Source organism: Onychomys torridus, chromosome 11 (assembly GCF_903995425.1).
Source record: "Onychomys torridus chromosome 11, mOncTor1.1, whole genome shotgun sequence".
Taxonomy (NCBI): domain Eukaryota; kingdom Metazoa; phylum Chordata; class Mammalia; order Rodentia; family Cricetidae; genus Onychomys; species Onychomys torridus.
In genome coordinates, this window is record NC_050453.1 from 45,449,157 (window position 1) to 45,521,245 (window position 72,089).

A 72,089-nucleotide genomic window follows, 5' to 3' on the forward strand; every position below is an offset into this window, starting at 1 on the left:
ATGGAATAGGAATCCTTTCATGAGAATATTTTTTAAAATATTTATGGCCAAATAGTATTGGCCCTTACTAATGTATACTTCTATTGATATTACTAAATATTGTAGAAGGTAAATGGTTGTGGGATATTTGCACACTGTGTGAAGATGTATTGCTATGATTATTGTAATCAAAAGCTGACTGTTCAATGCCTGACAGGAGAGACAGGGGCAAATTCCAGTCACAGCGAGAATGTGGGGAAAAGAGGGCAGAAATGCAAGCCAGGTTCAGAGGAAGCGATGGGCACTACGGAGATGCCAAGGAGATACTGAAGAGGTCAGACAGGTAACCGGGCCATGCGGCAGAATGTAGATTAATAGAGACAGATTAATTTAAATTATAAGAGCTGGTTGAAAAAAGCCTAAGGTAAGGCCAAGCTTTCATAATTAATAGTAAGTCTCCATGTCATTATTTGCAGGTTGGTGGTCCTGATGAAAACGTATGGCCACAGCAAATATTATAATAATATGCCAAAATAGTATGTATGAAAAAAGAGGATTGTGTATAAGGTCATTGTTCAGATAATTGTCTTTTAGCAACATTAATTCTAGGCTTAAAGATGAACCTACACTGTAGTGTATTTCAATGGAGTAGAAAAAAATTTTTATATAAAGTTGCAGACTATAGCATAATAATAGGATGGCAGAGATTTTTAAGATGATTTGGACATACATTTTGATTCACAGATTACAATTACCCTCTTAAAACATTATAATGATAATGTGGCATGACACTATATATATTCTATACTAGTAAAATAAATTGCATCATCCTTTCATTAAAAACAATTATGTTATGCTAGAGCATATCTTAGCAGTTAGCCAAATAAAAAGAATACATTTTCCATTTTAAATGTATCATAAATTAAATTCATATGTGTAATTTTAGGTTTAATAAGATGTGGAAAATATCTTTATGTACTAGTATTTATGTAATAGTTAAGCTGTTTTGCTCAGGAAAATTATTTTCCTCTAATAAAGGATTTGAATACTCTTATTCTATAATTTTCTACATTACTTCAGAAAAACAATAGCTTATTTGGCAAATGATTTTATATCTTCACTTTTAGAAATTCAAGTGCAAAGGCAAAATACCATAGAGCTTGTTGATAAACACACTTGCTGAAATATTTGGTTAGAGTGTATTGCACTGATTCTGACATGATCCAATGCAGAGTATGTATAAACTCAAATGTGCTTCAGGGAATGAAGTCCCATTAATCTTTGTGTATCATACTCACAGATTTAAGAATGAGCCAGTCACACAAAGCTTAAGATGAAACTTCCTTATGCTATTGAGAAACTAGAGATAGCTTGATTATCTTTGGTGATAAATAAAGTTCTGAGATAAGAAATCTTCATGTATCATATTCACAGATTTAAGAAAGAGCCAGTCACACAAAGCTCAAGATGAAACTTCCTTATACTATTGAGAAACTAGAGATTGCTTGATTATCTTTGGTGATAAATAAGTTCTGAGATAAGAAATGCAATACTGACTACCTGAGAAAGGGACTAAAAACAAACTCCAGTGGATTCATAAATAATTAAAGTAGGACTTTAAAATCTAAAGATATAAATACATGATCAAATATAGAGATATAAGAAAAATGATAAAATATTTTGACTAGGTATTGGAGTTGTGGCTTCGCTGGTAAAATGTATTTTTGTGTAAGTATGAGGAACTACATTTGGGTTGACAGCACCCAAATTACACCCTGGGCACAATGCCATTCATCTTTAATCCCGGAGCTGGGGAGGAAAGTGGAAACAAAAGGATCCCTGGGCCCAGACAGCTAAATAGTTTTGGCCGGTCAGTGAGCCTCTGTTTTAAGGCTCAGTGACTGAACAAAACTATTTAGCCAACAGAATATTTTAAGTCTTGTATTTCAAGACAAGTCTCGAAAAATGAGGTGGAGAGTGATTCAGAAGAGCACTGAACTCTGGCCTTCACATATATGTACACACCTGTGCATGTGCATCAATACACCATGAATACGTACGTACAAGTATGAGTACACAAGTAGGATAGTCTTATGTTGGCAATAATTCATTTTTTTGTGAATAGAAAAAAATGACATAATATAATAAGGAGCATTAAAAAATGTCTGACTGGCATGAATACATTTTTTATGAAAGACACAAAGCCAATGTGAACAAGTGATTGTTGAATAGGTGATTTAAATGTGAAAAAGACAGTGTGTTCATTGGATTTCTATTTATGTGACAGAATACCATGACCAAAAGTAGCAGGAATGAAAGGATCTCTTTCAGGTTACAGTTTCACATCCAGGTACATTATCAAAGGAAGTTAGGGCAGGAATTGAAGAAAAAGAAGGGGGGAAGTGCTACTTACTGACTTGCTTTCCATGACAATTAACCTGCTTTCATATATTATGTAAGACACCTGCCTACAGCTGGCAAAACCACACAGGGGGCTGGATCCTTCCATGTAATCACTGATTAAGACAATGCGCGACAGATTTGTCCTCAGTTAAATCTGGTGGAGACATTTTTCTCAGTTGAGAGTCCCTCTTCCTAAAGGACTTAGTTTATGTCAAATTTATATAAAAGTAGCCATCACAGAAAGTAGAACAAGAAACAATAGAGAGAGATAGTGTATCCATACACATGTAATCAAATAACTCACAAAATAACAAAGATAATTTATTGGAGAAGAGTCTCTTCAACAAATAGTTTCAGCACAAATGCAAGTGTAAAAACTTGAATTTACATGTACTCTTTACACATTTTACAAATTTACTCAGGAAGTGTAATAGATTAGAACTCTTCAACAGAAAACACCAGAAGATCTAGAAGATAACAAAAGAGGTAAACGAGGTGACCTAGGGCTTGCTGCTGACTTAGAAATATTATGGAAATCATAGTCAATATAAGACTAAAGACCTTATAAGCTTAACTTGACAATTCAAAACTACTGGTATATGGAAGCCATTACAATAGAATAAAAATAAATTTAGAGACTGGATAAATGTTTGCAAATTGCATGTCTTGCAAAAAGTAGGTTGGTAAAATATAAAACACATGAACTCCTATAAAACACAACATAAAGCGGGGCATTGGTGGTTCATGCATTTAATCCCAGCACTCGGGAGGCAGAGGCAGGTGGATCTTTGTGAGTGGGAGGCCAGCCTGGTCTACAGAGCGAGATCCAGGAAAGGGGCAAAGGTGCACAGAGAAACCCTGTCTCGAAAAACAAACAAACAAACAAAAAACTCAACTTAAAAAAACGATTAATACAATAAAATGTAATGAAAGTCTAAATAGACACCTCCTGAAAGAACACAAAACACAAAATTCTGTGAAAAAAATGCTTACATCCTTGGGGATTTATAAATCACAATAAAATGGTCCACCACCATAAACCTACTACAGCTATAGTGATCCCAAGTGCTGACAACATCAAATACATAGAACTTTGAACACAGAAACTGTCCTTCAATGCTCATAAGAAAATTGAAAAATGGCATCTTATACAACTAAGCATTGCAATGTAGTAATTGTGATCCTACCCATTTACTGCAAGAAGATTAAATCTCATTTCTTACAAAAGTCTACAACAAGCCTGGAATAGTGGCCTATACCCATAATTCCAGCACTGAGGTTTAAGCAAGAGAAATGAGAATTTAAAGGTGACTCCCAGGCAAAACTTGGATTCAGAGTGAGAGTCTGCTGAAAAACAACCAAAGCTAAAACAAAACAAAAAATATTTAAAACAGTGTATCAATAATTACTAGAAGTTAGAATCAACTCAAACATCCTTGAATATGCCAAATGATAAATGACCTACATCCAGAACACTTTTTAATATTTCCACCAATAAAAAATGAAGTAGTCATAGTGTGTGTGTGTGTGTGTGTGTGTGTGTGTGTGAAAGTGTAAAATCTTATCTGAAGGGTTTTGGTACCATATGTCTTGGTTAATTCTTTAACACAAGCTAGACTTATGCCCCCATTGGATTCACTTGTGGGCATTGCTTGATTCATTTTGACACGGGAGGGCCCAGCTCACTTTGTGTCATGCCCACCCTGTATAGGTCTCCCGGGTATATGAGAAAGCAAGACATGCATGCCAATAGGAGTAACCTAATTAGCAGCACTATTTCATGGCATCTTTGGGACTCCTGCCTCCAGGTTCCTGACTTAAGTTCAAACCTTGACATCACTGAGGGTTGGACTATTACCTAGAAATGTAAGAGGAAGTACAATCTTTCTTTACCCAGTTGATTTTAGTCATGCTGTCTTATAACAGTAACAGAAAACAAATTTAAGATGCAGTATTATTACACTTCCATAGCATTCTAGAATGTGCAAACAGTGCTACTAGTAAAGCTTTGGTTAGAGTTTTCCAAGGATTAGTTGGTTAGCAAGACTAACTCTGTGGTGCTCAGAGGGCCAGACGCATTATTCTATATAATGATGTACCAGTGGCTCTTTGATACAGTCTCACAAGCCATAGACTTCCAAAATAGGGGTAAATGTAATATAAACATTTATTTAATATTTCAAAAGTTAGTGTTCAACTACTTTAACAATATGTCATTTCAGAGTAAGGTGCAAAAAAGTTTAACTCCCTGAAGAAAGGAGAAATAGAGGAATTACGATTCTTGCTCAGTTTTTCTGTAAATCTAAGAGTTTGCCTTTGGAAGGCAAACAACATAAAAAAGACTCACAAATATTCCCAAAGAAGCAATGAAAATTTCAACATTTTTGAAAACTATTCTATAGAAATTATAGTTTAATATATCAGAGTGATTTCTGAGCAAACATGAGAAAAGATACAGTCTAGGAAATTTAGTGTGTCAGTGAGCTATTATATCAATGACTAAAATAACCTGACAGAAATAGCTTAAGTGAGGAGGCGATTACTTTGACTCGCTGCTGTTCTGACTAATTTAGTCAGTCAAGGTCTTACATATAAACAGCAGAAACTACATTTAAAATAAAGTTAGTGATAAGAACAGAACAATCACAAAGCTCTTGCCACTTTATATCATGGATAAGAGGTTGGAAAAATGAGCTCAGAGATGGATAGGTTTAAGAGTTATCTGGGCAGAATACAGCTCCCTTTAATATATATATATATGATAGATAGATAGATAGATAGATAGATAGATAGATAGATAGATGATAGATGGATGGATGGATGGATGGATGGATGGATGGATGGATGGATAGACATATATCTAGATGCTAGATACATAGCCATTTAAAGCTTTTGTGTTAAGGGTTAAGTATGAAAACCTCAACTCATGTAAGTCTACCTCTAGGAGGGACACAGGAAGGAAGTGTTACATGTATGTTGTCCTCTGTAAAGTTGGGATAATCGTATTCAGGGTGACATGACAACTGTACAAAGGTAGCTGAAGGCTGGAGGGACAAACAAGGCAAGTAGCTGTTGTATGAGGGTAGTACAGACGAAACTCAAATACAAGACTTGTGGATTCTCCTGTTTAAAATATTTCTGTTCTCTCTTGGAAAATTCTACTTGGTCTCTCAAGACATTTGAGATATTCCAGAATCACAAACTTGACCATAATTAGAGCTTTCATGTGTAGAGAGGTAATATTCTAAATTCAAGCCTATCCCAAGAGGTCCTGCCCCTTCATGATCTAGTGAGTGAAGCAATCCCTGGTAAGTCTTCTTCTGCAATAAAAGTCTCCAAACTCCATAGCCACAGTTGTCCTGCATGACAACAATTTATTTTATATTGGAGATCATTTTACTCTTTGACCAGAAATTCAAGATCCCTTGCCTTGTCTGTGTTAAATGTGACTACATTGGTATGTTTTTAAATACCTTTTAAGATAGTTTTTCCTCTCTTAGCCTGTAGTTCCTGAGTCCCCATGACTGGTGTCTCAGTAGGAATGGGGGACTGTCCTTACACCAACTACTGTACAAGAGAAGCTGCCAACCCCTTGAATCATTTGATGGAATTCACCTAATCTCTATTTCCAACAATTTCAAAAAATTCCTTATGTTTTCTATTTCAGCTTTGCCTTTTTATCCATTTGCCTCAGTTCCTTACAAATGTAGTGGAGTACATGTTCACCTATAATAAACTATTTCATTTTATTTAATTTAAATTTGGGAGATGTGTTGAGCTACTAGAATGGAATATCTTCTTAATATGGTCATTTAATTTGTATGAAAACTCAGAATATTTATAGATCTATTATAGCATAAGCTTATTTTGAATTATCCAACACTCCTTTTTGATATGCAAACTACCATGCAAAAGATTGGGTTTCCTGTATCCTTCCAATTTGTGGGTCCTTTGAGTGGTATAGACCAATATTATCTACTGGTTCTTTGGTATCTTATCAAAAACAGCAGAAGGAGGGAGTTTATTATGTAGGATATTTTCATAGGTAAAGTTTCTCAGTAGAGACACTCCATCCTGTTCATTCTGCCAGATACAACCCAAGCTACATTGCCACACCTACCTGAAAGAGAGTATGGGAATATAGTCCGGCTATATAATTCCATTTCCAGGAAGAGAAAAAGAAAGTGACTTTGATAAATAAGGAGCCAGTTTATGCTTCAAGTCATCTTAGACAGACAAGCACTTTGGAGGATTCCGGTTACTGCTCCTGTAAAGTTTAATCAAAACCTATTATACTATCTCAACAACAAGGGCCTCCAGATAATTAATTTTTAAAACTATCCTTTTAAACACTGCTGTGAATTATCAAGTGATCTGTTTCCAAGCAGATAAAGTGCCTAATGATAAATATATACTGTCTTTTCTCTGACCCTTTAGCCATGGGGGTCTTAAAATACCAAGTCCTCAGATGAAAAGCTGCAAGTCTTGGCTCTCCTGACAACAATTCAAAATGACATGAATGAGCACCATTTTAATGCATTTCCCCAAAATGTGATGGTTCATCTATGTGTAACTAGGATTTGATTTATTTTACTCTATCACTGTAGAGAAAGAATTTACTAAATGGCCACAAAGCTATTTGTACTAATCATTAATTATTTGGTAAGTGTCACGTGTTATTTCTTTAAGACACTGAACATTCCAGGACTGTCCCTAAGTAATCTGGATATTTTATGTGGTTTTCAATATAAAACAATTTTACGTTCGGAAGGAAGGAGTCTCAGAGCCCAGAGGCAAATCATACTTTTCAGCAAGGAAAGATAACCCCAATAAATATGCTGTGATTTAAATTGATAATATTTATTGAGAATTATTGAAGAGTGTGTGTGTGAGAGAGAGAGAGAGACAGAGACAGAGAGAGAGACAGAGAGAGAGAGAGATCTGAATATGTTGTTGTATGTGTTAATACAACATCTCTCCAGGTTTTCTTCAAGTGGTACTAAACCTTTAGTCTCTCTTCTTACCTTGTTTTATGTATTTTCCAATTTTCTCTAAATAGACAGGTACTGAAGAGAGGTATATGTTACATCTATTGGATTTTTTATTCTTTTCATTGGGTTTTTGTGTTTAGAAGAATTGTCTCTGGCGTCTATAATCTTGAAGTTTTGCTACCTTAGTTGCTCATTATTTCTCATTATTTACCTTTTGTTATTTTCCTTGGACAAGCTTATGTTCTTTGCCTTTATATGTGCCAGTTTTTACGGCTGGATGGTATCAGACAACAGCCCCTGCTACTGTTTTCCACAGGACTGCTAAATCAGTCTTGCAAGGCTGAATCCAATATTTTTACATCTGTTCTCCTTTGCTTATTTCCCGGATGTCTCTTTAAAGTCAGTAGCTTTCATTTTAAAAGGAGAAAATCTTCTATAATTCATGTCTATAACCTGATAGGTTCAATTTTTCTTACAATAATAACTATGTAGATGAAAGAACAGTAAACAATATAGCTAGCAAAACAGCATTGTCAAATTTGGTGAATATTTATTGATCTTCAATTCTGAAATACCTATCTCTCAGTGTCATAATATTAAGGTATGGAGGGCATAAAACTCCTTATTTTACACAGCTTTTATTCTGAGGCAAGAGGAACGGTGAAGATAATTAATAGGACATGTCATTGCATGTGAACTAAAGAAACTACATGTCACTTCTTCAGACTCTTTGCTTGACATTTTCCCCACATAAAGCACTTTCATTTGTAAATATCTTGCTGCCAGAGAACAGTGATTTACTTACCCAAGGATTTCTGTCAGTTTAAAGGGACGCCTGTCTCACATGAGAACCTCTTTGCCTACTGTTCCTAGCTTCTGTCACAATTTAAAATTTTTCAAAAAATTTATACCAACTAGTTATTTTTGGTAATTCATAGCAATTATTTACTTTTCTGTAGCTGTGATAAATCATCATGACCAAGCACATTTAAGGTCGGAAAGAATTTATCTTGGCTTGTGGTTCCAGGGAGGTAAGAGTCCATTATGGAACAGAAACATGGCATCAAGTAGGTAGCATGGTGACCAGAAACAGAAAGATGAGAGCTTACATCCTTAGCTGAAAGCATAGAGCAGACAGAGGAAACTGGAACTATGTGAGTAGTTAATCTCCAAATCTGCCACCTAGACCTTCCCAAACAGGATCAGCATCTGAGAAATCAGGTGTACTAATGTTAGATTCTGTGGAGGACATTTCTAAATCAAACCACTGCACAGAGGTAAACAATATGGAGTTAGACACACTTTATTCATTTATTTATTGAACAAATGTGTTCTGATCATTTAATTTTGTTCAGACACTTCAGTTGCTGTAAGCACCACCACAGTGGTATGTTCTCTGTATTCATGGCTGTACAGAATCAATAACAAGTACTTAAAAAGGAATAACACTGGGAATACACAAGATAATGAGAAGTATTATCACTTTTAAGTATAGACTTGACTGGATTAGGGATATTTAAGACAGTTTGGTAAAACATTACAGTAACTAAACCTGTGGATATCTTTCCAGGGAAGACTGGTATGTAAGTCAATGCAATGAGATGGGGGAATACATCTATCTTCATTAACGGCAGCCACAATGTAAAAGGCTTGGTTTTAGGTTGTTTCAGGTAAAACAATTAAAGAAAGGGAAGGATTGCCATCCCACCTTGATCTAAGACCAACGACTCTTTCTAGATTGGATGTTAGAACTCCATGGTCTGCCTTTTCCTGGATAGGATGTTAGAACTTTAAGGTCCAGTCTTACATGTACAGATGGTATACCAATGGTCCTAGACCCTTAGACTTTCAGTCTCAGATGAAGAACAGTGGCAATGTTTCCTCAGCCTCCTACTTCTCAGGCTTATGAAGAGTATTGGCTGACTCCCTTACCAGACTGTGTTGACCTTCTCATCTTCTACAGCTTCTGAAGCTGAGACTCTGAAGAAACTTCTTTCCATATTTCTCTTTATTCATCCCGTTAGTTCTGTTTTACTAGAGAAAACTAACTAGTATAGAAAGAACTCTTAAGTGATCTGGGAGTTTCTAAGAAACATTGCAGAACTGATTTAATTGAAATGTCATTTAATACTGATATGGATGGAGGGGTTGGGCAGAATAAGTGTGGGATGAGCAGTACACAGTGAAGTAAAAGAGATAATTAATACAAATTTATTAGGGTATTTTAAGAATCTTAGCTTTTATTCAAGGTGAAATGGAAAGCTATTATGAGATTTAAGCAAAGGAATGTCAGTATAAACAGACAAAATTAGCATAAGATGAAGCTAGATAAGTGATGTATATTCTAAAGTAGGACCTCAACTCTACTCTTATGGGTTGTTTATTTTAGATTCCAAGACTGTTGAAAAGTATGGTGGGATTGATAAGTTCAATTTTCTTTCCTGGTCTGACCACTATCCTGTGGGTCTTCTTGTTTTATATCAACTGCTTGTGGTCCTACATTAATGATATTTGGATTTGATAACTGGATTAGACACTCCCCTTATAAGTCACCCATCATAAGCAAGAGTAAATCTCAATGTCTGACATTGTTGACACATTATGCTGTGCAATCCTGATATATTAATTTGAAGCAAACAAGAAACAGTATAGCATATTTTATACTTTTCTTGATCATTTACTTGTATTTCATTGTCCTTGACTTCAAGATACACACACATACACACACACACACACACACACACACACACACACACACACATGTATATCAGAAGGCTCTGTTTGAGCAGGTCAAAATTTTATAGTGTATCAAATATCATGAACTCTGACCAGTAGATCTTAAAAATATGTTCTTTATCCTAGGAAACGCCTTCCCATGTTCTACTCCTCTATTCCTCTACAATGTAATTATTGTTGAGGTTCTGAGAATGTTAAATGTTAAAACATTCTAGCTGTGGCTAGGTTTCATGTGTATTCCAACTTTTATGATAGTGAGAATGTATCAGAACACTTAAGATGTGTTTAACATCACTTCTGACCAATCTATATTATACAACATTACATGTTTTAACAATAAAAACACTACTCTAAAGAGGTATTAATCACTTTTGAAAATATGGCCTAGGCTTTGAATATTGTTTAGGAATGTTGTATGTAAAATATCTGACTGATTACTTAGAAAAATTACTACCAAAATATACTTAGAATGCCTGAGCTCTCACGATACAGGAGACAAAAATCTGGAAAAACATGACAAAGGTAAACAAGCATTAAGGAAATAAAACTGAAGCAATTCTAATTTGATACTTTTCCATTTGGAAATTAAGGGCTGCATTCTATCTACAGTGAAGCCAGATCTCAGTAAGTCAGGATCTCAAAGACTTTCTAAAGGGAGACATATGCCAGAGCTCCTGGTAAGAATGAATCTCAGTGAGAACCTAACTATGTGGTACCAAGTTCAAAGGCTGCCCTGTTGATACATTTCTCCATTTCAGTATCTTCTCATTAACTCTGTCTTTTAAGAGGGACTTGATATTCCTGCTTAGAACTGAATATAGAGATAAGCTACTGCATGGGCAATTTGAATGAAATAAAGGCAAAATTGAGGTGAATTATGCTTATTTTCAGTTATGGATTCTAAGTATACACACACACACACACACACACACACACACACACTCTACATTTTCACATTTGTTAAAGGAAACTAAGTAGTATACTTCAATTGAAAGAACTCTACAATACAAAAATAGTTCATACACATTTACATGATTAATATTTTGAGCTTCATTGTTTTGAGAACTCTTTCAAACGATATCTACATTGGCACCATTAGGTGTCAACATGTACATGTATGGGTTACAAAAAGACTTGGTAAGACACTGGTATTCATTTCATTATTAAAACATTTCAAGAGATTTGTCTAAAGTTATTATGACCTAGAATTAAACACAGCAGTGTTTTAATCCTGAACCATGAAGGAAATGCCCTGGAAACCAGAGTGGGATTGAAATTTGTATTCTGTTTACAGGGTAGCTATTATTTTAACTTCTTTTCTTGATGATAAAAGGGCACATAAACTTATCTGCAGGAGACAGACTGCTCATTTCAGAATTCCTTTTCACGTCCCACAGTGCAATCATCTAAAACCGAGATGCAGTTATGCAGAACACAGATGAAGTTTCGCTCCATAATACAAATGCATTGACTTAAACATGTTCTGCAGGAGACCACTGCAAGATAAAGTTAATATCCTTTCTACAAGAACATTGAAATTTTATAATTTAACTCTTGAGAGAATAATAGAAAATTCTATTGTGGTAGAGATTGCTATTAAAATTTTTAACTATTTTTTGATTTATTGAGAATTCACAGCAGATACCTTGAAAAGTTAATTCCAGGTCCCAACACTTAGTATAGGGAAATCAAGAAATGAGAAGATGTGTGATTCAATATAATTTCTAACAAAAACAAACTCAGTTAAGCTGTAAGTAAAGAAATCACACTCTTGTTTGAAAGGATTTTTTAGGAAGATTTTAAACAAAATACACAAAATACTGAAAACTTGAAAATCCAAGGGGAAAAAAATGTTCCCTATGGGACCAAAACATAGTTCTTATCTGGTTTGTGTCTCTCCTGATGACCTCAAGTTAAGCTATTGAGATGAACCCATATTGATTTATTTAACTTTGGGGAGTTATCATCTGGGCAGAAGACCAAAACTGAAATTAAAGTCGTTACACTTACAGTCCTTAGGCAAAACTAGAGGGGAAATTTAGCTTGAGTTGTTCTGTATAGTTTACAAAACTTTCCAGTAAAAGACTGTAAAAAAGATGACTCTTAATGGACAGTGTATTATGATTCATACATATTTACCATCTCAATGTTTGTCTTTATTTATTTTTCTACTCAAAGATCACGTGCTATCCATAGTCACATGAGTAGACTATAAGAAGTAATTGTTGAAAAAATAGTGCTTTCAGAATTTATTTTTGAAAAATATTAAATAAATAAGCACAATTTTAAAAGAAATTTATAAAAATGGGAAAATTGCTATATATGTTTCAGAAATACATTTGATATTAAAATGTTATATTCTGTGACTTGTATAAAATAAATAAATGGATAAGTAATTGAGATTATAGAAATATAAAATATAATTATTATATGTAAATTCTTCTCATGAATGTGTGTGTGCACACACTCATTTTTCAAGCATATATTTCTGTGTGAGCTATAATATTCACATTATGTGTGATTATGCAGAGAGTGAATGGATCTGGGAATTTGGAAAGTTTACAGCACTAATTTTCTCATAACTAGGGAATATTTGATGTATAAGTATGTACTAGCTTGCATTTCCTTCTATTTTTAAATGAAAAAATTAAGCTAAGAGGTCAAATCCTGAATACACTACTTATTGACTTCTCCTCTCAACAGTGTCCCAGCATAGCTATAGTGGTCTCCTAGCAAGACTTGACTAATAAATTTGTGTCCAATTCTTTCTGACTGTCCTTTTGAACTAGACACTGTTCTCAGGTTTGGAGTTCATCTTTTCCTAGGAAGCCACCGGATTTTCATTCTTCATATCCCTCATATTGTATTTACTGTTCTCTATACTAAAGGTTATATTCTACTTTGAAGCAAACTTTCTAGAACCATCAACAATCACATTTTAACAAGCCACTAAACTACTGAAGGTTAAAACTATATTTATAAATGAATAATATTTAATTATCAGATAAGAATTTCTATAAATTATGTCTGTCACTTTTTATTTAAGTGTAAAACTCAACTATTATCACTTTCTGCTTGAAATAGTGGCCCCACCTTCCAACAATTTACCATGGCATTGATATATCTAAATCTTTCTTAACAGAACACGACTTCCCATGGAAGTCAAATGCTTTCCCTAGGTGGGTTCCCAGTGCTTCATCTTAGTGAGCTCAGCAACTCTCTCCCACTTGAAATTTTGCCATAGTCTCCCTACTAGTCTGGGTCTTCCATCCATATCAAATTGGCACTCAGTACATACACCATGATCTTAGAGCTTATAATAATTCAAGCTAAGTCATGCTTCAGTTTAAAATAATTTAATAGCTCTAATTTCATTTTAATTATAGGATAAAATTCAAGCTTCTCAGTAAAATACATAAAACTATGTTAACTGGAAATATTTTGATATACTTTCCAATAAGTACTTACTTTAAATATTATGTTCCAGGAACATGAAGCCACATATAGTTCAATATAGCATCTACTATCATACTTAAGCATTATACTTCATCTACCTATAGTAATATACCAAATCCTTTTGTAAATTTTTATTAAATTTTTAAACTTTAATGCTAGTATACAGTATAAAATGTATTGGAACCATGTCAACATATTATCCTCTCTTATTTATTCCTACAGTTCCTACTGATCATATCCATTATTTATGACATGGAGGTTTCCTTATTTTCCTTCTAATGTTTAGATTGGATATCACATATGTGGATTATTTATAAACTCCTGTGTAACTTCTCTAATAATCTTTCATTAAGGGTTTGTCAATAGTATTTGTTCATATTTTTTACATAATTATACTTTTGATATTATATATAATTGTACTATATTTCCCATTCATTTCTTCCCTACAAATACTCTCATACACTTTCCCTCTCATAAAGCATGGAAGGTCTCAGCCCTAGACAAACAACTACAGGGATACTGAGTACAGGAGAAATAGTCCTTCCCAAGAAAAGCCTACCAACTGCTTATCTGAACAAAAGTGGTCAGTCCTGAAAACATATACTTGTACATCTTTAAAACTTCAATGGTTAAAGGTGCTACTATGAGCCTAATGCCCTGCAACTGACAGACTCACCCTGGAAAGTTCTCCTCTGACCTATATATGCAAACCCTGCTATGTACAGGACCTCTAACACACACTAATAAAAAAAAACAATCAAAGACTATCCTGGGTTTTTTGTTTTTTCCATATGAAGTTGAGTGTTATTCTTTCCAGGTCTGTGAAGAATTGTGTTGGTATTTTGATGGGAATTGCATTGAATCTATAGATTGCTTTTGGTAAGATCGCCATTTTTACTAGGTTAATCCTGCCTATCCATGAGCATGGGAGGTCTTTCCATTTTCTGACATCTTCTTCAATTTCTTTTTTCAGGGACTTAAAGTTCTTGTCATATAGGTCTTTCCATTGCTTAGTTAGAGTAACCCCAAGGTATTTTATATTATTTGTGGCTATTATAAAGGATGATGTATCTCTGATTTCCTTCTCAGCCTGTTTGTCGATTGTATATAGGAGGGCTACTGATTTTTTGAGTTGATCTTGTATCCTGCTATGTTGCTGAAGGTGTTTATAAGCTGTATCAGTTCCTTGGTTGAATTTTTGGAATCACCCATGTATACTATCATGTCATCTGCAAATAGGGAAAGCTTGACTTCTTACTTTCCAATTTGTATCCCCTTAATCTCCTTATGTTGTCTTATAGCTCTGGAGAGCACTTCAGGTACTATATTGAATAAGTATGGGGAGAGTGGACAGCCTTGTCTTGTTCCTAATTTTAGTGGTATTTCCTTTAGTTTCTCTCCATTTAATTTGATGTTGGCTGTTGGCTTGCTGTAAATTGCCTTTATTATGTTTAGCTATGTTCCCTGTATTCCTGATCGCTCTAAGACCTTTATCATGAAGGGGTGTTGGATTTTGTCAAATGCCTTTTCTTCATCTAGTGAGATGATCATGTGTTTTTTTTCTTTGAGTTTGTTTATATGGTGTATTACATTGACAGACTTCCGCATGTTGAACCACCCTTGCATCCCTGGGATGAAGTCTACTTGATCATAGTGGATAATTATTTTGATGTGTTCTTGGAGTCTGTTTGCCAGTATTTTTTGAGTACTTTTGCATCAATGTTCATGAGGCAGATTGGTCTGGTAACCCAGACTCAGAAAGACAAACATGGTATGTGCTCACTCATAGGAGGATACTAGATATAAAACAAAGATGACTAGACTGCTACCTGCAACTCCAGGGAGGCTACCTAGAAAACAGGACCCTAGGAAAGACACAGGGATCGCCCAATGACAGAGAAATGGATGAGATCTACATGAACAACCTAGACATGAGTGGGGTTAATGAAGGGCAAGTTTAGAGGGAAAGAGAGTTTAAGGGAGCAGGAGATCCCATCTGGATCAAGAACAGAAAGGGAAAACAAGGAATAACAGACCATGATAAATGAAGACCCCATGAGAATAGGAAGAAGCAAAGTGCTAGAGAGGTCCCCAGAAATCTACAATGATACCTCCACAGTAGACTACTGGTAATGGTCAAAAGAAATCCCAAACTAATCTAGTCTGGTTTGGATGGCCAAACACCCTAACTGTCATGCTAGAACTTTCATCCAATAACTGAAGGAAGTGTATGCAAAGATCCTCGGCCAGGCCCCAGGTGGAGCTCCAGGACTCCAACTGTCAAGAAAGATGGGGGTTTGTTTGAACATGAATTGCTGAGACCAAGATTGGAAAAAGCACAGGGACAAATAGTCAAACGAATGGAAACACATGAACTATGAACCAAATGCTGTGGAGCCCCCAACTGGATCAGGCCCTCTGGATAAGTGAGACAACTGAATAGATTGAACTGTTTGGGAGGCACCCAGGCAGTGGAACTGGACCTATCCTTAGTGCATGAGCTGGCTGTTTGGAACCTGGGGCTTACACAGGGACACTTTGCTCAGCCTGGAAGGAGGGCACTGGATTTGCCTGGACTGAATCTAATCTACCAGGTTGAGCTGAATCCCCAGGAGAGTCTTTGCCCTAGAGGAGATGGGAATGGGGGGTTGTGGGCTCGTGGGAAGGTGGGACAGGGACAGGAGGGGGGAGAACAGGGGAACCCATGGCTGATATGTAAATTAAATTAAATTTAAAAAATTAAAAAAAAAAACAATCAAAGAGTATCATGTTCTTCACAGCTTCACAGATAGATGCGTCCTTGCTCTATGTTTTCATACCCTCAGCATACTACATTTTATCAAATCAAGAACTTGCATCTTTTTACATAAAGGAGCAGGTATTGCGGATTTAGCTTAGTGGTAGAGTGCTTGCCTAGCAATTGCAAGGCCCTGGGTTTGATCCTCAGCTCCAAAAACAACAACAAAAACAAAAAACAAAAAAACAAAACAACAATAACAAAAACCATAAAGGAGCTCTTGAAGGTTTCTCCTTCCCTCATTATATCACTAATTCTTGCCTTTGGGATCTATTGTGTTGTTATTAAAAAAAAAAAAAAAATGTGTGTTACTCAGACAAACACTCTGCAGTTTGATGACAATGGATCTGGTAACTGAGACAGATGCTACAATCCTAAGAGTTGATATTTGTCGATGATTAATCAAGACATACAACAGAGTTGGTTTTTGTTCTTGTTGTTGTTGTTGTTTTTTTTTTAATGAACCACTGTATTGACCTTTGTAGTGTTTTCCTTAGTGTTTAATTTTAAAAAAATGTTATTTCTTAAAATAATTAGTGATCTCCGCATAGTTTACCTAAGACACTAAGAAGTTAATTTCACTTTTCTTCTTTAATGGCTTACTAAAAATTTTGTTAATGCTTTTTATTTGTCTCCAAATCCAAGTGTCATTAGTTTGGTGATTGTATACCTATTTTGATATGAAAAATGCAGCTGATCTTAAGCCAAGGAGATAGCTCAGCTCCTAACAATGATTGCTGCCTCTTGCGATGACTTAGGTTTTATTCCTTGGAGTCATACTCTGAAAGAAGAAATCACATTTACAAGTTACCCTCTGATCTCCACACATAGGCTATAGCATAAGCACCACTAGACCCCAGACATAAATAAATATACATACATATACATATATATATATATATAATATGTGTGTTATATACATATATATGTATGTATAACACATATAGCCAGAAAATATGTATCCATTTTTTATATAATCTGTGAGATTGGAAATATTTTCCAAATACAATTTCATTTTATAGATTTTGTTGTGGATTGAATGTGAAATATCTCTCTCACTGTCTTGTGTTTGAATATATGGTCTTTAGTTGGTGGCTATTGTTGGAGAGAGTTTTGTTGTTGTTTGTTTTTTTTTGTTTTCTATTTAATCTTTTAAGAACTTTGTGTAAAGTTTGGTAGCTTCCATGACCAACTAGGAAGAGTAAGGTTTCTCTTAGGAAGAATAAGATTTCTATCCATGTAAAATGAAAATTGACAAGTGACCACAGAGATTTCCAATCCTTTCTCTCAGGTTGTATTTTCTTGAAAACCAGCCTTCACTATCAGATCTCTCTGCAAGCATTTAGAAGTTTACTTCCCTTGTCCTTAAACACATTGCCAAGGTGTATTCACCTTATTCATTTTATGGCTGAGGGAAGTATTAAGACTTATAATCAGTTTCTCTCCCTGCCTTGTTTTCATTGTGGATTATAGTTGTAACTCCTTTTGCTGTTAAATAACTTTCCCTTTCTTTTTTTATAGTTCCGTGTTTAACACTGTATTGAAATCTGTCCTCAATTATATTTTTAGATTCTACATTAAATACATTTATTTTCCAACCCACAAGTAGAAGGCTTTAGGTAGGAGAGGGTGAAATGATAGTTGTTTTTTTGTTTGTTTGTTTATTTGTTTTTTTTTTGTTGTTGTTGGGTTTTTTGTTTTGGTTTTTGTTTTTGTTTTGTTTTTTGTTTTTTGCATTATTTTGAGACAAGATCTAAATTTAAGTAGCCCAGGCTAATCTAAAACTTAATCCTCAACCTTGGTCTCATAATTTCAGGGATAACAGTCAGATAACATCACATGTAGTTGATGAATTGCTTTTATAAAGAAAATGTCAAATAAACTAATGTACACCCTTGTCCAACTGACGAGTTTTTTATAAGATCCAAAAAGATTTCATACATTTACGCATATTTGGGGGAGGGGATTACAAGGAACATATTGAATCAGACAGAAGATTCAATTCTCTAAGCATTTCTAAGAATATTTATTCAATTGACAATCCTCTCTTTCCATAGACTGTCATTTCTGTCTAGAAGCAGAAACTCTATACATTTAAAGTGGCCAGACAGCAATTTTTCTCTTCATTACGAAAATGAAATTGTGAACCCATGAGCTCCCTGGAGAGAGCAGGCTGAGGTATTCTGTTTTAAAACATATAGTTATATAGTAAGAACAAGCTTGCCCTCCCCTTAGTACAATGCTTTTCCCCTTCAGAGCTTCCCTGACAAGAGAAACCGACTGAAATAAGGAACCGGCTTTCTAAAGTGAAACGTGAAAAGGCAAATAATATTAGCATAAACATTTGCAACTGCTACCTAAGAGAATTCTGATGGCTGCCTTGATTCTCTGTGTGAAATTATTCTTGCATGGCACTTGTAATTATTTCTGTCAGGAAAATGGAAACCTTGCAGATATTTACTAATGTGCCTTGGAGAGCACAGAACCTTGGAGATTTGTGTAATGTACCTTTGGAAATGGAAATTCTACAGATAGTTCATAAACGAATGTCTCAACTCATGATAGCGAAATTCTTCCTGAGGCAGTATTTGTCCTTGGGAAAACCTGCATTGTTACTCTCTGATTTATAAACAACAGAAGAAACGGGATAGTTGAAGACAATCTAACATGTCTATTAGAAAGCTGGGTATGGATCATAAAATCTAAGATTTTTATGCTTGTAACTGTCCTTTGGAGCTCTGCACCTGCAATCTCAATGCAGCCAACATGAGAGGTGACTCATTTTTATCATTCTCTATGAGCAATATCGCAATTAGAACATAAGACAATGAAGATGTGTAATCTGGGGAAATTGGTTTTAGCAGTGTAATAAAACCCCATAGAGGGTCTCTCTCTACACTGGCTTTTTTATTTGAAATATGTTGATGGTGCTGCATAGTCATAATGGATTTGACTCTCAGTTTGATTCATGGAAACTGAAACTATTAAAAAAAACAATTAGATTTTTTCGGCACTTGAGCTATAAGAAATTTGGCAGTAGGAAAATATAAATTGTGAGAAAGACTAGTTCTATGAAATATATATATGCTATTTATATGTATTCTAAAGATTCAGGGATTATTATATTTTATATTTACTAAATCAATTCTTAAAATGCAAGTGCTATTCTACATTTGGTATGTTACTCTCAGAAATTCTGTTCCTAAATGTACAAAATCCCAAGTTTACCCAGAATATGGGTATGAGAAATAAAGAGGTGAAAGTTGTATTACTTTTCCCAAAGGGAAATAGAAGACATGGGAACAGTCATGCTGAGAACACAGCACTGCTCTCCTGTCCCATCATTGTGTTCTTTCAAAGCTAAACAGAGTTGCTCATTTTTTATAAACAAAATTCAATTTAATAAAATCAGAATAACTTTATCACACACTTCTATTTGAGGAAATTACTTAGGGTCTATGAATATTAATCTTTGTCCTAGACTTTTGTTTATTGTGACAGGAAAGAATATAACTGCAATTGCCAAAGGAATCTCATTGTGATATTTATCTTGCCAAAGGTTGGTTGCAATTCCAGCGCTCTATACAGTAGAGGCTTTAGAAGAATATGGAAGGACATTTGAGATCAATATATAACTTTTACAAGCTGAGAAGCCAAAGGCCTTTCTCTTGAAATTTCAATTTTCCTTGACTCCTCACTCATAATGTGCCTCCTTATGAATATAAATATGAAAGTAAATACTGACTCGATGCAGAAGAATTATATTTATATCCTCTGAATGAGTCTTTCTCTATCCCACCAGCCAGCTCCCAAATAATGACACAGAGACTTAGAATAATTATGAAAGCTCAGGTTTACTTACGCTTATTTTTAACTAGTTCTTATAAATTAAATGAGCCCATATATATTAGTGTACATGCTGGTGTACCTCTCCTTCTGATTTTTCTGCATCTGGGTAGTAATTTCACCTTTCTTCTTCCCAGAGTTCTCTCTGTCCAGAAGTCCAGTCTATACCTTCTGCCTAGCTATTTGCCATTTAGCTTCTTATTAAACCAATCAGAGTGACAAATTTTTACACATCTTTACATGGTGTAATCAAATATCTCACATTTCCCACTTCTGTCTAAAAAAGAAGAAAGGGCTTTAATTATAACATAGTAAAACTATATATGAGAAGAACAATTATAAGATAAGAATTACATTTAAAATGTCCAGTCCATTTGTATTTAGCAATTTCAGAGAAAATACTTTATAATTTATCCTATCTTTATGAGTCCAAAGTTTTATACCTAAACCATTTCTTATCATAACTTGTTTTACCAATTCAAGACTATCTGTTTAGAGCTCAAAATATTTCTAAGAGAAACAATTTAAGCTTTTGTGTCACTCAATCTTACAGACTTTATACCTCTTTTGGGACTTTGTTTTCTGAACTTGATACAAAGAAAATTGTAAATATAACTATCTTGTCTTCAATACCATCAGAGCCATGAGAGGATAAAATACTACCTGAGTGAACAGGAAGTACAAAACAAGCAACTTCCAAAAATATAGAAATTACAAAGAAAGCTGGCTGCCTGGACAGTCACCCAAGTTTCCTCTGTAATGTTGGTGAAATCCGTCTTTGGCCTATAGGTCTAGAGTGTCTGACAGACTTTTCTATAGCACAAGAAGTTTCAAGGACTGTCCTATCTATCTTGGCAAATTCCAGTAGTCACTTTCTTTAATGTCATGCTTGTACAATTTGGACAGCATATGGTCAGTATTCAAGGAAAGAAAATTTTCTTGTCCAGTGACTAACTTTTGCTACAAAGAAAGTAAACTCCAGGAAAGAATAATTCTTAAATTCATATGGAAAAACAAAAAACCCAGGATAGCAAAAAGAATGCTGTACAATAAAATAACCTCTGGAGGCATAACAATCCCTGACCTCAAGCTCTACTATAGATCTACAGTAATTAAAACAGCTTAGAACTGGCATAAAAACCAACATGTGGACCAATGAAATCAAATTGAAGACCCTAATATTAACCTGCACACCTATGAACATAAAATTTTTGACAAAGAAGCCAAAACTGTACAATGGAAAAAAGAAAGCATCCTCAACAAACAGTGCTGGCATAACTGGATGTCAACATATAGAAAGCTACAAATAGATCCATATCTGTCACCATGCACAAAACTTAAGTCCAAGTGGATCAAAGACCTCAGCATAAATCCAGTTACTCTGAACCTGATAGAAGAGAAAGTAGGAAGTAGTCTTGAAAGTATTGGCACAGAAGACCACTTCCTAAATATAACACAAGTAGCACAGACACTGAGAGAAATAATCAACCAATGGGACCTGTTGAAACTGAGAAGCTTTTGTAGAGCAAAGGACATGGTGAGTAAGACAAAGCAACAGCCTACAGAATGGGAAAAGGTCTTCACCAACCCCACATCTGACAGAGGGCTGATATCCAGAATATATAAAGAAGTCAAGAAAATAGACATCAAAATGGCCAACAGTCCAATTTAGAAATGGGCTATAGAACTAAACAGAGAATTCTCAACAGAGGAAGCTCAAATGGCTGAAAAACATTTAAGGAATTGCTCAACATCCCTAATTATCCAGGAAATGCAAATCGAAACGACTCTGAGATACCACCTTACACCTGTCAGAATGGCTAAGATCAAAAACACAGAAGACAGCTTATGATGGAGAGGATGTGGACCAAGGGGAACTCTCCTCTACTGCTGGTAGGAATGCAAGCTTGTACAGCCACTTTGGAAATCAATATGGTGCTTCCTTTGAAAATTGGGAATCCATCTCCCCCAAGACCCAGCTATTGCACTCTTGGGCATATATCCAAGGAATGCTCAATCATACCACAAGGGCATTTGCTCAGCTATGTTCATATCAGCATTGTTTGTAATAGCCATGACCTGGAAACAACCTAGATGCCCTTCAACTGAAGAATGGATATAAAAAATATGGTACATATACACAATGGAGTACTACTCACAGAGAAAAACAATGACATCAAGAGGTTTGCAGGCAAATGGATGGATCTAGAAAAATCATCCTGAGTGAGGTAACCCAGACTCAGAAAGACAAACATGGTATGTACTCACTCATAGGAGGATACTAGATGTAAAACAAATAATGACTAGACTGCTACTCACAACCCCAAGGGAGGCTACCTAGAAAACAGGACCCTAAGAAAGATATAGGGATCACCCAATGACAGAAAAATGGATGAGATCTACATGAAGAACCTGGATGAGAGTGGGGGTAATGAAGGGCAAGTGTCAAGGGAAAGAGAGCTTAGGGGATCAGGAGATCCCACCTGGATCAAGAACAGAGAGGGAGAACAAGGAAATAGAGACCATGATAAATGAAAACCCCATGGGAAGAGGAAGAAGCAAAGTGCTAGAGAGGTCCCCAGAAATCCACAAAGATAACTCCACAATAGAGTACTAGCAATGGTCAAGAGAAATCTCAAACTGACCTACACTGGTGATAGGATGCCTAAACACTCTAACTGTCATGCTAGAAATCTCTTCCAATGACTGATGGAAGGGCATGCAAAGAGCCACTGCCAGGCCCCAGGTGGAGCTCCAGGAATCCAATTGGTGAGAAAGAGGAGGGACTGTATGAGTGAGAATTGTTGACACCAAGATTGGAAAAAGCACAGGGACAAATAGCCAAACTAATGGAAACACATGAACTATAAACCAATAGCTGAGGAGCCCCCAACTGAATGAGGTCCTCTGGATAAGTGAGGCAATTGAATAGCTTGAACTGTTTGGGAGGCACCCAGGCAGTGGGACCAGAACCTATCCTTAGTGCATGAGCTGGCTGTTTGGAACCTGGGGTTTATGTGGGGACACTTCACTCAGCCTGGGAGGAGGGGACTGGACCTCTCTGGACTGAATCTACCAGGTTGAGATGAATCCCCAGAGGAGTCCTTGACCTGGAGGAGATGAGGATGGGGAGTGGGCTAGGGGGAGGAAATGGGGGAGCAGTGAGAGGAAGGAGGAAAGGGGAACCTGTGGCTGATATGTAAAATTAAATCAAATTATAAAATAAAATAAAATAAGAAAGCAAACTCCACATAGAGGTTCATTGATGTCCATCATCTTATCTGAATAGACTGGTTGCTCTCAGGAGCAGACATGTCTCATTGTTATGAAAAATCTTATGTTATTAATACATCTTAAATGCCATATTCTGTAGATCTCAGAAGTGATTGAAGACCACATGTCTATCTAAAACATATCTGTTTGACCATGAAAACATACTTAGCATGACTATAAATTTGATTGTTATAAATGACTAACTATGAACCTCCATTTTTTTAGTATCCTAACTAGCTTTTAAGACCTGCATAGTTACAATATCTTAAACAAGAATAGAAACATATATACACAGCATAACAAAATAACCTTAAATTTGTATTATCTTTTATTTAGTCTCTATGTAATGGGAAAGTATAGAACTTACCTGAAGTCTTGGTTGGATGGTGTGTGTGGCTGGATCTTCTTAGCTAGCAGCTTTGAAGTTGTTCTGGATGCAGAATTTTGAGGAAATTGCAACATAGGCATTCTGAGAGGCTAGATCATTTGGGCTACTTATCTTCATTGGTGACTGATCTTTTTTTTTTTTGAAAACATATAACCTTTTAAGGTAACATGTATATCTGCATTAACACAAGGATGGATTGCACAGTGTGCTCAAGTCAGTTAAAGATTACACTTTTGCTGTTTGTTTGAGCTGGTAAAAGGCATCTGTTAACTTTATAAGTCCATTTGGACTGTAGAACCAAACCATAATCCATGCCATATGAAAGGATGGCATGTAATAATGTCACAAGCAATCTATAGCCATCCAGATGCATCATGTGTCATCCAGTCTCAGAGCTGTTCCCATTGCAAAGTATCAGCATATATGTCATCTGTCCTACAGTCTTCCTCGGCTTTTTCCCTCATGTGTATAGCCAAGATCCTCAGGAAGTCTCTCCCAATCAAATCCAATCTTTATTAGTTTTGAAGAGAACCATAACTTTTTGTTTCCTGTGGAAACAAAGACATCACCTCTCTCCCAATGCAACACATTTTTTGACTTCCATTTTGAAGTTAAGACATTATTAAAATATGTAGGTTGCTTTAATTTAGATGTTCCCATAATCTAACTTCTCTCAGTAGCTATTGCTTTCTGTACATTAGCATTTTAATAATCTAAAGTCAAGAAAATACCACATATAATCAGGATGCCCATATATTGCCCATCTTTACATGGCTTATTCTTTTTCTATTATTTTATTCTTTCTTTAAAGACTTTACTATTGTAGTTAGAGTTTTCCTGCCTGGCCCACAGTCAGGACAAATCTCTCTCACCCACCAGGCCCATAGATGCTCGGACCCAACCAAGTAAACACACAGAAACTTACATTGTTTACAAACTGTATGGCCGTGGCAGGCTTCTTGTTATCTACTTTTTCTATCTTAAATTAGCCCATTTCTGTTAGTCTATACTTTGCCACATGGCTTGTGGCTTACCGGTGTCTTTACATGTTGCTTTTCATGGCTGCAGCTGGCGGTGTCTCTCCCCAGTCTTCTACTTCCCAGAATTCTCTACTCTCTTGTCCCGCCTATACTTCCTGCCTGGCCACTGGCCAATCAGAACTTTATTTACACAGAGCAATATCCACAGCATACTATTATTCTTTTTTGTTGGTTTTGTGAAGACAGGGTTTCTCTTTGTAGTTTTGGTGTCTGTCCTGGATCTTGCTCTTTAGACCAGGCTGTCCTCGAACTCACAGAGATCTGCCTGGTTCTGCCTCCTGAGTGCTGGGATTAAAAGTGTCTTTTTACTATTATTTTCAAGCTATTTATTTTTCTATGACAGTCTATACCTATTTTCTTTCCTTTCTTCACCTTCTGAGCACACATTTTAAACATATTGTACCTTTTTAGAGGTTTTCTATCTCTGGACCTGGCTTTTCTAAGTGCCTGCAATATTCTTTGGCCATGTGACATAAATCTTTTATTTCATTTAAGAATGTTTTTAATTCATTTTGTATATCAACAACAGATTCCTCTCTCATCTCTCCTCACACTTTACCCCAGCCTTCTCCCTCTGGTTCTCCCATGCCCTTCCCTGAAAGGGTAAGGCCTCCTATGGGGAGTCAGCGAAGCCTGGTATATTCAGCTGAAGCAGGACCAGGCGCCTCCCCACTGTATTAAGGCAGAGCAAGGCATCCCAAAACAGGTAATGGGCTCCAAAGAGCCAACTAATGATGCATTGATAGAGATCCTGATCCCACTGCCAGGAGCCCCTCAAACAGACAGTGTTTAACTGCTTCATCAGCTGCTGTGTTAAGCACATCATGCTGGCAGCTGGCCCCATTCTACAGGCAGTGTGCAGTAGCTGTGTCTCTGTACACTGAGTCCTCGGTTGCCAGGAAGCTGCATTTGACTCCATGTTCTTCACTTTTTTTTTTTTAGCTTTCTCAAGCCTTATGTTGATATATGTGGCCACCTGTTGTGAGCCATGTGTAATGTGACCTTCTCTGTCCTGCCAGCCAGATTCCAAATAACAACATAGAAATACAGTAATTATGAAAGCTAGGTCTTAGCTTAGGCTTGTTTCTAACTAGCTCTCATAGCTTAAATTAACCGATTTCTATTAATCTACATGTTGACATGTGACTCTTGATTTTTACCTCTTCTCCTGCATGTCCTGCTTCTTCTGCATCTGGCTGGCAACTCTATCTTTCATCTTCCTAGAGCTCTTTCTGTCCAGAAGCTCCCTGCTAAGCTATTGGACATTTAGATTTTATTAAAACAATCACAGTGACATTTCTTTATGCAATATAATCAAATATATCACAACACTCTATCATTTCACATGTTACCAATGATTCAAAGTTTGGAACTCTGATTTTGGAAATAACCTCATACCAACAGCAACAATAGTTGACTGAGTTTTAAGACCAAAACTACAATCATGATTTGGATGTAGAGTGTAGAAGACAATAGAAGTTCTTGGGGATAAAGGGAACATTTAATTATTCAACATCAGTATCTTTGAAAGAAAGCAGAGATAAGTTTAACCAGAAAAAGTACCATTCAAAAAGATAACTTCAAGTTTTTCCAGATATCCCACTTTTGCATTATCTTATCCCTATGGGGACTCTGATTGCATAATCCATTCCTTCTCCCTAATGGTCTTGAAGGAAGGTTATGCAAGCAACAAGGAACACTATAAAGAAACATCTATAATTATCAAAATACTAGATTAAAATGAATCTGCTAATCATGCCAGTTTTTTGTATATATCACTAAAACTTGACAGGTTGCCCGAGCATGTGTATCAGAAGAGGAAAAAGTGCTGGACATACTTGAGAGCATCCTTAGCAGTACCAAAAAAAAATGTAAAAAAAAAAAAAAAACAGAGCAAAATATAGACAGACAGTAGGTAAATATAGATCACATTGTTTTAATGTGTCAATATTTCAGCATTCTTCTCTTATTGAAAATAGATATTTTCCTCACATAATACACTCTGATTATGCTTTCTGTTCCCTCTACTGCTCCATTTTCTCTCTTGTCTCCTCCCCCATCCAGATACACACCCTTTCTGTCTTTCCTTTTGAAAACAAACAGGCTTCTAAGAGATTATAATATAATATAAAAGATAAAACAAACACTAACACATCAGATTAGGACAAAACAAACAAACAGACAGAAAGGAGCCCAAGACAAGGCACAAGGTACAGATATAGCCATTAGACACCCATTCATTTGCACACTGAGGAATCCCATAAAAACACAAAATTGGAATCCAGGTATCACATATATTGTCCTAATAAGATTCCAATTTCTGTTGTGTTGGATTTAAGAGTTGGTATTATACTAAAAGAAGGAAGAAGCAATACAACTCTCTTGTGAGAATATTGTTCCTTACCCTACACTCAACTTTGGTACCTGAACTCTGTTGCTCTACAAAGGTCCTTCCACAACAGCCTTGTGGATATCAACTTCATTTTGTTCTCACCTTTCATCGGCAGTAGTTTCTTCCACTCTAAGCTTCTATTCCTTAGGGAGCCCTTTCACAGTGACTTACACTGAACACATTCAAACTCACAAACAGATAAACAAGTAAACCATCAAATCTTTTGTTCAGTTAAAACACCATTTAAAGAAAGTTCAGCATACTCTCCTAAAGAGTGCAGTTGAGTGAAGAAAGAAGAATTGATTTGCAATTACATATGAATGTTTGTATTTTTGGAAATAAAAAAATAATACAATTAATGGATTTAAGTACTGCATAGATTTGCAACTAAGTATATAGCAAATTTTAGTAATACACATGATACTGTAATTACTAAATTTAAGTAATTAGTTTACGGCAATAAAATAAGATTCATTTTTATACTCATGGCAGTGATAGTGCCTTTCATTTTTATATAATCTTTTATGAACACTAGAATTTCATATACATATATATAAAATGTATGCTGATCATATTCACTCCCTACTCTTACTCCTGGTCACACTCTACTCCAGCCTCCCCTTTATCCACTTTGAAACTTTATGTCTTAATGTCTTAATTTTGTATTTTTTATAACTGATTGTGATGTGGGATGGTCCTTCTGAATGCTGTGAATATGTGTTGCTGTCCTTGGTTAATAACAAGCTGACAGGCCACTTAGTATAGGTGACAAAGCCAAACGGAGAGGGCTGAGAAGGAAAGGGAGGAGTCAGGAGTCACCAGCCAGATGCAGAGGAAGCAAGATGAGAATACTGTACTAAGAAAAGGTACCAAGCCATGTGGCTAAACATAGATAAGAATTATGGCTTAATTTAAGTGTAAGAGCTAGTCAGTAATAAGCCTGAGCCACTTGCTGAGCATGTATAAGTAATGTTATGCCTCTGAGTGGTTATTCTGGAATTGACAGGTGGGAGAGAACTGTCCATTTACAGACTGAGTCCAATTTTGATGCCTATATATGCATGAAGGTAGGGTCATTCATATAATAATTCATCATTCCAGTAAAGAAAACTGACTTCCCTCCTCTACTAGCCACCAATTGTCAATAGCACATCAGCCTGAGGCTTATAAACTTCATCCTCCATGTCAGAATGTCTAGAGGCCAAACAAAGTCAAAACAGTTGTCTGTGAAAGGAATGACCATTGTAACAAAAAGAAAGCTGAATTTACCCAACTGGAAAAGAGGCAAAGCCATATCTCAGTGTCTTTTATTCATAATGTGAGCTTCTTCCTTAAGTTTTTGGTTTTTTTTATGAAATTTCAGGGTATATCATGAGATTTAGTACGTTAAACTACTACCTGATACAGGATTCTTAACAATCTTCCTTGGATGTTTTTCCAAATCCAGTGAATTGAAATCCACTACCTGCTTAATAGTAACTCAGACTGTTCTACAATTCCCAACTTGCTGTGAAGCCATGGAACATTTGTCTAATTCACTGTTATGCTTCTTACTTATATATTAATTCACATCTTTTGTTGTGTTATTTTTCTCTTGTGATGTGAGTGACTGTTTGTTTACCTCAGATGAGCATCAGTGAAAGACTGGAAAGGATGACATCTAAGTCTCGCTTAGGGGGTTATAGCAGTATGGGTGGGTATGCAGCAGTATGGTTTACAGCAGCATGGCTTGGGGTTTATAGCAGTATGGGTGAATTAAAGTGTAATTGTATGAAAAACTCCTGTTCCATGGATGACAACTCATGAAAGCTTGCATTCCTACAGCTCCATGTGTAAGTTGCAAGCTGCTCCACTGTTCAAGAATTCTGTCCTCCCCAATATTTGCTGAATTATTGGATTATGCTGACTTTGGGAAGTAACCATGGGAATCCTTTAATATTTGAAGGTTCCCAAGTCCTGTGAATATTGTGTTTCATTTACCATCTGCATCTTCAGCACTAACCCCTCAGGACACAATGATTCAATTCTGAGGAAATGGTTTTATAATATATTCAAATATTTTCATCAATCTAACCATCTTTTAAAGAGAACTTAGCAATTCTAGTTCACTAATTTTATTACATATTCATGTAATATGATCCTGCTTGCTTTAAGAACACATCTCATGCAGATTTCTAAAGTATCTACTGACTTCCTCCCTCATTCTGAAACAACTTTTACCATTAAACACAGCAAGTTTGGGGAAAAAAAGATTCTGACCAAAAAAAAAACCAAAAAAACAAAAACAAAAACAAAAACAAAAACTTTAAAATAAGATAAAAATCTAAGGTCTTTATTATTCCATTTTCATAAATGGAACTAGTCTCTATTCTGAAAGTTTATCTTCTGTCTTACTTCATCTAGATTCCCATGGTATATTCAAATCTAAGTATTTGAAGATGAAAATTTGTGTATGGTACTCTGATTACCAATTCCAACTCACATATCACTTTGTGTTTGAGAAGCGTTGCTGGCCATATTCACTAGATCATGTTTTGAAGGCTAAGTGATAGTCTTATGTGCTTTCAGTTTCCAATAGCTTCTTTAAATAATTTATTATAGTACATTCTGTTGAACATACTTTTCTCTGGCTGGTTCTCAGTTGCTCAGCTTTAAAAGTTATTTTGTATCTTTCTTTTACCTACCAAACTATCTCACATTTTTTTCTAATTGTATCAGCATAAAATCATTTGAGGAAAAAAATTGCTGAGAACTGTGAAATAAAAATATACACACATTTTTTTTTTCACAGGTACATCTTGGCATTCAAGGGATTGGCTGTAAATTTCTTATAGATACTAGAATCCATGGATGAGCAAAGCCCTTGTACAAACTAGTGAAGTGTTTGCATATTAGTTATATATAGCTGAAGTATTTTAAAACATTTCAATAAAAATTAAAGTTTGTGACACATACAGTCACACACGCAAATACTTACACACAATCACCCACATATGATCTTACTTCTAAATTGAAGTTGTATTCTTCCTGACCTTGAACTCCTAAGACTGTCAACTATAAAAGGTAAAGTAACCCATGAGTCTGAATCATTGATGGAAGGAAGAAGTCTGCCAGTCAATCAGTTGCTCAACGGCATGGAACAATCAGCCATACTTTATATATTAACAGGTCACAATGTGGTGATATCTTGTTTGTGCAACCCAATAAAGCTTATTTGAAGATCAGAGGAAAAAGCTAGACACTATGTTAAACATAGAAGTCAGACAATGGTAGCATATGCCTTTAATCCTAGAATTCAGGAGGAAGACATCCATCCGAATTTCTGTGAGTTTAAGGCTACACTGGGAACAGAGCCAGGCGTGGTGGCATACACCTTTAACCCCAGCACTAACCATGGAGATCTGGAGGGCTGTACAGACAGACAGAAAGTGAAAGAGCTGGGCAGAGAGAGGGAGAGATGTTTCTGGGTGGAGAGAGGAAGTAAGATGGCAGGGACAGAAAGGCATATAGACATGGGCATACAGGAAGTAGTTCTCTTTTTGGCTGAGGATTTCTAGCAGTAAGCATGTGGCTGGCTTCTTTCTGTTTCCTTGATCTTTTAGTTTTTACCCCAATATCTGGCTCTGTGTTTTTTATTAAATAAGACTGTTTAACAATTTCTCTTATATACAAAAACATGAATAAGCAAATCAGGAATGATCCAAACTGGTTTTGATCAAGCTCACACATAGTTTATTAAAGAATTTTGAGTCAAAAATGTTTCTCAACCTGTAACATTGGGGTGAATAATTATGCAAATCATTATGCAAATATTGGTAAGTACTCTACTATGAAGCAAAATCATCCTATAATGAATCTTGTGTGTGTATGTGTGTATGTGTGTGTATAAAACTGATAAAAGGGGCCCTTTTATCTAACATATAACAAAATTAAACTAAAATAAAATAATATTGGGGGTGGAAAATAAAAGCTCAAGCTTCATAGACTCATTTATAACAGTGAAAAAGAGGCTAGACTGGGTTGGGGATGTAGCTCTGTGGTAGAGCGCTTGCCTAGCAAGCACAAGGCCCTGGGTTCAATCCTCAGCTCAAAAAAAAATAAATAAATAAAAAAGAGGCTAGACCACATATCACCATTAACAAGGGAAGATATCTGGACTTCTTTTTCATGCACATATTTAGTTTATTCTCCATTGGGCTATTTTCCATTTCACAGTGTTAATTATAATACATTTAATTTTATCATGTTTCTTTTTATATTGGTGATGTACATATGTGTTTTATCTCTATTGACTTTAGAATAGATGATTGCGAAAATCATTTTTCTGTATTTCTTATTTTTCAACATTTTTAGTCTGCACAGTGCTTGGATTATGTAATATTGATGTTGTTAACATTTGAGAAACCTTAATACTTGTTTTTCTTTTGGATTGGTATCATATATACCTACAATTAGATATTTTTCATTCGAAATAAGAGATTTATTACAGGAAATACCTCAAAATTAAAATCTCTTCCTGTAATCTACCTGACTAAATAAGGATATCTTAATATAAACAATAAAAGCAATCAGTAGGGAACACTTGTTGGGATCAAGTTATTCTATCCACAAAGATGGTTCTGATTGTTACTAAAGTATTATGTGTTCTCAATAGATCTAGTTGTTCTAGGGCTTGAACACAGAGCCTCATGAATATTACAATTTGGTTTACTGAGATTGGTTTGTTCATTGGTATCCCCTTTGTTCAGCTGACGTTTGGACAGTTGGTAAGACTTTATAGATGTAGCTTCTTATTTTGCTAGGGAACACAATTCACTCTTCTTTTTCATATGTCTCAAATTCTTATTAACTTTAGACTTTTAATCTTTGAAAGGAGTAACAGAATTGATGTCATTTACAATACAGACTTGTTAATGTGTCTTATTCACAAAAAATAAATTCTTTGTTCTTGTCTCTGCTCATCAATTCATAGTTTAAAAAAACAAAAATAATTTACTTTTAGAGCAGTTTTACATTTCCAAAAAACTTAAGCAGGAAATATAGGGATACCAAAATGTTCCCATGTGCTGTGGATATAGCTCTGTATAAATAAAATGCTGATTGGCCAGTAGACAGGAAGGAAGTATAGGTGGGACAAGAGAGAAGAGAATTCTGGGAACAGGAAGGTTGAGTCAGGGAGACTCTGCTAGCTGCCAGCATGAGTACCAACATGTAAGATACTGTTAAGCCATGAGCCATGTGGCAAAGTATAGATTTATAGAAATGGGTTAATTTAAGATGTAAGAACTAGACAGCTAGAAGCCTGAGCCATGCCCATACAGTGTGTAAGCAATATAATTCTCTGTGTGTTTACTTGGTTGAGTCTGAGCAGCTGCAGGACTGGTGGGTGAGAGAGAATTGTCCTGACCTTGTCCTGACCATGGGCCAGGCAGGACTGGAGAAAACTTCGCTACACTCATGCATCTTACCTGCACATGAGTGTGGTATATTTGTTACAACTAATAATGGACAGGGGTCATATGGACTGTGGCCAACCCAACCTGGCAGTCCTCTTGTTTAAGATACTCAGATATGAAAGCTATCAAGAATATCAAGAGCAAAGGGTTATTACTAGACTGATTTTGAGTTCTTCACTAATACAGATTTTAACAGAAGATATACAGGTACCTAAGATTAGGAAAAGGTTCAAGGACACTTCAAATATTTGTCTCAGTGAGACTCATCTTAAGGAGGGTGCTCCCTCTTTTGATCCTGACATGAGGAGTGATCTGTGTCTTTTGTCTATCTGTCTTCCTCATCACTAAGAAAACATTATAAATATTATTTTTCCTAGATAATGTTATTTCTGTGCTCTGGTTTGTTCCTCTCTTTGAGCCTGCTCTATTTGTCAACAGTCACTGAAGTCTTCCCTTGTGACATGTCTTGGATCTGATTTTTTTCTACACTGTCAACTTTGTCTACTTTGTTTTGACCCTTTTTTGTTGTCATTATACATGTTAAAGAATATTATGTTCTCTTGTAGAATAAATATTTGCATTGCTATTTAATTCTCCCCAAAATCATTGATAATCTTTATCCTAGATAAGCGTGGTTCCCATATCCACCTTCTTATTTAATCCTTAGCCTCACCTGTGCTTCTTTGAGGACAGTCTAGCATGTTTTCTGCTTTATTAATATTGAAAATTTTTAGGCAAATGTGATGTATATTTTCTATTTGATGTTCTGGTCTAAGAGTCCTACATTTTTCATGGATGCCTAAAATTAATTTTGGAAAATTTTGGCCATTGTTACTTTTAATGTTTCTTGTGCTCCTTCAAGTCTTCTTTATGCTGTTCCACAAGTGTATGTGTGTCCACACCTGTTGAAATTGTCCCAATTTTACTGTATATTCTTGTTTTTCTCATTATTAATTATCTGTGAATTTAGTTTATAAAGCTCCAATTACATACTTACAAATCTGTGCATTATTTCTGTTCTTGTGTTTGACCATTAGATGACACAGTAAGATTCATTCCTAGGTAACATTGGAAAGCTAGAGTTCACTGAACTTGCCAACTGACCTCCATCAAGTCAGATGGGGCTCGTTAACGTCTTTCTCGATGGATAGTAGGTCTATAATATGAGAAATTCTCTAAGCATTTCTAAAATGGATACTGTGCTTTGGAGAAAAGCTTGAGGCATTTATCTAGGATGTTCACTATGGGAATATGTTGGGTTGTTCTAGGATGCTCTCCAAAGAGACTCAGTGGGATTTCTGTGATGCTCATCATGGGGATACAGTGAGTCTTCATGTGGCAAAAACACTTGAACATTTAGCACTCCAGTGTAGTGTGGCCCCACAGGAGTTTCTCATTCCCAAACTAATCTTTCACAGCCTCCAGCAATTCTTTAAAATAATTCTTAAAAAAAAAAAAAAACTTTTTAATTTTTCTGTCTTGTTCAAAGAAAACTTTGAGCTGATTTTGGCTATGTTCTTCATATTTACAGCTCTCTCTCCTAATTTTGCAGTTGCATTTTACCTCATAACTCTAAACTCTAATTTTATGACAAGTATAATACAAATCATTGTTTATTAGATTGTTTAGCTTTTTCCTGTTAAAGGGATGTGGGTAACAGCTTTCAAGTTATTTTCACGTCAGAACTGAATCCACAGTTCTCATTCATTGCCTTTTTGTTATGCAAATAGATGTTTTTCATGAAATTATATCAAAATCCATGTCTATTTTGATGAGTTTGAGTGGAGTTTAATTTCTAAAGACCATTTTCTGTTTTACTGTAGTCATTTGTTTTATTGTGGCTGACAGATAAAGATTCACACCTGCAGAATATCTGACGAGTTGATGTCTCTGATCTCAGAGACTCCTGATAAAAAAGGCACTTCCAAAGATCACTGCCATTTATTAGCATTACTGACCAGACTTTAGCTTTGAGGCAAAAAAATCAGAGAATAGTTCTTTGGTATTATTTTCATTGAAAATCCTTTCTTTCAAGTTCTTTCCTTGCTTAAACACATTAGCACAATGGTTTTCTGAGAATCTCTTGTTTCATTGTTTCATAAATTTCTCAGTGATATTTAATGAAAATTTTTTGTCTGACTTCATATTTGCAGAGAAAATATACGTTATGCATCCATCCTGAGAGTTGTAAGTCTTCACAACACATTAAGGAATTCTCGGTTTCCAGTTAATAAGTCACAAGTGAGGACATATTTTATTCATATGCTTATAATACTTATAAACAATCAGTTCCTTTCTGGTTCTAGTCAATCCATCAACTTTAGAATCTATGTCTTCATGCATTGCCAAAGCCATCTGAAACACTTTCCCTGCTGGGACTAGAGTCAACACAATTACAAACTGCATCTCACTATTCCATGTAAGAGCAAATAGAAAAATTCTTATAATTGTATACTTTATATGAAAAATTTTATTTTCCTTTTAAAGTTGTCTCTCATTTGAAGAAGACTCATAATTGCTGTTTGACTTTATTTATAAGACAAGGAAGTTGACATGTTGGCAGTTAGGTCTGAGAACTAATGGCTTTCTCTTTTGAGATTGTTCCCTGAGACATTTCTCTTAAAATTCTTTTACAGGGTCTTGAAATAAGGTTGGAACTGCAAACCAACAGGGGCTCTGTGTGATTTGTGGACTCTAAGGAGCATAAGCTGGGTTAACCTTTCCATATGTTTTTCTTCCATCCGATCAAAGCCATAGCGTCATGTTATTCCTCATCAAAGCCTTGGGATCCCCTTCCTTTTGTAAGAAAAAAGAAGCTGCAACTGTGAAATTTAAATAATTGGTTGTTGGCTTTAGTTTAGTTTTGTATTGTTTTGTTTTGTTTTTTCATTTAATAAATCTCCAATATTAGCTGGGCAGTAGTGGCACAGACCTTTAATCCTAGCACTTTTAAGATGGAGACAGGCAGTTCTCTGAGATTGAGTCTAGCCTGGTCTACAGAGCTAGGTCCAGAAAAACCAGGGCTACACAGAGAAACCTGTCTTGAGACAAACAAAAAACAAACAAAACACCAAATCTAATATCAATTATTAGGAAATTTTTTAGAATATTTTAAAAATTCACAGTTTTTTATATTATGTCTGGTCTGACAGTTTACAGTTATTGGTGCACAATTTATATTCTTTCAGGTTTCATGATTTAAAAAAAAATCACAAAATCACATTCCCTTATGTAATTTATTTGAATTATCTCTTATTTGACTTTTGTAGACTTCATTGAACTTTGGTCAAGATTGTTTAAAAAAGAAATGTTTTCACCTGTTTGAAAACACTTCCTACTATCAAAGCATGCATCAATTCCATTTCTGTCTCAGTAAGGGAATTTTAGAACTCTTTGCCCAATGTGTTGGCAAGAATTTCCACCTAAAACCTGAGAAAAAAGATTCTAAAGCAGAGCTAAAAACAGCTTCCTAATTGTTTCTCTCAAGTTAGCTGCAGCCTGCCGGTTTGAGCTACTATGGCGGGTTCCTGGCCTGTGTGTCTGACCTGCAGTGTGGCGGGAATGAGGAGTCTACAAGCGGCGCTTTACTCTGCTGCATGGTGGATTTAGCCTTTGCTAGTTAAAAAAAAAGTTTCTGGGCTATGTACTGCTTTGATAGAACTGCTTCTAGACCCAGAGCTGGTGGTAAACTGTACCACCACCATGTTGGGAAGCTGAGGTGGGTGGAGCCAACAGCCACAGCAGCGTTTCAGTCTCACAAAGATGGATATTACACAGAGAATCTGGTTTGTCTTGTCTTTGGGATTTTTAACTACAGAAAAAGATTTGATCGTAAAAACTGTTGAGTTAAACAAATATGTAAATTTTAAAGGTACCTTGACTTCAAAATTTGGATATAAGGATATGTTGCTTTCGAAAAGAGTCTCTGCTTTTGTTTCCACAGAAAGCCAGAGGCTGTGGATTTGTTCCAGATTAAGATATATCAGGTTTGATCAGCCAAGACCACCTGAAAGGTCTCCAATGGCACCATGGCCCAGATGATCTGACATCCAGAATGGTTTCAAGACAACTGGCTCAGAGGTTCACCCTAATGGACTACTCTATAATCCTAAAATTTTCTTTGTATCCCCATAAGATACAGCGCCCCCCTCCAGCAGGAAGTAGTAACAGAAACTACGCCCACATTCCCAAAATTATCAAGCTGGCTTTGGAGATAGAATTGGCTCACTCCTTCTCTAAACCCAGACATATTGCTAAAAGAAATGGTTAAGAGATTCTTGTGTCCCAAATCAGAAGAGCCCTTTGGTGTGGGACAGAAAAAAAACAATATTTTTCTTTAAAGCAGGTTGATTATAAATGAGATCTCTTTCTAAAGAAGAAAGGGGGATATGATATAGATATAATAGGATGAAAGGGTAGATTAGGGAACTTACTTCTAAAGAGCAACAACTTGTTTAAAATGTTTTACATTGGTTTAGATTTTAGTCTATTGATACAAACTTAGTTAATTTTGTTATACTGTGTGTATATTTCTAATCATGTTTAAGGTATTATGTTTGTATAGCTCATTTTAAATTGAAATGGATAAATAAAAATAGATTAATGATTAGTCATCTATGATAATCATACTCTTAGCCATGTTAGTTAGTATTCTAGATATACATAGAGATATTTCAGATAGATAGGTAATCTTCAAATACTTCAAAGACCTACAGAATATGGCATTTAAAATATTTTTAAAATTTAGACTTTCTGGACAATGAGACATGTCTGCTCCTGGCAGCACCAATTTACTTCAGAGAGGAGGATGGGCATTAAAGACACTTCATATGGAATTTATCTTCACCTTGGCAAAAATAGCCATTTGGGCAAGAAACTGTTCTTGCCTGGACTGCTTGATCACCTGGACATGCAGGACCCATAGAAAGGTGACCACTGAACTTTGCTTTCAAAATGGTCCTTCAGGTTCCTGCTTCACAGAGGAAACTGCCAGACATTCTACAGGACACTGAGAGAAGTGATCGAGAGACTCTAGCCCTGTGGGCTGAAGACAGATGCCCCAACTTTACAAAGGAACGTTAGGTGACTGTCCAGGCTGCCAGCTGTCTCTGTCTACTCTTACAAGACTCCCGAAAAATGCTTGCATCTTTCTCCCAGTTCTCAGGTAATATTATATCCTTCTGAGGTCTTTGATGTGGTTGAAGACTAGATAGTTATAATTTCCTCAATTATGATAAAAGATAAGTTAGATATAAAACCTTAGACTCACAAATGTAACATAGATAGGATATCTTCTTTAATATTATAACTGTAATTCTTGCTTGATAATTATTTTGTTATATGTAATTGTACTATGTAAAAGTTAAAACCTTCCTTAAAAAAAAAAAAAAAAGAAAAGGGGAAGTGCTGTGGATATCACTCTGTGTAAATAAAGTTCTGATTGGCCAGTGGCCAGGCAGGAAGTATAGGCGGGACAAAAGAGAAGACAATTCTGGGAAGTAGAAGGTTGGAGGGAGACACTGCCAAGCCGCCGCCATGAGAAGCAACATGTAAAGACACTGGTAAGCCACAAGCCATGTGGCAAAGTATAGACTAACAGAAATGGGTTAATTTAAGAGAGAAGAAGTAGATAATAAGCAGTCAGCCACGGCCATACAGTTTCTAAACAATGTAAGTCTCTGTGTGCTTTCTTGGTTGGGTCTGAGCGACTGTGGGACTGGCGGGTAAGAGAGATTTGTCCTGACTGGGCCAGGCAGGAAAACTCGAACTACAACTCTTCATGCTCTTCAGAACCACTGTTAGCAATAGGCCTAGCAACATAGGCATTGCATCACAGATTAATCATTGCAATTTACCAAGTGTAAGGCAAATCATGTGGTGCCTTACAGCCAAAGTATTGGTCACACATTTATTCACCTTCCCTTTCATGAGCACAGAAATTCTGTTTCTCTCTCATAGATAGAACTCATTGAAATTTTCATAGTTACAGAAACTCTGTTTAATAGATTACTAAGCTTATAATACACAGCACTTACAATTCCAGCTACCACCATTAAATTCCTACATTTGTTTCCCTGGCTGAGGATTTGAGTCACCTTTCCTTTCCCTCCACTTCTTTTTTATTTTTCTCCTTTTTTAAGATTATATTTGTGTTTTAATTTTACACATCTTCCATGGGTTGCCCTGTCATCCCTCTTCCCTCGCCCGACCGCACCTTTCCCCCAACACCTCCCCTCCATTCCCATCTCCTCTAGGGCCAAGCCTCCCCTGCGGATTCAATTCAACCTGGTGGATTCAGTACAGGCAGGTCCAGTCCCCTCCTTCCAGGCTGAGCAAAGTGTCCCTGTGTAAGCCCAAGGTTCCAAACAGCCAGCTCATGCACTAAGGACAGGTCTGGTTCCCACAGCTTGGGTGCCTCCCAAACAATTCAAGCTATTCAATTGTCTCACTTATCCAGAGGGCCTGATCCAGTTGGGGGCTCCAAAGCTTTTGTTTCATAATTCATTTGTTTCCATTAGTTTGTCCCTATGCTTTTCCAATCTTGGTCTCAATAGTTCACACTCTTACAGTCCCTCCTCTTTCTCAACAACTGGATTCCTGGAGTTCCACCTGAGCCCTGGCTGAGGATCTCTGCATCCACTTCCATCAGTTATTGGATGAGAGTTCCAGCAGACAGTTAGGGTGTTTGGCCATCTGATCACCAGACTAGGTCAGATCAGGCTTTCTCTCAACCATTGCCAGTAGTCTACAGAGGATGTATCATTGTGGATTTCTGGGGACCTCTCTAGCACTCTGCCTATTCCTGTTCTCATGTGGTCTTCATTTATCATGGTCTGTTATTCCTTGTTCTCCCTTTCTGTTCTTGATCCAGCTGGATCTCCTGCTCCCCTAAGCTTTCCTTCCCTCAAACTTTGCCCTTCCTTACTCCCACTGTCGTCCAGGTTGTTCATGTAGATCTCATCCATTTCTCTGTCATTGGGTTATCCCTGTGTCTTTCCTAGGGTCCCGTTTTCTAGGTAGCCTCCCTGCAGTTGTGTAACAGTCTAGTTGTCTTTGTTTTACATCTAGTATCCTCCTATGAGTGAGTACATAACATGTTTGTCCTTCTGAGTCTGGGTTACCTCACTCAGGATGATTTTTTCTAGATCCATCCATTTGCCTGCAAACCTCGTGATGTCATTGTTTTTCTCTGCTGAGTAGTACTCCATTGTGTATATGTATCATAATTTCTTTATCGATTCTTCGCTTCTAAATTAGCTTCTCAGACAAGCCTGCAAATTTGAACGGACTTCCAGCTCCCAGGATCAAAATCCATTGTTTATTACACTGCTCCATGGAATTGATTCCAATTTCTTTGAATAGGTTCAATGTATAACCCATCCCATCTCAACCAGACCGCATAAGACATCATCTTATAAGTGTGATGAGTGTTTTATTTATCCTTATTTCAAACTTTAAATTGTGACTGAGAGATGGATGTGTTTTTAGTTTGAGAATTACTGCTGCTGAGGAGTTTTCGATGGACTTGGGCAAGAATTAATACTAGGAAAAGAGTAACAGCATCAGAAAAGACACTTGATGCATGGTGTTGGCACTGGTGTTCTGTTTTTTGTTGTTTTTGCTTTTTAGTCTGTCTGTTTAGCAGGATCTAACCATTCTTCTTATTACAATGGATCCTGTCATTGTAGAACAGGCAGAATTGGAGACAACAGCATCAGGGAAGATCTAGCTGTAGAGAATATATCATCATTGTGACTATCTAGAACCAGGTAATGTTTTAACAAAGTTTAATTGAAATGTTTACTTGCTGGGCTTTACAAAAGCCAAATATGATTTGGTTAGGTCTGTGTTAATACATAGGCATCTACAAGTTATAATCCCTCAATGTTTTATGTGATTCTTAATTTTTTTAGAAATACTTGTATGAAGGAAGAGAAAATATTGGCATGTGTGTGCACTGATAAGGATGGAATATCTGAAACTGGAGAGATAGCTCAAAAATTAAAAGTGCTTCCTGCTCATGTACAGAACCACAGTATGGCTCTTAATATCCATATTTGTTATCTCACATCTTCCTGTAACTCTAGGTCCAGGGAATCTGATGCCTTCTGGCCTCTGTGGATACATGCATACACATAGCGCACATAAAAAATATAAAGATACACATACATGCATATAGATATAAAAAGAATGGGATATGTAATATACACATTTGATTAGCAGCTTTCAGTGAAAGGCAACATTGAGAATAATTAGTCTGCATTCCTCAACTCTCTTACAGAAGTAGAAAAAAATTTAAAAAATGGTCAGAAGTATAGCTTTGCTTCTCTAATTGTTGTTTAAGAAAATGATGTTAAAGAAATGAAAACAAAATATCCATACTCTGAATAAAGCAAACAGATTTTTTTTTTTGAGATTACAATGCAGTGTAATTTCATTATTTCTCTTTCCAAGCCCACCTGTATTCCCTTCCTTGTTCTTTTTCAAGTTCATGGACCCTTTTCACATTATGTGTGTGTGTGTGTGTGTGTGTGTGTGTGTGTGTGTGTGTACAGCCTACACATTCTGTGTAATGTCACTTATTCGTATGCTTTTAAGCCTGAAAATCTGGTTTTGGATAACTAATTGGTATGCTTTTCCCCTCACTTTCAGAACTCTGTTTCTCTCTCTCTCTCTCAAGACTTTTTCAGTTGCTTGTAGTTTTTTGTGCAAGTTTGGGGCCTCTTGGACTTTCCCCATCTACTTTACACACCTATCTCTGTGTCCTTGTTTAGCTGAGGTCAGGTAGTCGGGTTGGTGAGACTTTATGGGTGCAGTTTCACACATTCCTAGGAGACAGTATCTTACAACAAACTCCTTATTCCTCTGGCTCTTACATCTTTCCTCCTCTTATTCCACGGTGATCCCTAAACATTAGGTGGAGGACTTGCACTGTCCATGTATCAACTGGAACTGGACCCCACAAATCTCCCTTTTGCTTGGTTGTAGGCTTTTCTTTAAAAAATCATAAAGAATCATACTTAATAGTTAATAGTAACTATCTACTTGAAAATAACTATAATATGTGAGTAGATGTATAAATATATCTATAGAGCTTTAGTGAAATTTTCCCATCTGTGCTGACAAAGATACATCGAAGAGATAAAGAAAATTAAAAATCACCCAATGCCATATGTGAGCCCTCTTTTGCATTGACTGTGAGGGTATTCCAAGGGGCACTTAGGCTTATACAGCCTGGAGGGAGGGGAAACTTTGCTCAGCCTGGAGGGAGGGGACTGGACCTGCCTGTACTGAACCCACCAGGTTTAAATGAGTCCCCAGGGGAGTCTTGCCCCTGGGGGAGGTGGGGGTGGAGGGGAGGGGTTGGGGGAGGGGAGGGTCATGGCGGGAGGGGGGAGGATGGGGAACCCATGGCTGATGTGTAGAATTAAAACACAAATACAGTAATAGTAGTAGTAGTAATAATAATAATAATAAAAGAAATGAATCATAATTTTTGTTATCACTTTAGAAATTAACTTATGTTATATGTTCTGAACTATAAAGCAAGTAGTTTTCCTATTATTTAGAATGTACATGGTTCTGTTCAGTAAAATGTGGAACTCAATGTATAAGGATATGTTTTATAATGTAGTAAGGAATTATATTGGTTGATCAAATCAGTGGTAGTAGATTTTTTTCTAATATCTTTTACCTCACTAGCCTCGGGTCATTGGGCTGGTTTGTAGTACCATGCATGACTTCTGTCCCTGTGAGTGAATATTAAGTCCACCTAGACATCTGCTGGCCACCACCAACATGTGAGCCTGGAAAATGGCTCTATCCACCTTATCAAATGAACTTCTATCTGTAGCAAATGGAAAGCATTACAGACAACCACAACAGCACATAACGCAAAAATTATCAGATTGTGGTATAGGCCATGCCAGCCAGAATAGGTGTGATCTCTAATGATACTCTGAACCCTCCCACTTCCTCTGCTCAGAGCCTGAAGACCAAAGCCACACACACACACACACACACACACACACACACACACACACACACACACACACACACGGTGCCTACCACCTTTCCCTGCTCTCATTCCCCTTCCTCTGTGTGGGCAGACATCCCCTGCTCAGGCATGGCCACACTCATCAGAACAGGTAAGAGCTGCACCGGCACTCAGAACCCTCGATGCCCTTGGTTTGGATCCAAAAGACCCACCATGCAGAAACTCCTTTCCTCCCCACCACCTGTCCCCTCTAATTTGCCCTATCGCACCCCAGGCAAATACTCGATGCCCAAGTGCAAGACAAAGCAGTTAAACGAAAGAGATTCCCTTCTGCACCAAAGGCCGTTCTAGCTACCAGAAGTCAGATTCTGACAGAGAATCCCTGCTAGACAAGAGGTTGTGCCAGCTGCCTGAAACACAGACCACGAAGGCTGGAAGATGAAAGAGGAAATAGAAACAATTACCCCTCCAACATAAACAAACTCAGAAATGGGTTCTTAGACCTATTTTCATATCAGACCCAGATATCTAGATGTCAGTAAAATCCTGATTGTATTTTATGGTGCACAGAATAAACCCCATATCACATATCAAGGCAAGAGTGCATCTTGTAACCAAGTCTTAACATGTCAACTAAGCATCATCTTTCAGAATTTATAAATCTGTGCACAAAGCTACAGTTATTTGTATTTTCATGTTGTTTCTTCTGCTTCAGAACTCCCTAAATCCTTGTAAAGGTCAAACTGTAAAATATTTTTAGTAAATTTTGTTTTATTTAAAACATAATCTCTTACATAGAATTTCTGGAAGATCCTCACATTGAAATAACATAGTGTTTTCTATATGTCTATGTAAATATATAGGGTATTATTTAGATTGTTGAGATCGTTTAGATTCACCTTCAGTAACTTATATTAATATCTGATTTCAAACATGTAGCTCAGTCTCTTTCAAATATTCTTGCTCAATGAATATATAAAATGGTAAAAAGCAAAACCAAACCAAACAAACAAACAACTTATGGTGTACTCAGGGTCCAGGGGATCAGCTAAGTTTGGCATGGGATCTGAGGGGAAAAAAAAAATTTATGTACACTATGTTCTTATGTCTGTTAACTTTATTCCTCTAAGACAAAATTCAATCAATTCAGCTATAGTTCCACCAGGCACTCAAGGCAGGAACAACTCTAGACATACCAAGCTCTACATCCATCTACTTTATTTCTCTAAGCTGAAATCATGTATGTCTCCATAACTAGAGTTCTGTCCAGTTCCCTAGCTCATAGTCCTGCTAACAACTAAACTTCTTTGCTTTCAGCCTCATCTTCGTAATCTGTATCATCTTTCTCTGTCTCTACTACTTGCTACTCTTGGCATTCACAAAACTCTCTCCAAGATCTGCTTACCCTCTATGAAACCTCAGTCTTCCTCTCTTCTCCCTCGCCATGCTGTTTTGTTCCTGTCTACAGAAAAATGCCTGCCTTCTCTTTCCCTGGGCACCTTGTTCCCTGCCTCCTCAGGAGTTGTTTCCCCTCTCACCTTGAAATGTAAAAACCTCTTTTGTTCTCAGTCAAAATGCTCAGGAGAACCAGTAGGTCTCCTCAAGGCAAGTGGGTGGTCCAAGCTTCATTAGCACAAGAAACAAAATTAGGCTTCTCCTGCCAGCTTGTTTCCTCAACTCAGCATGGCAGTGAGTGATTTAGTAGGTTCAGCAGGTCTGGGGAGCTTAACTGTTTACCAATTGGTGGTCTGGGCATGCACAGATTTCATAGCAGAAGACAGCTGGAATATTAAAGGCTGGGAAACAACAAATGTTCATAATAAATGGCCAGACCTATTAGAATTATACCAAACTTCTCAATAGAGACTCTAAAAGCCAGAAGAATCTAGACAGATGTCTTGCAAACTCTAAAAGACCATGGATGTCAGCCCAGACTACTATACCCTGAAAAATGTTCAATAACCATAGATAGAGAAAACAAAATATTCCAGGACAAAATCAGTTTTAAATAATATCCATCAACAAACCCAGCCCTAAAGAAGGTACTAGAAAGAAAACTACAACCCAACTACAAATAAGCTCACAAAAGCAAGACGAAAAGATGAAAAAGGGCACCAACACTACCATCAAAGTAACAGGAATTAATAGTTATTGTTCATTAATATTCTCAATATCAAGGGACTCAATCCCCCAACAAAAAGACACAAACTAACAGAATGGATGTGAAAATAGGATCCATCCTTCTGCTGCATGCACCTCAACATCAATATTACCTCAGAGTAAAGGGTTGGAAAAAGATTTTCCAAGAAAACGGACCTAAGAAGCAAACAGGTATAGCCATTCCAACAAAATAGACTTCCAAACAAAATTTATCTAAAGACGTGGGGAAGGACAATTTCTACTCATCAAAGTTAAATTGTTTATCCACCAAGATAACCTCTCAACTCTGAGCATCTATGCCCCCAAACAAGGACACATACATTTGTGAAAGAAATATTAATAAGCTTAAATCACGTACTGAACCCCATACATTAAGAGTTGGAGATTTCTATACCTCTCTCACCAATGGATAGGTCACCCAGACAAAAAGGAAACCACAAAATAACAGAGCTAATAGACTTTATAAATCAAATAGACCTAAAAGATGTCTACATAATATTTCATCCAATCACAAAATAATGTACCTTCTTCTCAGCACTTCATGGAGCATTCTTCAAAACTAACCATGTACTAGGTCACAAAACAACTCTCAACAGATAAAATAAATTGAAATAGTCCATGGAATATCACCATAGATTGCAGCTGGATTTCAACAGAAATAAGAGAAAGCCTACAAAGTCATGGAAACTGAACAACTCTTCATTGAATGACTATTAGATCAAAGCAAAAGTAAATAAATAAAGTAAACACTTTCTAGAATTTAATGAAAATAAATGTACAACATAGGAAAATTTATGGAATACGATAAAATCAGTGCTAAGAAGAAAGTTCATAGCACTAAGTGCCTTCATAAAGACATTGCAGAGATCTCATACTAGTAACTTAAAAGCATGCTGAAAGCTCTAGAACAAACAGAAGCAAGCACACCCAAGAGGAATAGATGGCAAGTAATAATCAAACAGAGGGTTGAAATAAATACAGTTGAAACAAAGAGAACAGTACAAAGAATCAAAGAAACAAAGAGTTAATTATTTGAAACACCCAACAAGCCAGACACACTCCTATCCAAGCTAACTAAAAGGCAGAGAGAGAATATACAATTTAATAAATCATAAATGAAAAGTGGACATGACAACAGACACCAAGGAAATCAAAAGAATCATTAGGCCATACATTAAAAACGTATACTCTACCAAGTTGAAAAACCTAAAAGAAATGGAAAATTTTCTTGATAGATACCACTTACCAAAGTTAATTCAAGATCAGATAAACAATTTAAATAGGAGCAATCTCACTGAAAGTCTCCCAACCCAAAGAAGCCCAGGGCTAGAAAATTTTATTCAGAATTCTACCAGAATTTAAAGAAGAGCTAATATCAATACTCTTCAAGTTATTCCACAAAATAGAAACATAAAGAAAATTGCAAAACTTCATTTTGAGACTAGTCACCCTGATACCTAAACTGCAAAGATTCAACAAAGAAAGAGAATTATAGCCCAACTTCCCTTGTAAATATTGATGCAAAAATACCAATAAAACATTTATACATTGAGTCCAAAAACACGTCGAAAAGATCATCTACCTTAATCAAGTAGGCTTTGTCCTAAAGATAGTGTAACATACAAATCCCAATCATTGCAATTTACAATATGAACAAACTAAAAGAAAAAAAAAAGGCACATATTCATTGCATTAAATACTGAAAAAGCCTTTGACAAAATCAGAGACCCCCTCTTGATAAAAATCTTTGAGAAATCAGGAACACATGGATATACATAAACATAATAAAGGCAATTTAAAGCAAACTTAACATGATGTTAGCCAACATCAAATTAAATGGAGAGAAACTCAAAGCAGTTCCACTAAAATCTGAAACAGGAGAAGGCTGTCCACTCTCTCCTTATCTACTCAGTGTTGTCTTCATAGTTCTAGCTAGAGCAATTAGACAACTAAAGAAGATCAAAGGGATAAAAATTAGAAAGGAAACAGTCAAAGTATCATTATATGCAAATAATATTATATTATAGTATACCTAAGCAAACCCAAAAATTCTACCAGGGAACTCCTACAAATGATAAACACCTTTATGAAGTGGTTGGATACAAAGTTAACAAAAAAAAAAAAAAATCAATAGCCCTCCTCTATGACAACAGTGAGCTGAGAATGAAATCAGGGACACAACACCCTTCATAATAGCCACAAATAATATTAAATATCGTAGGGTAACTCTAACCAAGCAAGTGAAAGACCTGTATGACAATAACTTCAAGTCTTAGAAGAAAAAAAAAATAGAAGAAGAGTTGAGAAAATGAAAATATGTCCCCTGCTCATGGATTAGTAGAATTAACATAGTAAAAATGCTCATCTTATGAAAAGCAACCTACAGATTCAATACAATCCCCATCCTAATCCCAACACAATTTTTTACAGAACATGAATTGACAATACTCACAATTCATATGGAAAAACAAGGAAACCCAGGGTAGCTAAAACAAAACTGTCCAGTAAAATACTTTCAGAGGCATCACCATCTCTGATTTCATCATTACTACAGGGCTATGGTAATAAAAACTGCATGGTGTTGGCATAGAAACAGACAGGTTGATCAATGGAATCGAATTGAAGATTCAGGTATTAATCCACCCACCTATGGACATCTGATGTTTGATAAAGGAACTAGAATTATAAAATGGAAAATAGAAGCATCTTCACTTCTAACTCTAACTGGATACAGTCATGTATAAGAATGCAAATAGATCCATACTTATCATCCTGCACAAAACTGAAGTCCATCTGGTTCAAAGACCTCTTTATAAAAAATAGGTACATTGAACCTGATAGAAAAGAAAGTGGGAAATAGCCTTGAATTCATTGGCACAGGAGACAACTTCCCAAACAGAACACAAATAGCACAGGAACTAAGATCAACAATTACTAAATGAAAACTCATGGAAGTGAAAAGCTTCTGTAATTCAAAGGACACTGTAGCTGGAAGCATTCCTGCATCCTGTCTGGTCCTGCAGCCACTCAGATCCAAGTAAACACACAGAGGCTTATATTATTTCCAAACTATGGCCATGGCATGCTTGTTACTAACTAGCTCTTATATCTTAAATTAACCCATTTCTATCAATCTATCTATACCTTGCCACATGGCTTGTGGCTTACTGGTACTTTACATCTTGCTTCTCCTGGTGGAGGCTAGCAGCATCTGCCTTTCTTCTCTCCTATCTCTCTTGGATTTTCCTGCCCGACTCCATCCTGCCCTGCCATAGGCTAATATAGCTTTATTTATCAACCAATCAAATGCAACACATTCAGAGCATATGGAAAGATACCCCACAGCACTTCGCTTTTATCAACATGATAATCCACTTATAAGTGGATATTAGCTGTGAAGTAAAGGATAATCATGCTACAATCCACAGATCCAGAGAGGCTAAGTAATAGGGAGGACTCAAGGGCCACATAAACCTCCCTTGGAAGGGGAAATAATTGAATAGACATTGTGGGCAGAATGGTGGCAGGTAGGTATGAGAATTGGAGGTATCAGGTGGGAAAAAATTGAGGGAGAGAGTCCTGGGAGAGATTACTGGAAATGCAGAGCATTTCAGGGGAAAATTTGATACCTATTGTAGAGGAAACTCCCAGGACTCTATGATGGTGACTTTAGCTAAGACTAATAGTAGGCAGATATGGAGACTGAACAGGCCATCTCCTCTAACCAGGCAAGACTTCTAGTAGAGTGATTAGAACACCAAGCCAGCCACAAAACCTTTGATCTACAATTTGTCCTGTGTTGTGGAATATCAGTTTAAGATTACATTCATTTATGCTGTGGAATATTTGTTTAATGATGTAAAGATGTGCTATATTCTTTTATGTTGTATTTGTTTAACTCCATAAGGCTGTGCTACTTTGCCTGTCTAACATACCTGATTGCTCTAATAAAACACTGAATTGCCAATAGGCAGGTCCACCAGGCAGAGAATAAATAGGAGGAAAAAATCTAGGCTCAAGAGAAGAACAAGAGGGAGCAAAGAGAAAAGGACACCAGGGTTCAACCACCCAGCAACACAACCAGCCATCGAGTAAGAAGGGAAGAAAGATATCTCTATCTCTGTCTCTATCCATCTATCTATCTTTCTTTCTTTCTTTCTTTCTTTCTTTCTTTCTTCCCTTCTATATATGAAAGAAAGATAAGAAGCCCAGAGGCAAAATGTAGAAGAAAAACTGATTAAAATTTAGTTATAAAAGCTGGCTAGAAATAAGCAGAGCTAATGCCAGTGATTCATAAGTAAGAATAAGTTTCTAAGTATTTATTTGGGAGATGGGTGGCAACTTCCAAAAAGAAAAGTAGAAAAACAAACAAACAAACAAAAAACAACTACTGTTCTACATTCCTGTCTACAAGCAATGGTGTTTAAAAGTGGTAAAGAAATTGTGGGAGAGGCCAACAAATGATTGGTCCAGCTTGAGACCCATGCCAGTGAGGGAGAGTCTGTCTCCCCTACCCCCGTGACACTGTCTGGAGGGCCAAAAACTAGAGGCTGGTTAGCCCAGGGTCCTGGCATAGAACCAAACATGAATAGCCAAAATAATAATAATAATAATAATAATAATAATAATAATAATATAAGTAAGTCAATGAAATTGAAATGATTCCTAATTATATTCTGCTATATTTGTAGACAAGTGCCTAGCATAATCATCATCAGAGAGGCTTCATCTGATGTAAGCAGATATAGAGACCAACCACCAAACATTAGATTTAGCTGGGGGAATCATGCCAAAGAGGGGGAGGAAGGATTGCTGGAGTCATAGGGGTCCAGGACACCATAAGAAAACCTACAGAATCAACTAATCTGGGCTCCTAGGGCTTCACAGAGACTGAACCAACAATCAGGAAGCCTACATGAATCTGACCTCGGTCCTCTGAAGATACGTTATGTTTGTGTAGTTTGTTTTCTTATGTGACTCTTAACAGTGGGAGGTGGGACTGTCTGACTCTTTTGTCTACTTTTGGGACTCTTTTTACTCCCATTGGATTGCCTTGTCCAGCCTTACTATAAAGGGAGGTGACCAGTCTTATGGCAACTTGATATGCCAAGTTTAGTTAGTATTCCTTGGAGGCTTGCCTTTTTCTGAAGGGAAAAGAAGGAGGGGATGGGTGAGGTGTATGAGGGACAGATGGGGAAGAGAGCATGGAGGGAAAACTGTGTTTGAGATGTAATATATGAGAAAAGAATAAATTTTAAAAATTAACAGATTGCAGATGTACCATCCCAAATAATTATATCTGTATGTAGTATAGCTCCTGAATATATGTATGGCTCAAAGACTATTCCAGGAGATGGTCAGTATTCAAGAAAATGGAAAAGAAGGATTCTAAGAGCCAGGATACCAGGAAGTCTAAACCAGAATACCAGGAAGAGTGATTTGTAACTGCCTGTTTTAGAAATTGCTGCATTAGCAAGACCTGAACAGTGATGATATAAATTTACATGCTAACACAGAAGAAGAGAAATCCCAAAGGCACAAAGAACTACAGGCAGCTAATAATTGCTTAGAGTTGGAGAATTAACCTATCCCCAGGGATAATCCCCCTGATTGGTTATCCAATAAAATATTCTCAGCCTAGAATATACACACAAACAAGAAAAATAGACTAAGTTGTCAGTATTCATGTATAATTGTCCATGTCTATTTATATATAGATAAATAGATAGGTGTAACAATAATCAAAGAAGAAGAGGTTATCAATTTGAGACTGATGGTATAAAAGGAGGTGGAAAGAAGAAAGAGAAGAGGAAAATGATAGAATTAAATCTTAATTAAGACATCTTAAAAATAAAAGTAAAATCTCCCCTCAACTACACACCGGAAAAACAAAACAATACAACAACAACAAACAAACATAAAACCAACACAGCATCTTCAAGAAATGATGCTGTTCAATCTGGACATCTTCATGTAGGAAAATGAAAATGGATTAATAACTAACACCCAAAGAATCCAGGAACTCAACATAAAATCTGATACTCCAAATCTGCCAGAAGAGAAAATGGGAAATAGGTTTATACTCATTGGGATAAGAAAGGAGTTTCGGGCAGGACATGGACAGCACAGGCCTTATGAACAATTAATAAATAGGACCTAATGAAGCTAAAAGTTTTAATACAGCAAAGATAACATAGTTTAAGCAAAGCAGTAGCCTACATAATGGCAGAATGTCTTTATCAATTATATGTGTATAGAAGATTATTATCTTGAATATACACAGTAATGAAAACCTGACATCAATCAAGAAAACAAATAACCCAATTTAAAACTGTGGTATAGAACTAAATAGAATTCTCAAAATATGAAATATAAATGCCTAAGACGCACTTACACAAATATTCAACATCCTTAGCCATCAGAAAAATGGAAATTAAAATTACTTTGAAATTTCATCTGCAGAATCTGTGACCTATAACAGAAACCCACCTGCAAGATGTATTGATACAATAGTGGCACAAATATTATAGGAGTAATTGTTCACTTTTTCATTAGATGGAAGACCCATTCAACAAGGAGGAACCATAGCTGGCACTAGTGAAGTGTCCAAGAATATGAGACTAGATAATCGATCATGGGCCCCAGGGGACACCGACTACTATCATTCTGCTGAAGGAACATAGTAATAAAATGACTAGTCAAAGCACAGTGATGTACCCATAGGTCAGTGCATCACTCAATCCGTATTACAGAAACTTCTTCTTGCAGTAGACTGTAGTTAATACAAAGACCCACAACTGGATAATGTGTAGGGAGTGAGATATTTTTGAACTCTCAGACCTAAGTATGATGTCTTTATTAAATAGTTCTCCTCATGGCTCAGAGATTCAAGTGAAAGAGGAGGCAGAAAGGTTTTTAAGAGCCAAGGAAAATGTGGCTTCCAGACATAAGAAAAGTGAAGCAAATATAAGCTCACAATGATTATGACAGCATGCACAAAACAAGAGCAAGTTAGAAACAGACTAAATCACAGAACTGAGAAGTGGATCCAAAGTCCCACCCTGATCACAAAGTTATATGGAATTGATACTTTCTGGGATAGAGTTTTTTACTTTTACCTATTCATTTTTTCTTTTCTTCTTCTTCTTCTTCTTCTTCTTCTTCTTCTTCTTCTTCTTCTTCTTCTTCTTCTTCTTCTTCTTCTTCTTCTTCTTCTTCTTTTTGATACAGGATTTCTCTGTCTAGTTTTGAGCCTTTCCTGGAACTCATTCTGTAGACCAGGCCCTTGAACTCACAGAGATCTGCCTGGCTCTGCCTCCCGAGTACTGGGATTAAAAGCATGTGCCGCCACCACCACCAGGCTTCACAAATTCATTCTATCTGAGTATATCAGCCATATGCCTGAGCAGGCCTCGTGTGTGTGTGTGTGTGTGTGTGTGTGTGTGTGTGTGTGTGTTGCCTGCTTTTGTTTTTTGTATTTTTCATGTTGTTGTTTTTGAGAGATTGATTGAGAAAGAGGACAAAGAAAGTCAGATTAGGTGTGTAAGGAGTTCAATGAATGAAATATAGAGTACATCAAAACTGTGAGGCTGAGTCTATGCAATGTGCAGTATTTAGTAGAACAACCAGGAATGTGTGATATCTCACCACTTTATTCTTAATGATTCTTTTGAGATTTAAAAACCTAAATTTCTTCTTAAGCAGTAGTTATGCGCTATTTATTACCTTCTATCACTGTTTGGGAAATGAAAAAGGAATTAGTAACTTCTTATACAGACTCTCTCATCTTTCACATATCGTTGATTTTACACTCAAAGTGAAAGCATCTTTATTGAAGAAAAACTCTAGATTTGAAACTTACAGAACAAAAGGTTTGCAAGTCACAGTCTTTAACCTGTATGTATTGAGGTGAGAGTCAATTTGATTGGGTATCTGTATTTGATTTTGGAGGCTCTGTGTTTGTGCTGACACTTTTGGCTCAGTGCCTCATGGATGTAGTCACTGAGTTTTTAATCTCACGTATCCTATCGCCTCTCCATTAGAGACACAGCCACTCAGTTCTCAATTTGTTTTGAAAAGAATTTTAGTGAGTAAGAGTACTGATGTAGTATTTACTTCTCTAAAATGACCTTTCCTAGAAGTTACATGACAAGCTTACATGGGGGAATAGTATAACATAATCTCTGACAATGTTAGTTTGCTAAGTGTATTTAATAAATAAGTTTTGCATGTTTTTTTTTTTTTTTCATGCTACTTCATGACATCTTGGCCCTTTAAAAAAAGATAAGAACTCTTTAGAGAAATGCAATGGAAATATTATCACTTGAAGGCTAAACATGTGTTCAGGTGTTTTTAGGATAGCATCTGATGCTGTCCCACCATCAGTTTGCCATCATACATCGTGCACAAATGCATACATTTCCACGGATATCAAGTGCACAACAATCAACTCCATCATAATAGAAATATTTACTTGTCGTGAAGATCTAATTGATAAAGATTTGCAGTTAATTCTGCTATCAGAGTGTGAGACAAGCAATGCCAGGGGAGGGGAGTGTAGTGAGAAGGCACGAAGACCATGAAAACTAAAACATTCTAACATGCAATTTGTGAATAGGCAATGAAAGCAAGTTGAATAGAAGAAACGTGAATCCATGCTATAGTGCTGCTTTTTAGTACAACTGGAAGCAGCTGTGTGGCATTAGTGATGCACAGTACTGTAAGACTATGAATCTGTTCTTCTTAAAGTGTTCTGTTCACCCAGTGGATGTGGACCAGGTCCCCAAAGCTAGCACCAAATGAATGAGAATACAACCCCCAACATTAGACAGATGAAATGTTCCTTTATAGCCTGAAAAAGGGGCAACCCATAGGTAGGGCCACTTAGTGTTTGAACTCATAAACCATGAAGAGAAATGGACTTTGCAGGAATATGAGTTTTAAGGGGCTCTCAGTTTGAACAGTTTTTCTTCAGTAAGTGTCTGGCATAAAGAGAGCTTAGACTCACTGCTCAGGAATAAGCGAGCATATGCTGGTCCCTATGATAAGACATACTTTTCAGTCATAAGAACTTATCAGGGGAATAGAGTGAAGAGAAAAAGTGTTGGTTTAATGCCATGATAGCACTTATTACTCAATTTCAATTTCAGAAATAACACATCTTTGAATAATTTTTAAATGGTTATACTGCATCCTGTATTATTTCCCTCAGGTTGATGAACACATCAGTCAGTGGTGATCTTCCTGAAATCATACTAACACATGGAGAATATTAGGTTTTGTCATTGTTATTCATCAGTTCATTTTCCTCACATTAATAGTATTTTCTTATAAAGCAAAACATAGTTTCACTTGAAACCTATTCCTATCTCACATGGAAGATAGTTTATGTTAGCAGAAAATATTCTTTTAATTATATAATACCTAAAGGACATGTGTATTGGTTCAATATGTAGGCATTGCTTTCTTTGAATTTGACATCTGGTAGAATTAGACAATGGGTGATATTTTAAGTATTTTGTTTTTGATATTTTGTTTTGTTTTTTGTTTTTTTAAGTAGATATATTACTAACATCTTATGGATATTTAATAAGTCTTCCCCTTTATATTATAACCAGTTTGCTAATTTAATTAGAAAAAGATGTGTAGATGTAACCGGCTTGTTAAATAAGAAACACAGAACCGATTGCAGAGTTAAAAACCACGAGGTCAGAGCAAGAGCGGAAAACCTTACCCTTCACTGCTTCTGCTGTTCTTCCTCTCCGCCAGAGACCTACTTCTGTGCGTCCTGTTTATTTAAAGACTTTCTGTTCTGTTTTCTCATTGGTTGTAAACCCAGCCACATGACCCCCTTGTCACTGCCTGTTTGTACAGACCTCCAGGTCTTCTACGGTTGGTATTGAGATTAAAGGCATGTGTCTGCCTTGCTGGCTGTGTCCTTGAACACACAGAGATCCGCCTAGCTCTGCCTCCCAAGTGCTGGGATTAAAGGTGTGCACCACTACTGCTCAGCTTCTGCTCTGGCTTGCTCTGACCTCAAGGCAACCTTATTGACATACAAATAAAATCACATTTCAATACAAATAAAATATCACTATAAAGATGATTTTTTTTTAGAAGACATACTCAAAATGTCCTACTGTATATCCTTTCAATCTAAGAGTTTATAATGATTTCCCACAAGTCATTAAAACTTGGAGTTACACAGGGACACTTTGCTCAGCCTGGAAGGAGGGGACTGGACCTGCCTGTACTGAACCACCAGGTTTAAATGAATCCCCAGGGGAGTCTTGGCCCTGGAGGAGATGGGAATGGAGGGGAGGGGCTGGGGGAAAGATGGGGGTGGGAGCTGGAGGGGGGAGGACAAGGGAACCCATGGTTGATGTGTAAAATTAAAACACAAATATAATAAATAAAAAAGGAGAAAAAAACATACAAGCACAGTCATTTGGAACATTTGACATCACCATGATATACATTTTATTCATGATACTTCAGAAGCCATGGGCAGTAATTCCTGGAATTGCATGCTAAAATACACACCTCCACCATGCTTTATATATGAAAACAATTTTATCTCAATATACTAAAATACACACTCCAATGAGCTATAATCTATTAGGAACATATCATTGAGAACTAAGGGAAATAAAATGCCTTTATTATGTAAATTACAGCAACAGTGCTGGTTAACATGTATAGAACTAAGTATATAAATGAACTTCTCCAAATAAAATATTGCCCTTCCAATTAGTGACCTGTCCATTTTCTGGCCTTTAAACTAAATTACAATATTGCATTTTTAAAAATTAAGATAGAATGCTGATTATAGTTAAAATTTACACCAGCCTTAACATGTTTCAATAGGGTAAAAGTCATACTTCAGTGTGGGTGTGGTATGACACCCTCGTCAATATCATTGCTACACTTGATTAAAACAATGATGTGTTAGTAACTTGGAAAGTTTCATACATGACTGAACCATGGCTTAATACAATTGGATATGGAGATTAAGAGCTTCACTATAAATATTAACTTTATATTGTTTGCGTCATCTCATGAAGGAGAATCACCAAAGTCAAACTGACCTAAACAATATAAATTTATTTTAGGCTAATATGGTTAATCAGCCTGTGTTTCACACAAGGGAGCCCTGAAATTCGGGAAGGTCAGCTGAGTGATGGCATGAATTTTTTGCTCTTCTACATGACTGATTTACTCATCAGAGTGCTCGTGGATGGAAACTACAAATAAAAGGCTTTTTGCACATTTATGGAGAGAAAAAGAAGATTTTTGTTCTGAACTACAGGACATCTATCCAAAGCCCTACTCCTACTGAACTGGTTCAGCCTACACAGGTACTACTGGCTAAAAATTAATTTGAGGACTTTTCCTTCCACAACCTCCCTGGCTAAGGGAATGTTATTGTCTTAACAGATTTAGCACACCAAGGAACCTGTGGAAGGCTCAGGAATGATTCAGACAGAATAACTAATATTATACTAATATCTATATTTATCAAAGTAATGTTAAGGAACATTAACAAGAGGCATGCTATAAATTATTGAAGAAGTGTAAAAAGGGAGAGATGTTTCAGTGGTTAAGAATACTAGATCCTCTTGCAGAGGACCCAGGTTTGAATTCCAGCACCCACATGGCAGTTCACAAACACCTGTAACTCCAATTCTCAGGGATGTATTGCCCTCTTCTGGCCTTCTCAGGCACTGGGCATCCATTTAGCCAAAAACTCATCTACATAAAATAAAAATAAACAAACCCTGAGCAATGTGAATTATAATTTTACCACACATTAAAACTATAAAACTGTATATAGTTTATTAAAATATTATTATTTTAATGGCTAGTATTAAAATTCATCTTTCAGCTATTTGAAAATGTTTGTATTTCATATGGAAAAGTCTCTTGCAGGCACTATTTAATTAAATAACTTTATAATTAAAATAATACTTGTTTAAGAATATGTAAACACAAGCATCAGTATCATTAAAATAATGTCAGAGTTAATTTAGTCTGTCATGATTTATTTAGCAATTATAGTATATTTTATTTGTTATTTTCTCTGTGTATTAAGATGAAAAATGAAAACCAATTAAAAATGAGCATACAATACACCTTCTCTCAAATCATGTTTTCCTTAGTTATAGCTATCACAAGTATGGTCGAGTCACAATATATTTCTTGAGAACCTGCTTAATTATTTCATATTATAGTAGTGCATTTTCTCTTGTGTATTTAACAGTTTCTCTTCCTATTGGTGACTATCCTCTCACTACAATTTCCCCCACATGAGTCTTTCTCCATTTCTCACTGTTCAAGCAGCTGCAACATAATCCAACTGTTCACGGTGAGTACTGAAGAAAGAGAGTGGGCAGTGGTATGACACTGGGAGAGAATTTGATAATATTCTACAATCTTTTAATATTTTAACTTTAGATAAAGTACTTCTAGTGAATGTCACCAGTTATAATCTGGATCTTTACACTTTTTAATCTACATTTAAAACTAAGGGAAAATTTTTTCATTACAAGGACATATTTTATTCATCTAAGTTTTCAAAACATATTTTATAATTTATCAGAGATTAAGCTTTAAAAATGACACATAGGAGCAAATGCTCTTAGTAGACAACCAGAAAGAAGCCCAATATGGAAGAGATTGTTTTTGTTTTATTTAAAATAAACTATAATTTTATTTTTTAATAAAATGCACTATGGGTATACTGCTTTGGAATTTAATACAAGGCTTTGCTGAGATATTACATACGCATTCTACCTCAGCATCTTATTACATGAGATTCAATATTCAACACTCCAGGCTTTTGAATAAAGCTCTATTGTGTTATTCTCCTGCTTCCTTGAGTATCAAAATAGGCTGACAAAATAAATAAAATACTTTGTTGAATTTCAAGAGAAAATTCAATACCTATTGTCATTATGAATGGCAAGACATTTATCTTACAAGTTCATATGGTAAAGTGAAAATGGAAAACAAGGCGGTTACTAAATATGGATTTGTCAGTTGTGAGAAAGATACCTCAAAATTATAAAGAAAAATAATTGCAATTATCTGTGTTCAATATGAATTTAATCTATCCATATTGCTTTTTTTTCTTTTTTTGTTTCCCCAGCCTCCTGTCCTTCTATCTGAATGAAGCAGGTACTTATAATTACATGGCGTGGTGCTCAGGGTCCTCTTTCCTCCCTGATAGGGAGCTTTAATGAATTTCATTATTCTTTTTTAATTTACATACTCTTGCAGAATAAAGATTCCCAAATCATTAACTAATTTGATATGTCTGAAATACCAATTCAATTGTCTGGTCCCTTGATATTTTCAAATATCATGTTCAAACACCTCTTAACTTAGTTACTTAATTAGATACACTGTGATGGATGGGCGTTTATATCATGGTTTCAAAGGGAGAGTGAGTCAGCCTAATTTTTATGACAGTTTGGGAGACTTTGTATTAAAAGTCACTTGAAACAATTCAGAGGTAACCAGGAAAGACTCAGGGTCCCATGGATAGGTATTAAATTTATTCATATCTGAATTCATATGATAAGAGCTAAGAATATTGTTCACAGTGAATAATAAGCTTTGATGAATTAAAGTTTAAAATATATGATACATATAATAAGAATACTCATAATATGTCAGCTTTAAAAATAAAGAATTGTAATAAATATGTTGTCAAAATTGATTAGAATTTCAAAAGGTTAATTTATCTTAACCTAGCCAAATTAAAAGTACATTTTAATACTTTTTTCTTAAATTTTTCTATTTGCCTTTCTGTTAACTGAATATAAACTAATAGTTCTGTGTTAAAAAGCAAAAGTTTGAAAGTTAAATGTATTGTTAAAGTTGCTTATGCTTTATGATGATGTCATAGGCATGAAGGTTTGGTGCCTTAACAATATATGTAAAGTATCAGGAATCCAGGAATCCATTTTTATTGTATTTTAAAGTATCTAAATTAAGCTTTCAGAATGTTTGTTTATTTATTTTACAAGTTTTACATTTGCTAATTTGCTTTATTCTCCCTGGACAGAAAGAAATTTGGTACACGATACTGTGTACACAGTAGTGCCTTCCACAAACTAATAAAATGACTTCAACATTACAATAGTAATGACCATAGAGAAACAACGTAAATATTCATTATGCCACATTATATTAATTTATAAGGCCTTTGAAATACATTATGATAATTGTGAGCTACATGAATAAGAACCACTAAGGCACATTTTCACCATCAAGATATCTACTGAGGTGTGTTTCCAGTCTGGCAAGGTGTTATAGAGTTATAGTGAATGTAAAGTAATGTGTTCATATTTTAAATGGCAGAATAATTAAAACAGACATTTAACTAATAATTTCATGCTTTATTTAATATTATAATAAAGTGATTTTTGCAGCGTGCCTTTTCCCCATTTAACTGTAGTGTGACCCTTTGTGTTAGGTAGATTTACAACCCAGCTGACTGATTAATGTTTATGAGTTCAAAGCCTCTGGGGTAAGAGGTTTCCAGACAAAACCTGCATGAGTCTGTTGGCTAAAGAGAGTGGTAAAACAAAGCTGCTCACATCATTCACAAAGCAGAAGTCAGAAAGAGAGGAGAGAAGAGGAAGGGTCCAAATACCCTTCTCAAAGAAACACATCTAGTGATGTAAAGTAGTCTCATGAACTCATATCTAAAAGTTCCAACATTTTTCAATTCTCAGGAGGCTGCCAGCCAATCTTTGAGCTCTAAACAGCCAGGAGTACACATAACAGAATCTCATAATACTGCCTCAGACAATTAAAGGAACACATTATTACTTTACAGATACAAAAAGTTTGATGACCTTACCAAATAGCATGTTCAAAATTTTTTTCAAAGATGAAGCTAGATCAGGCCCTCTGGATAAGTGAGACAATTGAATAGCTTGTTCTGTTTGGGAGGCAGCCAGGCTGTGGGACCAGGACCTGTCCCTAGTGCATGAGCTGGCTGTTTGGAACCTTGGGCTTACACAGGGACTCTTTGCTCAGCCTGGAAGGAGGGGACTGGACCTGCCTGTACTGAATCCACCAGGTTTAAATGAATCCCCAGGGGAGTCTTGACCCTGGAGGAGATGGGAATGGAGGGGAGGGGATGGGGGGAAGGGGGGTGGGGAGGGGAGGGGGAAGGACAGGGGAACCCATGGCTGATGTATAAAATTAAAACACATAATAATAATAAAATAAATAAATAACTTTTAAAAAAAGAAGAGTTAACTATACTTTTCTTCAAACTTTTACTACAAGTTCAAGAAAGACTTTTAGAAACAAGCACTTCTCCTCTCAAATGGTGCTTCAGGTCTATGCTGCTAATCTAACATGAAACAAAATGCAATAGCTTAGAAAATTAACACATAAATGACAGCTGGACAGAAGCAAGAATCTCAAGTACAGTGGGTGACTATATACTCACCTTGATGTGTTGCACAATGTACTCATGTATCACTGAGTTCGAAATATGGGCATTTTATGTGCATTCTTAGTACTTTATATATTATTTAAATAAAATACAAAATTTAGCCTGGCTTTTGTGGATACATGGTGCATGTGTATATAATCTTGAGTTTATGAATATGAATTTACACACATAAGCCCACATGTGTAAGCTCATGTGCATGGTTGAGGGCCATAGCTAGATCTCAGGTGTCTTCCTTTACTACTATCTACTGTATTTTTTTGAGACAGAATTCATTGCTGGACATATGTTTATCTATTTGGCTAGTCTGGCTAGCCAGTTAATTAGCTCCAGGGAACTGAGTTTCCAGGTTCTAGGATTATAGGCATGTGCCACATCATCTTTTATGTGAGTGCTAGGCATCTAACTCATGGTCTTATGCTTGAGTGGCAAGCTCTTTACCACCTGAGTAATATCATCAGCTCCTCCAACCAACATGTTTCTTAAATACCAGTACATTGAAATAATTGTGTGTTGTACAGAAATATTTTTGTAAGAAGATTTACTTGTAGAAAATTGTTATTAAAATTACAAAAATAAAATATTACAGATATCAATTATAGATTTACAAAGAGATTTGAGAAATGAAGGAAGATAAGTACAGTAGAATTATTAATGGTAAAACATATGAGAATATGCATTCAGAATTTTTATAACTATGGTTGTAGTCAGCTTTCCACTGATGTGATAAAACTCATGAATACGAAGCAGCTGAGGAGGAAAGCATGTATTTGGCTTGCCTATCCCAAGTCACAGACCACTGTGCACAACCAAGGCAGGAACCTAGAGAAAGGAGCTGGAGCAGAATCCACTAAGGGATGCTACTTGCTGGCCAGCTCCTTATGCCTTACTAAGCTTACTTTGTTGCACCGAGGACCACCTTCCCTGTGGTGGCACATTCCACACTGGGCTGGATCCTTCCACAACAATCATTAATCAAGAAAATGCCCCACAGACAAGCATGCAGGACAATCCAATAGAAGTAATTATTCGGTTGAGATTCCACCTTCCCTGATAGGCCTAGATCTGTGTCAGGTTGAGAATAACAAAAACAAACAAACAGCACACTAAGAACAAAAAGATGAACACTTATGAAATACATGCTGTAATCAAAGGATGTAATGAAAGTTTAGGTTACTGCATGCTAAATAGGTTGAACACTACATGAAATTCTCTAGTGAGAAATTCCCTGGATTTACAGTGCAATAAGATACCTCTTCTAATCTGAAAGCAGGAGGGAGGTCATTTAAAATGGATGAGTGTGCACCAGGAGTCAGCTATTGAATTCTGACTAATTTGATTCTCTGTTACTAAGCCTACATCTGGTGAAGCTAAAGACAGAATAAACACCCCATGTTGACTTTATCTCCTTCTAAAATTAACCATTTTTAACTCATTTGAGAGATCTAACTACTGAACAGAGCTGATGCCTTTCCAATTGCCTGATTCCTGCTCTTCTTATAGACTGGCTTGATGATTGTCAACTCTTTCCTGATGATTATGCAGTTTCTTTCATTCCAGATAGCCCAGTATTGAAGCTTTTTCAGCTACAGTGAAATATTTAACAATTAAGTTCTAATTTTTGTTACTGAAATTTTAAAAATATATTCTCAACATAGTAAATTATTTGGAAGAAAGTCATTGTGCTAGTTATCCTGGATATTTTCCCAGATGGAAATAATTTCACATGGGAAAGGTCTAACTCTGATGAATACATTTTAAATGGTAGCAGTGATAAGCAATGTTTTGATGAGTATTGGCATAGATTTTAGCGTGTAGAGTAAAACCCAAACTATTTTCACAGAACACAAAAGCTCATGCATCTGTCTTATACCCTAACTTTCAACCTTACCTACTTCCCTATTAATCTTCTAAATGAATCAAAGCACGTGACTTTGAGGAAGAGTAGATCATTTTCCTCATCTCATTAAAAATGTGTCTTTAAAGAGGAAGACTTTACAGTGTGTCTTTTTCAAATTTTAGCTAATTATTCAACTCTACTTAAATCTTCTTAGGTATTGCAGCAATACTTAGGGCTGGTTAGTTAATGCCTCACTTAGAAAACAAAGGGAAGGTTTAGAGGAAGGAAAGTGAAGGGAGAAATGATGCAATTATATAATAATCTGAAAATTTATGTTATAATATTTGCATTAAATAAATATTAAATGTTATATTATTAAAATCTGAAAAAATATAATATGAAAAAAGTTTAAATACACAATAACCAAATCGAGATGCAATTACTTTTAGTGTCTTAAATTATTTCAATGTTAATTTTTTATGCTTCTTCTTTTCCATTATTTAAATTAATGATAAAATGTCACTGTTTCTGAAAACCTGAAATATAGATAATTTGATATAATTTAATTTACCTTAAATTTACCTATATTCAGCTACTTTTAAACTCAGGAGTGAGCATTTTCCTCATAAATATTAGTTGGATTACATCATACCATGTTCGAATTACCAGGCTGATTTCTATTCTCTCCTTCTATTTTGTCTTCTTGTCCCCTTGCCTTCTCATGTTCATTCTGTGTGAAGTACACTGCCTGCCCTGCTGTTCTTTACACATGCTGGTATGCTACAATATCAAGTAATGCTTACCCTCTTCTACAGATATTCTACAGATAACTGTGTCACATGCTTCCTTGCTTTAATCAGTTCATTAGATAATGCTAATTCTTAGTGAGGTTTGTGTTGTTAGGGTTTCTGTAGGAGAAGCACCTTGGATCAGTTTGGGCAAAGGAGTGCTGGAGAGAGATAAGGGGAGGAGAGAGAAAGGAGAAGAGCAGGAGAGAGAGACAGAGAACAAGAGCATAAGAATGGGTTTTGAAGGTGGGGACCATCGAAAAGGCCATAGCACGTGAGCATGGGGAGAACACAGGACCTGTATTCTCAGTGGGAACAGTGGAAATGTGTTCCATTTGGTGATTTGATGGCTGTTGATGATGTGGCTGCTGTGGCTGAGAAGCTAAATAAAGGCAGGCTGGGAGGAGCAGAGTTTTCTATTCTCTAATGAAACCACACAGATTTTCTCCACCTTCCTACCCCTTTTCATTTACAGTATTTTCTTATCATTTGATGCTACTGAACATAATATAATTCTACCTACTTATCTTGCTCTTTTACTAAGTTTGGTTGTCAATATTCATTTGGTCCAGTGCTAGACCCCCCTAAGTCTGGTATGCAGCAGATAGCTTTAGTAAAAGATTCAGTGATGAAAACCATGCAGATCACATGGGCCTAGGTATTTTTTTTTTAAACCTAGTCACATCCTTTTCTTCCTTCTGCATTCTGTTCTCTGTTGTGATTTCATAGACTGTCTTCTTGTGATCTTCCAGTGGAGAGAAATCATAGGAAGTGGAAGGGCCAGACAGGAGTCTTCACCTTTGGAAATTCTGTTCTGGAATGCTCTGACCTTGCTTTGTTTCTTAGACAATGGTTCCTTTTATACTTCAACTTTTCTTCACTGGAAATCCTATTCCTTCCTGATCTTTCAAGCCTGGTTTTTATGCTACTTACTGAAAGTGTTTATTATTTCCTATACACTTTTGTACATTTCTGGTATCTCTGCTAAGAATTCCTTTGTCACACTTTCTTTAAATCTGTTTAACATTCTGATAACCCCTTTTGAGATTGTCATCAGTTTCCTGCCTTAGTCTTGTCTGAGGAAATAGATCAGAACATTAAAATGGAATGCTAACAATGTGAGATTATAAATGTGACATTGAATCCAAAAGCAGGGTCAGGTCTGATATGTAGAAGAATTGCTAAACGGATCTTATTAAATAAAATTCCTAGAGCCAGGTATCAGGGTTAAAACCTGAGAGATCAGAGGAATAGGAAAAGCCACAAGCCAACCTCACCTCACCGAGACTCCTAACTTTCAAAGGAGGCCTACATCCTGTCTACCCATGCCCATATGCCTTTTTGCTCTGTTCTCTCATTTGCTCTCCCTGTCCAGCTACATCACTTCCTCCTCCTGCCCAACTCTGTCACTTCCTGTCTGTCTGTATAGACCTACAAACCTTTATGTCTAACTGGTGTTGGAATTTAAGGTGTGTGCCACCACATCTGGCTCTATTCCCAGTGTGGCCTCAAACTCACAAAGATCCAGAGAGATCCCTGCACCACAAATGATAGGATTAAAGATGTGTGCTACCATTGCCTGACTTCTATATTTAATAGAGTGGTGGATTTTTTCCTTTGATTCTCAGATAAACTTTATTGGGTTGCACAAGTAAAATATTACCACACTGATATTTCCATGTCCTATATCAATGAAATACTACAAAGCCTGAGAAGATGCCTAAAGCCTCAGGAGAAGTCAATTAATATAATAAAAATATTGGCTAATCACAAGACACTCCCAATTATCGATGAACAACAAAACAAGTGACAAATATGTGTTAAAGTGCAAGGTTCTGTGGATGCTGGCTGTCTTAACTTTGCTAAGTGACATACATAACTCACAATGTCTGAAGAGATGTTATTACCCATTCATCACTCCCATCTTAAGGTAGCATGGCATCTCATTGTCTTTACCTTGATATGAAGAATCCAACAGGAAGAGGAAGTTGATTTTTCACAAATTGGATTCTTATGGGTTTGGGGATATTTGGGCTGGTGAAATTCTGATGAGTATTGTTATCAGGTAGACTGCCATACCAAGAAACATGGGCAACTATGAGACTACCATATCCTAGTTAAGCACTAGCACAAGGCAAATGAGGAAGCACCTAGAACTGTTATGTATCTGAAGAAATTCTAATCAAAACAGCTGATCTACATCCTGGGGAGGACTTACCTGACCCACAGTTGTATGTATATGATTTAAAATAGGTTTATGAGGGTGTGGGAGTGCTTGTTGTCTAAGAGCACCCTCTGCTTTTGAACAGGATTGAAGTTTGGTTTCAAGCATCCACATCCAGTGGTTCACAGCTCTTCATATGTATAATTCAGGGGCACTTGACATACTCTAATGGTCTCTGCAGACCCCTATACTCATGTGCACAAACACATGAACATACACACACACACACACACACATAAAGAAAAAAAATGACTTTAAATATATGTGTGTTCATGGTTTTAAGCTTTTATTTATTTATTTCTTGGAACAGGGTCTCTCTCTTTATAGATGGTATCAAACTCAGAATCCTTTGCCTCAGGCCCCTGTGTGTTGGAATCACAAATATGTAACACTCTGCCTTACTAAGTCCCTGGTATTTTAAGATTATTGTGCTTTAATAGCTTATCAATGTATCATTTTACCCTTTTTATTAAATATTATTGAATAGAAAATTAATAGATGCTTAAGATTAGATTTTATGTTGTTAAATTAGAGAAAAGACAATGAAACCATCAGTGTCCATGGAAAGTTTGCTGGCGTTCAGGTCACCAGAAAAGGTCAGAGTGGGATGGGATGAATACTTATGTATTGGGCTTATGTCATGTTGCCCCAGGGCTGACAACACAAAGTTCCAGGTGGGCTTTATCTCCTCTAACCCTTGCTGACTCTTCATGTCTTAAAACCCCTCTTGCCTAGGCATGAGGTGTCTAGGGTCCTACCTCCAGGACAGACCTTCATAAATCATAGTGATAGGTTTTCTGTCAGGCAGGCCTGATTTCTTTTTATTTTTTTTGTTTGTTTGCTCACTTTCTCTCATGCATTATACCTGACAAAAGTTTCCCCTTCCTCCAGTCCTCCCAGTCGCTTCCCCCACTTCCCCTCTCCCCAGATCCATACCTCTTCCATTTCTCAGGCCTAATATCTAATTCCCTTGCAAAATTAACTAGGACCAGACTCTTCATTACAGCATACTCAATCAACATGTTGCACATCATGTATTTAAATATTCTCAAACTCTGAACTGCACATAATGTATTGCATATAATTGAATGCAATAGGTAAAAAGTTTTGCAATTTTGTCTGACTTTCAGCCTAGAAGCTCAATCCAAACAGCTCAATCGGGCAAAAGCAGAACACCATATACTTTGAGGAGAGAAATATTTGGGAAGAAAGAGGTCATTGGAATAATAGCTCAAACATGAAAGATGATGGCAGAATGAACAGAAAAGTCCTAAAAATATACAATTGGATTTTCTAAATCTTTTCACCCAAATGTTCTACAAAAAATACTTGAATTAAAATTCAACAAATTTGTGGAAAAGGCTGTTAGGACAATAATCAAAAAATATCTATCTATCTATCTAATATCATTTCCTTCAGTGATGTTTTAGGTTTAAAATAAAGTATATATTTCAAAAAGCACCACACACTAATTTCAAATAAACTAAATGGTGCAGTTAACAGACTAACAATATTATCAGGTTTAGTTAATAATTATAAAATTTTACTTAGATACCTGGGGTATAACTAGGTTGGAAGATGGCTTGCCTAGCATGAATGAAAACCTGAGATTAATCTCCAGCAACACTAAAACCAGGTGTAGCAGTGATGCCCATAGTCCCAGATGTCAGAATGTGCAAGGTGTAAGGAGGAACATCTGAAATTCAAGGTCATTCTTATCTATGTTCCAAAAACAAATTAAGCAATTTTTGAATGCAATTTGTATAAATTATTTTATATATCTTTAAATTTTGATAAAATTGTTGATATTTTAATGTTATTACAAAATTTCCTATCAGGAAATTGTAGAAGCATAAAAATTGACATTTTATATATCTCATAAAAATGTGGTAATGTATTATACTTTAGCAATTTTATTAATATATAGACATGTCTAGTATTTGTGAATTTTATCATAAAGAAAAATGTTTAGTTTAATGGCTAGAATTTATTTTAGCAAAAACAACTTAATAAGGGAAAGCCTAAAAATCATTGAGCATTAAGTGTTATTATTGAAAATATTTTTAATTGACACATAAAAATCACATTTTTTGTTGTATACCACTTGAAGATTCTCTACTTGAGCACATTTGTGCTGTGTTCAATACAGGTTAAATGGGACAGAGAAATCTAATGAAATGAAGTCCCAAAGAAACAGGTAAATTTGCATATTTTTATGCTTAGATTTGGTGACATGAGAACCGTGAGGACATATGGTGACCTAGTGCAAAAACTGCTCAGGGCATCTAATGCCTTGTTTGTTTTGGTTGATCCTGAATATTTAGAAATATGAATGGATATGGGAAGGGTGTTTCCAGACTGAGACTTTCTGGTTTATTTTAGAAGAGATGGTTGGAGGAGAGACAGTGGTACATGTCACAAGTTTTATAACGTGCTAAAGAGAGAGTACATAGGAATCTACCTGAGACCATGTGTTTCTGCTGTTTTCTTGGTAACAAGGTAACACATTTTTTGGAAGCAGCACATTTTGAATCCCATTATTATCAAACTCATTTCCCTTAAATGGTGTATGTGTTTCCCATCCCAAACAATATTCATTTAACTTTAATTAAAACTGAAAAAAAATTCACATAAAATTTCTTACAACTTTATATGAGGCTGAAAACAATGGTTGAAAAGAAATCAAAACCTACTTTGCATGGACCTACAGATGAAAGTTGTACAAATGCAGACTGAAGTTGTTCCTAGACTTTTGTAATTGTAAGGCATAAAAGCTCATGATTAGAAGTTGAAATAGCATGCATAACCCAATCTGAATTAGACGGGAATAGAGAGAGGCATAAAGACCATAGAATCAGAAGACAGAATGAAGGCTAAACAAAGGCTTCAGCATTGTCAGGAAGACACTGAAATAGTCTCTCTGTGGGACATTTGTAGCAATAGCTAACCTTGTACTAATGGAATAACAATGCATAAAAGTGATTAAAAAAGAACAAAATGAGCAACTTGCCAGAAGACATGTGCTCAGTATGTAGCCCACAAAGAAAACCTGCCCTTAACTCCATGCCTCAAAAGTAACATTTCCCTCTGAGAAAGGGGGGGGGGGGAAAGCAAGCAATTCAGAAAGCATTTCCTTTAAACAGATGAAACAGCCTAGTAAGAAAAGAACTTCTTTTGCTATTTCTGGATAGAACATCATAGAAAGAAAGTAGAAAATAGAAAGCTTTTACAACTTACATACTAATAAGAGCGGTACCCACTAGTACATACATTTTCACATTTAAAAGAAGACCTTTTTTTTTTTGCATAAAGCAGTGAGATACCACAGATGAAAGAGAGTAAGATAGTCTTTTATTTAAATGTGAGAGACCATATGAAAGGTGGCTAAAATAATATGAATTAGTACACAATTGGTTCGAACTTTTGACTTTGTGTGAATATAGTATCAAGAATGACCTTGTTCATTTATGGCTGATGGAAAAATGTGACCAGACTATGCAGCAGAGAAGGTGAGTGATATGTAGACAGAATCTGGTTTTCTCCTGGGATTGAGTGACCAGATTGGGAGCACTGGAGTGCTTTTGTCATTTGATTTTTGTATATGAACACATGAAAATGGGACACTGGAAATGTATCAAATGTTGGAATAATTTTTTCCATATTTTATCTAGTTTTGCCTCAAAATTAAGGGATGGTCTAAAGAATACATTTAGCAAAAAACACTTTTATTCTGATTTTATTCTGTAGCCCACTTAAGAACAGAAGGGGTTGTAGTCTTTGTAACATTGTCTTTCAAACAAATTAAGCTTCTGCTGCTTTTGTAGCTCTGTATAATATAGTTCAACTTGATTGTAGCTGGACTAGTGTCAACTAAGAAACATGTCTCTGGGTCTGTCTGTAAAACAATCTCCTAGCATGATTAATTGAAGGGAAAGGACCGTCTCCTAGAGTGTGCAGAACTATCCAGAGGCTGCTCTTTGCCTACCTATCTGCTCCATGCAAGTGACTACATCAACCTATTTGATGTGGTTGATGTTACTGTCAACTTTGTTGACATTGTAACCCGCCTTCTATGCCTTTCATCATGGACTGAAGACCTAAAGATCTCCAGGAATCCTACAGCCCTTTGGTGCCAGATTGAGACTGTTGAGGACTTCTGCCTTGTGAGCAAAGCAGCTACCAGGTTCTCAACTTCTCTACTGCGAAGAAAGCCATTACTGGATACACAATCAGTACTGTGCAAATCAAGTACATCACTTAGAATATATGTATTCTATTCTATTGGTTCTGACACTATAGAAAATGTTGACCAATGTACAAACCATTCTAAGAAGTAGCTAAGTGTGAATAATATCTCATTAAATATCATAGTATTACCAGAATTTCTACCCTTAACAAAATACTGAAACATTTGCATTCTAAGAATTACAACCTTTTTTTGTTTTGTTTTGTTTTTAAAGTAAGCACTGACTGGCATCTACCTTTATTATAGAATTTCTAAGATTGAGCAATGGGCCATTTTAAAACCATACTTAGAAAATATAAGTAATTTAATAATCAATGGAAATAGGATGTTTAAGTATAATTTAACATAACAAGGCATAAATTCATATATATACCTTAAGACATGCAAGAGAAATAAGCATTTAAAATATCAACCTTTAGTGTAATCCAATAATCCTTCCACAGCAACAAGCCAAGTTAATATTTTAGATACTTCCTATTTTATCAGTTCCTTGGAAGGGAATACTTATGATCCCCTATGAGTATAATCATAGACATTCATTTTATTGTCCTTTCTGTTTGTTTGTTTTTAAAGACAAGTTTGCTTTGTGTTGCCCTGGTTGTCCTGAAACTGGCTGCTCTGTAGACCAGACTGGCCTTTCACTCACACAGATCTGCCTGGCTCTGCCTCCCATGTGCCACCACTGCCTGGCTATCCATTTCCCCCACTTTGCTTTTAGAAGACAGAAAATATGTTTCTCTTACAAGTTACACAATAGAAAACAGCAAAAGAAACCTCTTCAGAATTCTCATACTGTAAGTCTATGGTGCAGGCTTTTTTCTATGCAATGAATGTAAAATTTGTGAAGGTTCACTGTATCTTTCCACTGTAATACTCTCTATTTTTATAATGTATCTTCCTTTCTTCCTGTATCTCTAAAAAATATTTTCCAAACTTTTATTTTCATTCTATAGGGAATCTCTTAGTTCTTATGAAACACACAGCTCATTTCAACTTAAAGTATATGTAACGGGAATGCTGTGATAATTCTGAAATTTTAATTTTATCTTACAGTGCAAGGATCACCAGGGGACCATTTTAAAAGCTAAGTCTAATGTTAATGCCTTTATACTTGTGCATGTGCTTTGATGTGTATTATCCTAATTTGTTTAAGAATCATAATAGTCAATTTCAATTTTTTTTTTTTCTGTTTCAAAATCAGTTGGTAACTTATAGTAGAAAATGATACAGGTCCCTACCTATCCATCATCCTGTGATCGCTCTCATCTTATTCCATAGGTGCAAGAGAGAAGATGAAAGAAGTCAATAAAAATGTGTTATGATTATTTGTTAATATTCCATTGGAGTTAATAAATACAAAAAGCATTGTTGCATAAGTACCCATCTCCAAAACTCACATCCACTGCTTAAATAGAATTCAGACCAAGTTAGTATACATTTGTAATATACAGTGACCTCTCATGAACCAATGTTTCTCTGAAAAGCTTGGAATTAGATAGTATTTTTTTGGGTTTATTTATTTATTTATTTATTTATTTATTTATTTATTTAATAATTTAACTTAATTTTACATATCAGCCTTGGATTCCCCTGTCTTCCCTCCTCCACTTAATCCACCCCCCATTCCCATCTCCTCCAGGGCAAGAACTCCCCTGGGGATTCAGCTCAGCCTGGTAGATTCAGTTGAGGCAGGTCCAGTCCCCTCCTCCCTTCACCCAGGCTGAACAAAGCTTGAGACAGGGTTTTTTTCTGGGTAGCTTTGCACCTTTCCTGGAACTCACTCTATAGCCCAGGCTAGCCTCAAACTCAGGTTGGCCTCGAACTCACAGAGATCCTCCTGCCTCTGCCTCCTGAGTGCTGGGATTAATGGTGTGCACCACCACCACCTGGCTAGATAGTCATTTATAACTAGAACTCATTCAACAAAATAATTATGTCATAGGTTATTCTTTGAAAAGGCATCCAAGGTACTTGAGGCTGAAAAATAGCCTGGGAAAGTCTGAAGTTCAGAGAATCCCAGAGAAGAATCTCCTTTACATCTAAGATCTAAATAGCTGATTTAGCTAATAGTCTTACTTCACTTCTATGTTTTCTAATTGAAATACTCACCTATAGATTACTGAACAATTTGTTTGCTCTAATTCACAGCCAATACCCAAGTGCTTTTTTTCTCCTGTTGTCAGATCTGCCTACAAATGCTTTGCTTTCAGTAACTGAGCAATTAAATAGTCAATAACATTACTAAGCTTCTACAGGAAAATATGTCTATCCAAGTTCTCACAGTAACTCATCAGCTCTTCTTTAATCAATCAATCTTTTAGAAGGCACATATTTTGATCTCAAACATACTGTGAATGAGAATACTACATAATATTCATGATCATAAAAATTATGTTTAGAAAGATATGGACTTTAAATGTAGGGTTCAATAAAGTAATCAATTCTGATGCATTCTAATACAGTGTGACCTAGATAAAATAACATGAATTTTTTGGTGATGTTAGTTGCTATTCTCATTCATTTGAGCCTTCCTGTAATATCATCTATGTTCATGCACCCCTCCACTATATTGCAGAGTGATTGATTTCAGCTAAACTTAACATGT